The sequence below is a fragment of the Arachis ipaensis genome, chromosome B4 (assembly GCF_059453495.1).
Source record: "Arachis ipaensis isolate K30076 ecotype BB chromosome B4, ASM5945349v1, whole genome shotgun sequence".
NCBI lineage: Eukaryota > Viridiplantae > Streptophyta > Magnoliopsida > Fabales > Fabaceae > Arachis > Arachis ipaensis.
Genome location: NC_142439.1, coordinates 133,000,560 through 133,072,648, shown reverse-complemented (window position 1 = coordinate 133,072,648; position 72,089 = coordinate 133,000,560). Strand labels below are relative to the sequence as shown.

Genomic DNA, 72,089 nt, shown 5'->3' with positions numbered 1-72,089 from the left:
ACTTTATTTTATAAATAAAGGAGAATTAATTTACTTATCTCTAATTTTTATTAAATTAGTATTTGAATGGAAAATAATTTACAACTTGTAATTGGAAGGTATGTTAAAGATTGAAATTTTATACTTAATTTAATTTTTTAATTATTATTTTATCTTCCTAATTATTTTATGAAATTACACTACTAACCCTATTTTTAATAAAAATACCTAAACTACCCCCAAACCCTAACACTACACTCATCTCTCTCACCTAATCCCCCACCCATGGCTCACACGCTCAGCACACACCTCACTCTTCCTCACCAACACACACAGACACGGTTTTGTGAGTGGAAACAAGAAAGAAAGGGAAGAGGGGGAAATAGAATCGGGGAAAGGGGAAAAGAGAGGAAGCGTCGAGGGGGTGAGGGAGAAGAAAGGGAGCTGCCGCATCCCACCGATCTGCCGAATCTGCCACGCCTTGCTGCCCAGCTTGCCGTCGCGCCAGCCACCCACGCCGGAGGAGAGAGAGATCGACAGAGAGAGAGACGCAAAGAGGGAGAAGGATTTGCGTCGTTGCAGCCATCCATGCCGTCGTCACCGAGGGAAGCCAGCGCCACCACCGCGTCACAGTCGCCACCATCTATCGCGCCACAACCACGCTGCGTCGCCGTCGAGAACAGAGACGCGAAGGAGAGGAGACCGCGGGTCACTGTCCTCGAAGCTTTCGTCGTCACCGTGCAGAGCCGCTGCCATCGCCATCATCGCAGGCTGCTGCTGCTGCGCGTGTGATCGTCGCCGCCTCTGAGTCCGTCACCGTCGAGCAGAGCCGCCGGGGAGAATCGTAGCTGTCGCCATAGCTCCAGTCGCCGTCAGAAGCTGCTGCCGACACCGATCTGCATGCGCAGTCACCGTTGGGATCCTCTGCCACCGTTCGGGTCACTGGGAACGTGGCTGTGATCACCGAAACCACCATCGGAGTTACCACTGTTTCAGTTCAGCCGTCCTTCCTTGTTTGGGTAAGCGCTTCGTTCCGGAACCTTTGAAATAGTACTTCTGTTTTAAGTTGTTTAGGGATATGAGATTTTGGTGTCATAGGATCGAGTTACGGGTCTTGCATGCTGGGTTCTAAGACGGTTGCATGCGACATCAAGCTGCTGCATCGTCATCGGAGTTGCCACTGCTATGTTCTCTGGCTTATTCGTAAGTATAGTAAGTTGTTCCTCGTCCCGAACCTCTATGGCTTCTATTCTATTATATGTTTCTAAGGTTCTTGCAACGTTAATGCTTTAGGTTTGAGTTCGGTTCTTACGTGCCGTGATTAAAGTTGCTGTGGTTGAGGTTGTGTTGTTGCGGGCTGTGAGAAAAAGAGTTTCTGTCGCGTGGTTAAGTCGTATTCGAGGTAGGGGCCTTTTCAAAGAACTTAATTTTATGATTTGGAGTTGTTATAAATGGATATTAATGTGATAAATGTACTTTTGGTGGTTGTATAAGCCTTATGTATTGCTGGGCCGTTTTGTGATGAACGTATTTATGGTTGGATTGGATTGTTGTTTGATTTGGTTATATGGTTGGTTGCTGAAATATTTCATTATAATTTTGGATAACGAGTTTGGTTCATTGAAAATGGATTGAGTTTGGATTTGATTTCTTGAATTATGAGAAGGATATAAATTTTTGAAATTAGTCTGATTTTAAACTGATTTGGTTTTGAACCCGTGGAATGGGTTGTATACTGGTTTGCTTGGGACCCGAAAGGGTGGCAAAGTCCAAGTTTTAGAGGAGATGCTGTCGAATTTTCATAAAAATCTAGATTCTGTTTTAAAATGTGATTTAGAAAAAGATTTGGACTTGAGAGGTTCTACAAATTGGTTCTTGATTTATTAAGAAATTGGTGTTTTGAGTTTAAACTGTTTAATAAAAGTTTATGTTTCCCAATTGATTTAAATATGAAGGGGCCTATGCTTTGAAGTTTGGTTAAAGAAGTACCTTTGGGTGAGTTTAGCGGAATTTGAAAGAAATTGAACTTGATTAATTAATTTCGTGTTGCTCTTAAAGTATTCTTTAAGTTCGACTTTAACTTCGACTAAACAATTCTGAGCCTTTGGGAGAGTTTATGATTTAAGAATGAAAAGAAATTGGGTTTTTTTTTTTGGACTTAAATAATTTTGGTTTTGAAACTGGTTCAGAACTCTTGGCTTACATGCTTTGGTTTTGATTTTAAATCTTTACTTTAATTTATCTCAACTAAAGCAACTATGATTCCGAGAATTTTTGAAGAGTTTAAGAAATGATGCAGGTTATTCTTCCCTAAAGTCTTGAGTCCTTGCCATGGTTGTTGATTAATAACTCTTGATTTCAAAGTGATGGAGCGAATGATTTGAAAATGAGTGATTTTGAGTCTTTCAGAAGAGATTTTGAATCTGGCTTGGTTATGAAGTTGTTTGAAAGTTTTGAAAAGAAAATTTACTTAAGAAAAGTGGTTCTTGGCAAGATGTGAACTGAATACATTTGTGATTTGAAACTGGGCCAAGAATGATTTTTGAAATAAGATTGAGTCTGATTGACTATGGATGTTATTGAAAATATGATGAGGCCTGGCAAGGATGGTGGTATAGTCCCGCTTGCTCAGTGCGTAAACCGTTATGCAGGGATGGTGGTTTTGTCCCGCCTGCAGTGAGGATGGTGGTTTTGTCCTGCTCACATATTGATAAATTATTTGGCAAGGACGGTGGTTTAAATCCCACTTGCGTGTTCCGGGCAAGGATGGTGGTTTAGTCCCGCTTGCTTGTGGAACCTACAGATAAGGATGGTGGTTGAATCCCGCTTATCCGAGTCAGGTCTGGCAACATAACCGACGCGTGAGCTCATGGCCAGTAGGACAGGCATGCATCATATGCATTTATATGACATTGTTTGGGTGTGCATATTATAATTGGTTTGCCTATGTGAATAGTTATGTTAATTGCTAATTGCTCTACTTGATATAACTGCTTGATTGTGTTTGAACCTTCTTACTTGTGTTTGTGGCTGAGAATTGGTTGGATTGTGATAAATTGGTTGTTGATTGAGCTGCTTGGGCCTAGGGCCGTGGTTGATTATGAGATGGGCTGAATGCTGTGTTTGGTTGTGTTTTCGGTTTAGAAAAGTATGAAAAACCAAACTGGTTCAGCATAGACTTAATGAACCTATGCTTGGAACAGTTTGGTCATTCATGCTGTCTAGGGAAAAACTTTAAAAAAAAAAAAGAGCTTTTGGATTTCTGAGCAAATTAACAGCTTTCCCTTTTAGAAAGGATTTCGAATTTTGAATATTAAATCTTTGGTTTTGAAAAGAAGCATAAGGCGGTTATTAATCACTATACATAAAAAACGGTTTTATTTTTGTATCTTATTATAGCAATTCTGTAACCCTATAATGAGAACCCTTTCGAGGACGATGTTCTCACTCCCCTACAGTTTTTTCCCTTTTCAGGATATGGGTGATGGAGTTTCAGGAGAGTTATATTTATTTTCTGTTTATTCGACATTATTTTGTATTATCTTAGTTTTATGTTTCCCTTGCCTTTAATTTTGCAAGTCTTCACAAGAGGGATAGGATTTTGATTATGCAATGCTTGTAATATTAATAATATGTAGATATATGTATATGTATCTTTTGTAAGTATTGTGGTTTGTTTTGTAAATGTGGTTATATGTTGTCAGATAAGAAGTCTCTTGAGCGGTTATACGGTTTAAACTTTTAAACAGGCTTATATTTTAGTATTAAATATTTTAAAAAGCGTCGTAATACCTGAGCTATCAGAGTGGCGTAGCCGGAAGCGTGACATTTTGATAGTTAGGATGTTACATTATGGTATCAGAGCGGTCCTTCCTGTAGAGCCTGAGGAATGGACCAACTATGCTTCAATTGCATACTCTTAGAATCTGTCATGTAGTAGGTCTTATTTGGATAACAAGAATTAGAGCTTTATGCACATGACGGTCTATTGATTAATGCCATTAGTCTTGCATTGCATAATTTCTGGTATTAAGTTTGGCCGGCTTAACTCTAGAGAATTGTGTATATGGAAGCACTAATGGGTTATCATAGACAATATACGAGTTATAGACAACGCGAATTGCGGGTTTTGGGAACGTTAGAAATTAATTCACAAGGTTACTCGACTATGTGTCTAGTTTTCTACTGGAGTCATGTGACGTGTTCTTTCATGGCTTATCTTGAATTTCTTGTTTGCTATTTTCTTTTGGAAAGTAGTTTGATTGTTCCAACCTTCCTCTTCTGTTCATATGCTTTCTCCTTTGATTCCAACCGCATATGTCTGCCTAATGTCCTTGGTGTGTTTGCCTTCCTTTGTTTAAACCCTTTTCTTGATCCATATATTCTTTGATACAACTTTGGTCTTATTGATGCAGTGTATTTCTTTAAGCTCCTATTCCAAGTTCTTTCTAAAGAAATTGTGATTTAATTTTTCTCTTACTTGACTATATCCACAACCATAATTCTTAAAGCCTTTATAAAATCGTTTTTGATTCGGTATAACCTCCTCTAAATAGAACTTTGAAAATTCTTTATGCAATTTAGAAACTATTTACTCCTAATACCTCGCCAATTCTTTTACTGATTTATGAAAATATACTTATTTTAAAATATATATATATACAGCTTGATTTTCTAACAACTATATTACAATTTTTATGAATATTTTTGCTTGATTATGTATTTAGATACTCTTCAAAGGAAGATTTTTGTCTCCTTCTAGTTGATTTTCGTTTAATAAATTTCGCCTGATCTATTTTTTAATTTGAATTTGGTTTAGCATAACACGTTAATTAAGCATTCTTGCTCTTTCGAAAATGTTGGATTCATATCTTCCCTTTCAAGGATGGACCAATTCCTTTTTGAGCTTTTCACTTTTATGGATGTCATATTTGATTCTGTATTTAATTACTCTCTTACTTTTGTAAACGTCACCATTAGTCTTAATTTTCCTTCTCTTATGAATCTCACACTCATCTGAGTAAGCTTGACTTTGTTTCCATCTAATGCACCGTTTGCCCTCTTAATTGTCATTCTTTAGTCAAAGGTTCTTTCTTGAGAATTTTCTATTGATTGAGTTGTCTTTTCTTGCGCGTTTTGTATTCCTTTGGATCAATTGAAAACTTGTTTGATATTCCAAGGCTAGTGAATTTTGTTTGAACTCCCTTGATTTAAATATCCTTTCTCATATGGGCTGATTTCCTTTTAAGTGCACCTTAATCCCTTGAATATTCCTGCGAAGGTGATAATTTCAAGTATATTTTCGGAGACTTGTTTTGAACTATCTTGAAGAAGTTTTGAATTCTTTTTGAAGAAGTTTCAAATTAAAATTTTCTTGCTTGATTGTAACTGAAAACCATTTATTAAAATTTTGATAAGATTGTTTTGACTTAGCGTACACTTTACGGGAAATTCTAAAAACCTTATCGCGCATACGCAGAACCCTGCTTTTGATAGAAGTGTGTTTACGGAAACTTTTACCTCGGATCTTTCTTTTCTAAATAAAGTTTGACTTCTTCTATCTTTGTTATAACCTTTACACACGTTTGATTGAATATGAGCTTTGAGAAAATTTTGAACAAACTTTTAATTTTCTTCTGAGCTTTATGCATACTTTTGGTTAAGTTGTGCACCTAACCACCTTTCTAAATATTTGAGAAAATAATTTGTTTTTAGTCAAACTAGTGTTCATTTTGTTTTAAAACTCTACATGATCTATTTCAACGTGAAATTTGCATTAAAGTGATGCCACATTCATACTCTTGTTATTCTTTTGCAAAATGTTGGTTACGCCTTTTCTTTGAGAATGTGAAGTGGGTTTTGAAAAAGTTTCCATTCTTTATGAGCAATGCGTTCGAAGATATTCTTGATCCTAACTCAAGTCTTATAAACTGTCTTAAGTTTAAGACATTCTTCTTCTATAAACTTCACACTTCTTTGATTCAACTTGATTTTGTTCAAATTATAACACTACTTTTCTTTTTATTATTCCCATCGGATTTCATTGATTTGGGAATCATTCTTGAGATTGCCAAACTAATTTCCTTTCTGGCACTTTTCATTCCTTGTGCATCCCTGATTACTTGTGATCTCAATAATCTTTTCATGTCCTTGTAGATATTGTCCTTGTCGCTTGTCCTTTTTCAAGGTCTTGTATTCTTTTTAATGAACTCGAGAATTACTTTAGTTTTTAGAGTCATGTATGACCTTTAGGCATAGCAAGCGAAACGTTAGTCTTTTTAAAATGCTGTTCGTGAACGTGAAAAGGAGAAGTGGTAAGTGTGAAAGGGAGGAGTGGTAAGTGTACAACATCTTGAGGAGTTGTGGGAGTTTTGTTCCTTGTGAAAATTGGCAGATGTTAGGCTTGTGACAGGTTAAAGTGCTGTGAAGTGACTGATAGAGTTAGGAAATTGAAGTTTTGAAGTTGGTACAAGGTCGGTGCACAGGCATCATTCTATTTGTTTACGTCAACCTATTTTCAAACTTTTGCCACCTAGATATCCCCTTTGTTTTCGCAGACACTTAACTAGAACACTTGCACCCTCTTATGCTTCAAGTTTTGGTAGAATAGTAGCCCCATGTGACATCTTTGTTTTGAACCATCCTGTAACTTTTGCTTTAGACCAAACTTTTTTTTCTTACACCTAAATTTTTACAAGATTTTCGGTATTTAGAAAATTATATACATATATATGCCAAGACCTTTGTTTTCTAAAGTATACGAAAGTAAAGTATTCAAAACTATTTTAGTATTTTGTGTATTAAGTTAATTTTCGAGGACGAAAATTTTTATAAGTGGGGTAGAATATAAAACCCCAGATTTTAAAAAGTTATTAATAAATTATTTATGAGTTATTGTATTTATTTTAAGATTTTATTTTTAGAGATTTTTATATATAAGTTGAGTAAATTATTATTTATTATATAGAGTTCTTATAATTGAAAAAAAATAGTGAATATTTTATATACCTTAATTTTAATATTTAGATTTTTGACCTTATTTTATAAATAAAGGAGAATTAATTTACTTATATCTAATTTTTATTAAATTAGTATTCGAATGGAAAATAATTTACAACTTGTAATTGGAAGGTATGTTAAAGATAGAAATTTTATACTTAATTTGGTTTTTTGATTATTATTTTATCTTCCTAATTATTTTATGAAATTATACTACTAACCCTATTTTTAATGAAAATACCTAAACTACCCCTAAACCCTAACACTACACTCATCTCTCTCACCCAATCCCCCACCCACGGCTCACACGCTTAGCACACACCTCACTCTTCCTCACCAACACACACAGACACGGTTTTGTGAGTGGAAACAAGAAAGAAAGGGAAGAGGGGGAAATAGAATCGGGGAAAGGGGTAAAAGAGAGGAAGCGTCGAGGGGGTGAGGGAGAAGAAAGGGAGCTGCCGCCTCCTACCGATCCGCCGAATCTTCCACGCCTTGCTGCCCAGCTTGCCGTCGCGCCAGCCACCCACGCCGGAGGAGAGAGAGATCGACAGAGAGAGACGCAAAGAGGGAGAAGGATTTGCGTCGCTGCAGCCATCCATGCCGTCGTCGCCGAGGGAAGCCAGCGCCACCACCGCGTCACCGTCGCCACCATCTATCGCGCCACAACCACACTGCGTCGCCGTCGAGAACAGAGACGCAAAGGAGAGGAGACCGCGGGTCATTGTCCTCGAAGCTTTCGTCGTCACCGTGCAGAGCTGCTGCCATCGCCATCATCGCAGGCTGCTGCTGCGCGTGTGATCGTCGCCGCCTCTGGGTCCGTCACCGTCGAGCAGAGCCGCCGGGGAGAATCGTAGCTGTCGCCAAAGCTCCAGTCGCCGTCAGAAGCTGCTGGTGACACCTATCTGCATGTGCAGTCACCGTTGGGATCCTCTGCCACCGTTCGGGTCACTGGGAACGTGGCTGTGATCACCGAAACCACCATCGGAGTTACCACTGTTTCAGTTCAGCCGTCCTTCCTTGTTTGGGTAAGCGCTTCGTTCCGGAACCTTTGAAATAGTACTTCCGTTTTAAGTTGTTTAGGGATATGAGATTTTGGTGTCATAGGATCGAGTTACGGGTCTTGCATGCTGGGTTCTAAGACGGTTGCATGCGACATCAAGCTGCTGCATCATCATCGGAGTTGCCACTGCTATGTTCTCTGGCTTATTGGTAAGTATAGTAAGTTGTTCCTCGTCCCGAACCTCTATGGATTCTATTCTATTATATGTTTCTAAGGTTCTTGCAACGTTAATGCTTTAGGTTTGAGTTCGGTTCTTACGTGCCGTGATTAAAGTTGCTGTGGTTGAGGTTGTGTTGTTGCGGGCTGTGAGAAAAAGAGTTTCTGTCGCGTGGTTAAGTCGTATTCGAGGTAGGGGCCTTTTCAAAGAACTTAATTTTATGATTTGGAGTTGTTATAAATGGATATTAATGTGATAAATGTACTTTTGGTGGTTGTATAAGCCTTATGTATTGCTGGGCCGTTTTGTGATGAACGTATTTATGGTTGGATTGGATTGTTGTTTGATTTGGTTATATGGTTGGTTGCTGAAATATTTCATTATAATTTTGGAAAACGAGTTTGGTTCATTGAAAATGGATTGAGTTTGGATTTGATTTCTTGAATTATGAGAAGGATATGAATTTTTGAAATTAGTCTGATTTTAAACTGATTTGGTTTTGAACCCGTGGAATGGGTTGTATACTGGTTTGCTTGGGACCCGAAAGGGTGGCAAAGTCCAAGTTTTAGAGGAGATGCTGCCGAATTTTCATAAAAATCTAGATTCTGTTTTAAAATGTGATTTAGAAAAAGATTTGGACTTGAGAGGTTCTACAAATTGGTTCTTGATTTATTAAGAAATTGGTGTTTTGAGTTTAAACTGTTTAATAAAAGTTTATGTTTCCCAATTGATTTAAATATGAAGGGGCCTATGCTTTGAAGTTTGGTTAAAGAAGTACCTTTGGGTGAGTTTAGCGGAATTTGAAAGAAATTGAACTTGATTAATTAATTTCGTGTTGCTCTTAAAGTATTCTTTAAGTTTGACTTTAAGTTCGACTAAACAATTCTGAGCCTTTGGGAGAGTTTATGATTTAAGAATGAAAAGAAATTGGGTTTTTTTTTTGGACTTAAATAATTTTGGTTTTGAAACTGGTTCAGAACTCTTGGCTTACATGCTTTGGTTTTGATTTTAAATCTTTACTTTAATTTATCTCAACTAAAGCAACTATGATTCCGAGAATTTCTGAAGAGTTTAAGAAATGATGCAGGTTATTCTTCCCTAAAGTCTTGAGTCCTTGCCATGGTTGTTGATTAATAACTCTTGATTTCAAAGTGATGGAGCGAATGATTTGAAAATGAGTGATTTTGAGTCTTTCAGAAGAGATTTTGAATCTGGCTTGGTTATGAAGTTGTTTGAAAGTTTTGAAAAGAAAATTTACTTAAGAAAAGTGGTTCTTGGCAAGATGTGAACTGAATACGTTTGTGATTTAAAACTGGGCCAAGAATGATTTTTGAAATAAGATTGAGTCTGATTGACTGTGGATGTTATTGAAAATATGATGAGGCCTGGCAAGGATGGTGGTATAGTCCCGCTTGCTCAGTGCGTAAACCGTTATGCAGGGATGGTGGTTTTGTCCCGCCTGCAGTGAGGATGGTGGTTTTGTCCCGCTCACATATTGATAAATTATTTGGCAAGGACGGTGGTTTAAATCCCGCTTGCGTGTTCCGGGCAAGGATGGTGGTTTAGTCCCGCTTGCTTGTGGAACCTACAGATAAGGATGGTGGTTGAATCCCGCTTATCCGAGTCGGGTCTGGCAACATAACCGACGCATGAGCTCATGGCCAGTAGGACAGGCATGCATCATATGCATTTATATGACATTGTTTGGGTGTGCATATTATAATTGGTTTGCCTATGTGAATAGTTATGTTAATTGCTAATTGCTCTACTTGATATAACTGCTTGATTGTGTTTGAACCTTCTTACTTGTGTTTGTGGCTGAGAATTGGTTGGATTGTGATGAATTGGTTTTTGATTGAGCTGCTTGAGCCTAGGGCCGTGGTTGATTATGAGATGGGCTGAATGTTGTGTTTGGTTGTGTTTTCGGTTTAGAAAAGTATGAAAAACCAAACTGGTTCAGCATAGACTTAATGAACCTATGCTTGGAACAGTTTGGTCATTCATGCTTTCTAGGAAAAAACTTAAAAAAAAAGAGCTTTTGGATTTCTGAGCAAATTAACAGCTTTCCCTTTTAGAAAGGATTTCGGATTTTGAATATTAAATCTTTGGTTTTGAAAAGAAGCATAAGGCGGTTATTAATCACTATACATTAAAAATGGTTTTATTTTTGTATCTTATTATAGCAATTCTGTAACCCTATAGTGAGAACCCTTTCGAGAACGATGTTCTCACTCCCCTACAGTTTTTTCCCTTTTCAGGATATGGGCGATGGAGTTTCACGAGAGTTATATTTATTTTCTGTTTATTCGATATTATTTTGTATTATCTTAGTTTTATGTTTCCCTCGCCTTTAATTTTGCAAGTCTTCACAAGAGGGATAGAATTTTGATTATGCAATGCTTGTAATATTGATAATATGTAGATATATGTATATGTATCTTTTGTAAGTATTGTGGTTTGTTTTGTAAATGTGGTTATATGTTGTCAGATAAGAAGTCTCTTGAGCGGTTATACGGTTTAAACTTTTAAACAAGCTTATATTTTAGTATTAAATATTTTAAAAGTCGTCGTAATACCTGAGCTATCAGAGTGGCACAGCCGGAAGCGTGACATTTTGATAGTTAGGATGTTACAATTTCTCTAAAAGAGTTAGCATTTTTTTTTAGTTTGCTATTTTTTAGGGTATTTCATTAACTTTTGAATTATTGATTTTGTTTTTCGAAAATATATGGTTAATTTTTTAATGCATTTTAAATATACAGTATAATTTTCTGGTTTTAATAGTAGATATACATGAGGTATATAATTACACAAAACTATTCATATTATTCAATTTATAACTACACAAGTGTAAAAATAGACAATTAAGATAAGAGAGCGATTAATTTTGATTATTAGTTTTTTCTGATCACATGATTCAACTTAAGATTTTTTTTTATTTAATAAATTACGCTCTTTCATAAAAGGAGAGAATATCAATAAATGAAAAACTATTTTTTGTTCAGTGTTTATATTTTCACTTTTAATTTTAGTATTGTTTTTAATTTTATAATTGGACTTTAAGTTATTTTTCCTTAGTTTCTAACATGGTTGGACTTAACATTACTAGTATATATTGTTATGTGTCAATGACATACCAACTTAAAATTGATGCGTTAGTTATTTCCATTAACGAATTGTATGCTTTATATTAGTCCCAAATAACAGTATAACGAAAATATATTTAAAATATTAGATACAAAATCAAAATAAATAAAGTAATTACAAAATCAAAATAAATAAAATAATAAAATTAAAACAATAAATATTCGATTAGCGGTGATAACGATAATATATTATATAATAATGTAATTTGATCTTAGAATCTATTTTTGAAAAAATAAAAAATCATATATAATTAATTAGTCTATTTATATAAAATTTTAAAAGAATCGCAAAGCTTATTAAAAATGGTTTTATAAGGTTTTTATATTAAAAAATTGCCACTTCGAAATTGGTATATACTATCATGGCAACCTACTATCATTGTATCTATTCAATTTTTTTTTTTATCATAAAGAGACTTAAATTTATAATTTTTTTTATTGGTGTATTTATTCAATTATAACTATCATACCTGATATCTGTATTATTCATAATATAACACCAGTTCATGTAATTATTTGGTTGCATGCCATAATGAGTGCGTGCAATTAATTAGTAAATTATGAATGTTAAAATTATAATTATTTATATATTTTTATTAATTATCAATTTAAATTTTTAGTATACATAATTCCATGATATGATATTAAAATTTTTATGACAAAAAATTTTAGAATTTAATTTTTGTTATTTTTGAAAAAAAAAGAATTTTAGTATAAAAAAATAAAAAGAAAAAAATGGCTAGACACAAAGCAAATTATGCAAACTTAACGGATGTGATATTGGTAGATATATAATCATTTATTTATTTCTTTTTTTTTAATTTAAATATTTAAATTAAGTAATTTTATGATATAATATCAAATTAAAAAGTAAATTAAAAAAACATAAATAAAATTTATGCAAACTCAAAAATAAAAGAGACATGATGAAGAGATTCAAGTATGAGATGAGAGGATTGAAGAGTGATGACATTTGTGAATTGAAACTGTTCCGCTCTGGAGTGTGGCTTCCGACTTATAACTCAGCTACGGTCAGATTGAGAGGTCCTTCTATTACTCGGAACGTCCTCCTTGGAACCGGGATGAGGTCGGCGTGGAACCTGCAAAAGGGACTCCGACGCCCAAGTCAGTAATATTCTAAGATAACGAAAAATACTTTAAAAGAAAATAAAATAGGTGTCTTATGTGTGCTGAAGTGCTTTATTCTTCAGTGCTCAGATGAGATTGGATCAGAATCGTGTCCCCTAGTGGGGTTAGGAGGTGACTTATATAGATGGGAAAGCTTAGTGATTCCACCGTTATGCCGACCTTGATAGTAGGGCTGTTATGGATATTTTCTGTTGTGCCCTTATATCTCGGTAAGTTTGGAAGATTCAGCTATTATCGGTTAGTTTGGAGAATTCGAATCCGACGTTTTCTATTTGTGGTTAAGCTCGGTCAAAGCTTCTGGAAGCCGAGTATTTTGGTATGGATCACAGCCCCCAAGCTTGTCCTGTGAAAAAACAAGTTGAGCTTTTTATGTTTTTGGCTTTTGAAGCTTTGTTGACCGTAACGGAGCCCCCAAGTTCAACTTTTTTTTGGGCTATTATGTGTTGGGCTTTTATGCGAAGTGTGATGTTCGTTCCCGCTTCCTTTAGTGGTTTTAGGAAACGTGGGGTAGTGGGTATCTTGGGAGTTGGGGTTGTCTCTTCAACTGGCTACTGTGTTCGCGTTGGAGTTCATTACATTGTTCTTGGAACGCATCATGACTAAAAAAAGGTTAGTAAATTGTTATTGTCTGTTGGTTTTCTTTCGTTTCTTTGTTAAAATGGGGAAAAAAAGGTACTGTTGCTATTGATGAGAGTGATGTCTATAGCTGGGTTGATAGTGATGTTAGGGGTTGCGTATCTATATTTTGTAATGATGAGCTTGTGAAACAACTGAATGAGGCTAATTGGGTAAGGCGTGGGCATGATTTTGAGGTTAGGTTTCTGCCATGTAGTGAGAATGACAGGGTTTGTGAGAAAAGGTCTGACTGGAGCTACTTCTATATGTATACGTGTTTTATAAAATCCGGTTAATTAACGGCGAATTAACCTATAAATGAGAATTTATTCTAGAAAGCCCAAAATGTGGTTTTTATGGCTAAATATGATAAAGGAGATTGAGACGAGAATTTCGGTACCAATTTTATAGAATTCGGACCAAGATTGGACCGAACGGGCCAAACCGGGCCAATCGGACCCAAAGTGGGCCCTTGGCCCAACATAACTAAACCAAAACCCTAGTTTTTAGCACTCTCTCTCCTCACACAACACCAAAACACGCTGAAAATTGAGATGGAAGGGGGAAGAACACTCTCTCAACTTCTATCTCTCACTTGATCTTCAAACCACCATAACTTTTGATCTAGAGCTCCGATTGGCGCCCCGTTTGCGGCCACGCGTTCACCGTGAAGAGCTCTACAAAACCCATACAATTAATATTGAGGTAAGCCACGTTTTACTCTTCGAATTTCCAGCCTTGTTTTCGAGTTTCATGAGCAAAAATGTTGAGATTTTGGGCTCTTTGATGTTATAGGACCCAACTCTCTTGAAGGAGAAGGTTAATCGTATCTCCTTGGACCTTGGGTGTGGTAAGATTCTCAGCCCTAGTATAATTTTGTTGTTCTATGATGTTTGGGTTTTGAGATGTTGTGTATGGGTATGATGATTGTGGCTTAGGTTGTGTATGTGTGAATATTGGAGCTTGATTGGTGATTTTGGAAAGCTTAAAAAGGGATTTGGTGGTGAAAAATCTATTCTTGAAGGTGTTGAGACCTTGAGAGCTTGAGGAAAAAGTGGTTTGGAAGTGCTCCGGTTGAGTTTGGGAAATCGGCTAAGGTATGGTCTCGGTTTTCCGTATCTAATATGTAATGTGGTAGGAAATACTTAGGCTAGAGGCCCTAAGATAGGCATTGAATTGTTGATGTTGTTGAATGGTTGAAATATATGATGTGGTCATATATGTGATGATGATTAATGATGCCTTGATGGTATGATGTATGAGAAATATACATGTTGTGATATATGCTTGATGATTGGTTATGGTTGAATTATGGGTTGAACCATGTTGATGGTGAGTATGATATTAATTGTGTACAATGATGATTTATTGGAATTGGTGTTGTTGAGAATTGGCATGAGGAAGAGTATATGATATGTCAATATGTGGAGGCTTGATGTTGAATTTGATATATTTTGATTGATTTCAAAGAAAAGGGATGAAATTGGCATGTTTTGATTGATTTTGATAAGAGTTGAAAATGACTTGTTTTGAAAATGGCATGTTGTGGTTTTGTATGAAAATATAGTTTTTGGGCATACTTTGACGGGACATAACTTGGACTACGGATCTTTGTTTTGTGCCAAATCTGTTTAGAAATGAAATTGGATCCGGGATGTCCATGCCGTTCGAAGAACGGGTGAAAAACGATTTAAAATGAGAAAGTTATGTCCGTTGGAAGATTGGGGTTTAAATTTGTGAATTCTGCAGCTTTTAACTTAGAAAAATTTTTAGCAGAATGACCCCTTGCACGTAGGCGCACTTGGCGTGTACGTGCCGTTCTTCCGGAAAATGCCATCCACGCGTGCACGTGGTGTGTGCGGGCGCGCCGATGTGCTGCACCCAATGCCCAGCCAATTTGCCAGAGAGTTGTGCCAGAACTGTGCTAGTTTTGTGCCTAGGGCACGAGAGCACCCACGCGTACGCTTGGGCGACACGTGCGCGTCGCTTGGCTAATTTTCAATCCACGCGTTAGCGTGTATGATGCATACGCGTCGATGAGTTTTCGAGGCCATCCACACGTGCGCGTGGAGTGCGCGTACGCGTGGCCCTGTTTTCATCCCAAAGTTGATTTTTGAGTTTTAAAAGTCAAATTTCATACTTCTAAGCCTCCGATCTCACCACTTATGTCTTAAATCATTATGACATGTCTAGCTATGAGAAGAAGGGCTAGTGAATGTGGTAACTTGCGAGTGAAGCAAGGGAAAAATGAATGATCAATGAGGATCAAAGATGATTATGTGAGAGGCGGAGGATGGTGGTGGAAGTGCTTGTTATGCCATGGGCCGAAGGGCCGTAATTGTTAATGAATTGGCTGGTTATGGATTTAACCATGAGCCGGATGGCTAGATTATTGCCGTGTTACGGCGGAGCCATGATTATGGCTATGTATAAATGCATATATGCTGTTGAATGAATTGTGAATGTTGCACTTCCACTGTTGGAGATGAGAGTTTCCCTGGGAGGAAGCAGTAGCTAGCTACCCCGTGCTCCAGGTTGAGACTCGAAGCTCTTTTGACCCTATGTCATAAGTGTGGCCGGGCACTGTGAAAGACCCGAATGAGCTCGCCCCCGTAAATATTCACCAGTGAAGGTGATGGATATGGATCATGATTATGATCAAGTTTATGATGAGTATAACTCGAGTTGGGGATGCGTGACAGAGGGACAGTCCAATGGTTAGCTACCGGGACTTCTCGGGTTGGCTCTATAACCGACAGATGATATCATCAGCCACTAGGGACAGGCATTCATCATATGCATACTATATGAATTGTTTGAGATTGCCTAATTGGCTGTATATTATTTGGTAATTGTCTAAATGCCTTAATTATTCCTATTTGTATATTTCCTATTTGATATAACTGTGTTTGCTACATTATACTCCTGCTGGTGGTTGGGAGATTTGAAGGAATTGGAAAGGGAAGTATAAGTTAGACTGAAGAATCTTTAGTCAGATGCCCTTTTATGGTTTAGCTTGTTTATAAGCTTTGATTTTTATCTGGAGGAAGTTCTAGGATTGCCTTCGGCTTTCCTCTATTATTATGTATTATATATGTGGAAGCTGTTACCATGCTGGGGACCTCTGGTTCTCACCCATGCGGATTTTGTGGTTTTCAGATGCAGGACGTGAGGTTTCCCGCTGAGGCATGCTGGAGACTTCTAGATTTGCGAAGATCCTTTGTTCTCGGGACTATATTTTGGTTTATATGTTTTGCTTAGATACTTTTATCTCCTTTAAATAATACAAACTGTGATGACTCATCTTATGGGAGATTTTGGAGAATAGGTTTTATGTATTTGTGTCCCTTTGGATTTCCTTTGGAGTTTTTCCTTATTTTATCATATGTATATATTGTTATGCTCAAACTGGTTATCTTCGCAGCCGGATTTTGAGTCTTTATATTCCTGTTTTTGACACTCCTTTGTATATATATAATCTCGCATTGGTTATCCTTGTTCGTTACGTTATCGATCGGAGTGTTGCGCTGTCGAGTTGCGATTTTTGTTTACCCCTTTTTATACAAAGGCTCCTAGTTATAATCAATCATTCATACTACTATACGTACTATATTTTTATTTTTGATGTCGTAATACTGAAGAACTGTGGATTGATGGTTTAGAGGTTATAAAAACTCTCGTTGTAAGTATAGTTACTAAACCAAGCAATCAACCTTTCTTACAAACGTTTTGGTTGTCACAAGTAACAAACCCCTTAAAAATTGTTAACCGAGTATTCAAACCTCGGGTCGTCTTCTCAAGGAACTGCGAGGAAGTATGTTCTTATTATTGGTTATAAAGGTTGTAATCGGGGTTTAGAAGGTGAGAAGCAAGTAATTTAAGTGACGAGTGAATTAAATGTCAATTAAAAATAAATAATAACTGTAAAACAACTTTTGGCAAGATAAGGGAAATTTGAAGTCCAACTTAGTTATCCTTCTCAACTATAATGAAAGTTGTATCTTAATTCCACTTGGTCAACCTTTACCAGAGCAAAGGAAAGTTAAGGGACTAATTAAATTGACCTTTGAATCCTAATTATTTCCTAAGAAAAGGTTGGGATTATTCAAGTTCAACTTAATTAGCAAGATAACGATTATCAATTACGTTGAGTTTGATAACTGTTGAGTTACTAAATTCTTAACCGAAACCAAAAGGGGAAAAATTAAATTGCTGAAATAATAAAAGTGTCCTTAGATGGGAAGCAATGGCAACTTAAATCAAAGAGAACAATCATAAACTGAAAATACCTCAAATTATCATTAATTCAAATAGGAATCTGTAACATGGAATAATTCATAAATTATAATAATCAATTCAAATGTTGGAATAAATAATTGTAGAATTAAAATAAAAGAACAATTAAACCTGGATCCAGAGTTACTCCCAAAACAAGAAGAAATCCTAAATCCTAAGAGAGAGAGAGAGAGAAGATCTCCCTCTCAACTAAATCTAAATCATTGAAAAGTGAAAATATGCGAGCTCTCTCTGAATGGATGCATTCCCCCACTTCATAACCTCTAGTCTATGCCTTCTGGACTTGGATTTGGGCCAAAAAGGGCCTCGGAACTCGTCACGAGCGTTTTCTGCAATTTCTGGTGCGTGGCCTCTGTCACGCGTCCGCGTGGGTCACGCGGTCGCATCATTTGGAGCTTTTCCTTGCCACGCGGTCGCGTCAGTCATGCGGCCGCGTCGCTGCTGATTCGTGCTTGGCACGCGATCGCGTCATCCATGCGATCGCGTGGATACCAGTTTCTTTAAAGCTCCGTTTTGCTTCCTCCTTCCATTCTAGTATGTTTCCTTTTTCATCCCTTAAGTCATTCTGCCTTAGAAAATCTGAAACTACTCAACACACTAAACATGGCATCGAATGGAAATAAAGGTAATTAAAATAATTAATTTTTAAAGCTTAGAAAACATGTTTTTCATTATATGACATAATAAGGAAGGGAAAGTAAAACTATGCAATTAATGTGAATAAGTAGGTGAAGAGTTGAATAAATCACTCTAATTAAGCATAAAAGAACTCATGAAATATGGGTTTATCAACCTCCCCACACTTAAACACTAGCATGCCTCATGCTAAATCCAAGGCAAATAATTAAGGTTAAAGTGATGGAATGTTATGAAATGCAACCTATGCTAAATGTATCTACCTAATGAGTCATGCAATTCCTAATTCATCCACTCATATATAAAGCTTACATGTAGCTAAGTTAATTCACATTCTCAAGGAGTTATGGATATATATATATATATAGCCAACCCTTAAATAATAAAGCACTTTAGCAAATGAGATGGGAAAGAAAACATTGTACAACTTGCAAAACAATTAGTAAATTTTGAGCACGGATATATGTTGATGAGTTATTGAACCCTCGCTGGATTTTGTGTTTACTCTCTAGTCACTCAGTGTTTATTGGGTTTATCCACTCTATTTTTCTTTTTATTCTTAATTTCTACAGCTTTGTTTTTCATCTAACCAATCAACAATTATAGAATATAGTCATACCAAAAAGTCATGAGGTCTTAATTAAGGTTGTAATGGGGCCAAGGTAAAGGTAAGGGTTTATGTATATGGTTAAGTGAGCTAATAAGTGAATCCTTAATTAGACTAAGATCTCACCTAACATACATATTTAGTAAAATAAAATTTCTTTACCTAATTTCCATAATTCTCCACTTATTGTTACATGCTCATGTTTAATTTTTATTTTTATTCCATGTGCATTATTTTTATTTTGTATTGGGGAATTTCTTTTGTATCCCCTTTAAGAAATAAAATATATATATATATATATTTTAATGCACATGATAATTAAATCATTTAGATTTTCTCATGAGCATGCTTTCCAAATTTTATTTCATTCCTTTTAACTTCTCTACCTTTTGTTTCTATCATCCATGTTCCCAAAAGGTTTCCCACATTTAACTCTATTCCTAATTTTCTATCTTAAGCTAACTAAGGATTCACTTGGGATTTTTCTTTGTTTTTCTGCTTAAGGCTAGTTATTTGGCTAAATAGAATAAAGGGGTTTTAAAAGGCTCAAGGGGGCTAACAAGGGTGATGTAAAAGGTAGGCTGATTTGGGGTGAGTGAGCTAAAATCAAATGATGGCCTCAATCATTCTCTTGGTATGTATCTATTCTATATTCTATAATTAGACATATAGATTAAAGCAAAGTAAAGAACATCAGAATAAAAAGAAATGTGACACACAGAAATAAAATTATGGTCTGAATGCAACCATACACTTTAAGCTCAAGACTCACAGGCTGTGTGTTCTCTAACTCAAGCATCATATATCATTCATATATTGTATGCAGGTTTAGTTAAAAATTCCCATTATTCTCTTGAAAAAATTATTTAGGGTAGCTTTTAAAGTTCTAATGTTCCTCCTTGATGAAATGTTGTCAACTAACATGTAATGCTATATATATAAGGTGTGGGTGTTTTGATTCTGTTTAAAGTTTCTAGTTTACTTCCTTTTTATATTTTTCTATTTAAACTATACTATCTTATGCCAAAAAGAGTAAACTATACTAATTAATCCACTAATAAATCAGAATTGCAAACTAAACTAAATAACTAAAATAAACTAAATGGCTAAAGTATGAACTAAAGATGCAAAATGCAGCACATAGAGTAAAATACACAAGTAGCAATGTATAAGTACTAAGAAAATAACAATAAAAGAAAAAGAGAAAAATACAGAAAAATATCCAAAATAAAAGAAAAAGTATGTAGTAGTTCACCAAAATAAACGCCAGAGATGGCGACCTCCCCACACTTAAAATGAAGCATTGTCCTCGATGCTCAATCAAGCCTAGTGTGAAGGAGTGTCATCAATGGTAGGGATGGTAGCTGGGGTCTCCGTGGCGGTGGTGGGCTGAGGGTCTGGCTGCTGTGGAGGTGGGACGGACTGGAGCGGGATCTCCGGATCTGTAGCCTCTATCTGGGGCATAACCTCCTGATGCGGGGCAGCCTGCTCTGTGGCTGCTTGCTGATGAGTCTCCGTCTGGAAATGAGGCTCCTCCTCATGCTCATCCTCCTCCTCGTGCTCATCCTCTGATGGCTCTGAAGGGGTGTCGGGCTCGGAGGAGATGTCGGCGCCCTATCTGATCATCAGCTTCAGATGGGAATAGCGTCACCTGCTACGGTGCTCTAATCTCTCATACCGGCGCCTGTTACGGCGCTCCATCTGATCAAGCTGGCGGAATAGACGGTGCACGAGGCGATAGACCGGCACAGAGGCGGGTGGAGGTGCAGTGATGGCAGCAGGGGCAGCTGGGGCAGCTGTGGATGAAGAGGGTCCAGCAGACGGAGGGGCTGTCTCGTCAGTAGCAGTGACAGGTGGTGGTCTGTAGCCCAAGGCAAGGAAGTTCCTGCTGTGCGGGATGATCTTCCTGCAGTCCGCTGCTGGTGGTCGCTCATCGGCATCCTCCCAAGGCACATCAGCCTGACGGCCTAGCCGTGTAACCAGGTAAGGAAAGGGGAGGTTGCCTCGGACGTGGGCCCTGGCCATATAATGCCAGATAAAACGAGTCAGATAAATGTCCTTACCCTCCAGCACACACCAAAGGAGGGTGATCATGGTAGCCGGGATCTCGGTCTCGTGAGTACTCGGCATCATAAAATTACTCAAGATCTGATGCCATAGTTGAGCCTCATCATTTAAGTACACTCTCTTGATCCCTCTAGGCATAGTGGTGTTCTGACCCATCTCCCAAGGAACAGCAGGGTCGAGAGCTATCCGTGCTTTCACAGCATCCCAGTCAAACTGCATCTGGCCCATGTCCTCATCAGCCTGTGCAAAACCATCTGGCTGATCGGACTTGGCTGGGAGTTGGAGAATGGTCTCTATGGCTTCCTCTGTGACCAAAATTTACTTTTCCCTCAGGTTCACTGCATCTAGGGTAGTAAGGTAGTAGTTGCAATAGAATTCCCGGACCCAAGATGCATTGACCTCTGTCAGTGGTCTCTCCAGAAAGTACCAGCCCCTTTGCTTGATTTGCTCAGTAGTGTACTGCTGAAGGGCTTCTGGATTCTTCAAGGTACGTTCCAGATATAGATTTTTGGAGTTTGCAAAAGCCGGGTACTTCAGTTCACAGTACCGGTTTGCAAATTTTATAGGATCATTTGCAGGAAGCAGCTGGTTAGCTTTCTCCTGCGGTGTGAAGTTCTTCTCCCGCCATGAGGTATCGTGCATTAGAGAAATGATGGACTGGGAGGATTCTCCTCTCTTGCGCTTACCAGTGGCCTTGCCTTTACCTTTCCTGTGTGAGGCAGACATCCTGAAAAACAGAAAATCAGGAATGGATAAAAAAATATAGGAAAGCAAATAGGCAATTAAACAAAGGAGACTCAAAGCGGTAAGGGAGAAATAGAATAAGAAAAATGAGTAATTGAAATGTCATTGAATGAATGTTAAATGGAAAAAAAAAATAAGCAATATGCCATGGTTAGAAAGTTAGAGGAAAGTAAAAATAATCAGAAAAGAGACCAAAAGGGTTAGTGTGGTTAGGATTTGAAAAAAAATTAGTAAATTAAAATCAGTGAGTTAGGAAGGTAAGTGGCATAGAAAAAATTCCATGTAACAAGGATTCACAGGTAAGAATAGAAGTACTCATAATTGAACAAGCAGTTTATGAACCAGGAAATCAAAAAGGATGAGAAAGTCTGCCATAGCATGCATGTAAAGGTTTGGGTAAAGCAAAGTAAAACAGATTTCAGAAATGCCAAACCAAAACATGCATGAAAATAATTTTAAAAAATTTGGGCAGCATTCCGGCTAAAATTGGATTGTCCCGGAAAATAAACAGCAATTTAATCAGTTCATATGCATTAAAAAAAAAATCAAGCCGCATGTACATAGATATAAAATAAACATAAAAACTCAATTGTAAACAGCAGCAACATACAAGAAAGCAGCATATGAATCATGATTATAGCAGCAACAGATTGGCACATAGGGTAAAACAGAAGTAAGAACAGTGCAAGTAAACAGACCTAGATCCACTAACCACAGCCTAAGCTACCTAACAACCTAAAAATCCACTACGACATGCAAGTCTAACTATCCTAATTATGAACATAAATGGAATAAAAAAAATACAGAAAAGTGACGAACAGATAAAATAAAAAAAAATTGGTTGCGTTTTGCGGAACCTGGTAAGCGGAAGGGGTGGAACAGGGAAGAAGGTGGCTGCGGCGGCGTCCGGCGCGGTGGTGGTGCACGGCGATGCGGTGGTGGCGGCGGAGGGGGTTGGTGTCGGAGAAAGGGTTTAGGTGGTGGGTGGTGGTTAGAGGGAGAGGATAGGGGTGGGAGGTGGGGGTTGGGGTTGCTGGCGGAAGGGGTGGGGCGCGGTGGATGGCCGGCGGTGGTGGGCGGTGGCGGAGGCGAGCAACGATGAAAAGGGGAGGAGAGAGGAAGAACGAAGGAGAGAGTAGGGGAGGGGGTGGTACGGCGGCGGTGGCGGGTCGGCGGCGGCGTCTGGGTGATGGTGCGGTGGCGGCTGGAAGGTGGTGGGTGGTGGTTGGAGGGAGAGGAGGCAGAGAAGGGGAAGAGGGTTGGGGGTGAGGGCTGCGCGACTGATAGGGTTCGCGGGCTGGGGGGGTTATATTTTCGAATCCACGCAGGCGCGTGGGGCACGCGGTTGCATGGTTGGGGCGAGAATGGAAGTGACGCGATCGCGTGGGGTACGCGATCGCATGCGAGGGGGAAAGAAGGGTGACGCGATCGCATGGGTCGTGCGATCGCGTCACTGGAAGTCGTGCTAAACGCACGACTCCAGCGCCGTTTTAGCGTAACTCTCTGTCTCCTTTTGGGGCGATGTGCAATCCATGCGACGCGATCGCGTCGCTCACGCGGTCGCGTGGGATTGGTATTGTGCAAGTGACGTGGTCGCATGGGGCATGCGATCGCGTGGGCTAATTTGTGCGAAACGCACAAGGGCCGCACGATTCCAGCCCAACTTTCTATTCGTTGGATCCTTACGCCGATATATATATCACGCGGCCGCGTGGGTCACGCGGTCGCATGGGTGGTGTTTTTCGCGATATGACGCGATCGCATGGGGCATGCGGTCGCGTCGTGCAGCCTCTTTTTTTTTTGTACATGAAAAGTGCAGAATGCAATGACTATCATGAATGCTTATGCATGATTCCAGGTTTAATAAATTAAAATGAAAAAGGAAAAATAAAAGCAATTAACAGTAAAATAAGTTGAAAAAGAGGCGACCATACCATGGTGGGTTGTCTCCCACCTAGCACTTTTAGTTAAAGTCCTTAAGTTGGACATTGAAAGAGTATCCTGTTATGGTGGCTTGTGTTTAAATTCGTCCAAAAATCTCCACCAGTGCTTGGAATGCCAATAGCCTCCGGGGTCCCAAACTAGGCATGTAAAGCTTCTGAGCAGCTTCAAACAAATTTTTAGGCTCCTGGGGTAACAAATATCAGAATAAACCTCAGGATTCCAAGCCTTGCGATTAAATCCGCCTCCGTCTTGGTCTACATGTCTCCATCCGGGCGGTTTAAAAAGTAGAATTTCACCGTGGTGACCAAACGTTCTCTGTGATCCGTGCAATTGAGCATGATACCAATCCGTGTACTTCGAGGTAAAGTGTGGAACCTTATTGAACCTGGTGTACCAGTTCTGAGTACGAGCCAATTCCCTCTTACTCTTAAAGCCGCAAAGAGCTCTAAGCTGGCCATCTGTTTCAAGCAAACCATAATCAAGTGAATAAGTAAAATTATAAGTTAAGGATTGTACCCACTTGAAGCTTGTATTAGGTGGTAATGGCCGTGGGATAGGTGTTTTTGGTGGTTCAGCAAGTCCCGTTTCCTTGTGCTCTTCTGTGAGTTCTTCCACTTCCTTGCAAAGATCTTCAATTGTATCTGTATCCTGGTCAAAGTCTTCTATGTCTTCCTCATCACTCGAGTCATATATTGGAGGTTGAGAGAAATCTACCTCCGCATCATCTTCATATTCACTTGGGGAAGATTCTTCGATCTTAGAGAATTCACTTGCGGATGCAAGTTCATCACTAGGAGAACTAGACTTGTGACTATCATCATCAAGGAAAATTGCTTCTTGGATTATTCCGTCTGATTCTTCGTAAACGACTTGCCTTGGAGATTGTACGGTATCCTCCTTAGCATCAACTGTGGCATCTTGAACGGAGTTTTCCTCAATTCTGGATTCCCAAGGAAGTTCAGCATTGCCTAGATCTTCAACCAATTCTTCTTCTTGAACAATGACAGCTTCTTCCACTTGTTCTAGTACGAATTCATTCTCTGTCTTGTCCACTGGAGTCTCTAGTATTTCTTTCATGCTACGCTCTTCATCGGGCTGTCCACACGGAGCTGTGGTTGATCCTTGTATATTTGAGCGCATAGTGGCCCATTGAATTAGTGCTTGCTCCAGTTGTTGAACGGTTGTTTGAAATTTAATCATTGTTTCTTTTAGGCGATCCTTTGCTTCGCGGTTTGCCAGACTTGGACATGATACAAAGGAAAGTGGTGATGATTGGGAACGATTGGATTGGTATTGGGGTAAGGAAGGATCATATGATGGCGAATGGTGAAGAGAAGCTTGTGAGTGTGGTGGTTCGAGGTTATGTTGAAAGGATGGTTCATATGCACGGGGTGGGGCTTGTTGGTAGTTACAAGGTTGTCCACCATGTCTTTCAGCTGGGTATGCATTGTAGAATGGTCTTTGTCCAGGATATCTCGGAGGGTGTTGCTGCCTAAAGGGTTGATTAGATCCTCTTGGCTCCATCCATCCTTGATTGGTCTGACCTTGATGCACATTCCTGCTATAACTTCTATTTCCTTTAACAATATTAGAACCAAACTCAAAGCGAGAGGGGTGAGAGTTCATAGTAGCAAATAAAGAGAAAAAGGAAAAACAACAATTATTAAACAAGCAAAAGAAAAATATTTACAATAACCAATAATAAGGCACACGTTAGCAGTTCCCCGGCAACGGCGCCATTTTGAAGAACTGTGGATTGATGGTTTAGAGGTTATAAAAACTCTCGTTGTAAGTATAGTTACTAAACCAAGCAATCAACCTTTCTTACAAACGTTTTGGTTGTCACAAGTAACAAACCCCTTAAAAATTGTTAACCGAGTATTCAAACCTCGGGTCGTCTTCTCAAGGAACTGCGAGGAAGTATGTTCTTATTATTGGTTATAAAGGTTGTAATCGGGGTTTAGAAGGTGAGAAGCAAGTAATTTAAGTGACGAGTGAATTAAATGGCAATTAAAAATAAATAATAACTGTAAAACAACTTTTGGCAAGATAAGGGAAATTTGAAGTCCAACTTAGTTATCCTTCTCAACTATAATGAAAGTTGTATCTTAATTCCACTTGGTCAACCTTTACCAGAGCAAAAGAAAGTTAAGGGACTAATTAAATTGACCTTTGAATCCTAATTATTTCCTAAGAAAAGGTTGGGATTATTCAAGTTCAACTTAATTAGCAAGATAACGATTATCAATTACGTTGAGTTTGATAACTGTTGAGTTACTAAATTCTTAACCGAAACCAAAAGGGGAAAAAGTAAATTGCTGAAATAATAAAAATGTCCTTAGATGGGAAGCAATGGCAACTTAAATCAAAGAAAACAATCATAAACTGAAAATACCTCAAATTATCATTAATTCAAATAGGAATCTATAACATGGAATAATTCATAAATTATAATAATCAATTCAAATGTTGGAATAAATAATTGTAGAATTAAAATAAAAGAACAATTAAACCTGGATCCAGAGTTACTCCCAAAACAAGAAGAAATCCTAAATCCTAAGAGAGAGAGAGAAGATCTCCCTCTCAACTAAATCTAAATCATTGAAAAGTAAAAATATGCGAGCTCTCTCTGAATTGGATGCATTCCCCCACTTCATAACCTCTGGTCTAGGCCTTCTGGACTTGGATTTGGGCCAAAAAGGGCCTCGAAACTCGTCACGAGCATTTTCTGCAATTTTTGGTGCGTGGCCTCTGTCACGCGTCCGCGTGGGTCACGCGTCCGCGTGGGTCACGCGGTCGCATCATTTGGAGCTTTTCCTTGCCACGCGGTCGTGTCAGTCATACGACCGCATCATGTGCGTTCTGCTTAAGGCGCGCGGTCGCGTCAGTCATGCGGCTGCGTCGCTGTTGATTTGTGCTTGGCACGCGATCGCGTCATCCATGCGATCGCGTGGATACCAGTTTCTTTAAAGCTCTGTTTTGCTTCCTCCTTCCGTTTTAGTATGTTTCCTTTTTCATCCCTTAAGTCATTCTGCCTTAGAAAATCTGAAACTACTCAACACACTAATCACGACATCGAATGGAAATAAAGGTAATTAAAATAATTAATTTTTAAAGCTTAGAAAACATGTTTTTCATTATATGACATAATAAGGAAGGGAAAGTAAAACTATGCAATTAATGTGAATAAGTAGGTGAAGAGTTGAATAAATCACTCTAATTAAGCACAAAAGAACTCATGAAATATGGGTTTATCAAATACCTTGCCATCTCTGAATTATGACTTAAGCATAAGACTCTGTATGGTAGGGTGTTACATTATGGTATCAGTGCAGTTCGTTCCTGTAGAGCCTGAGGGATGGACTGACTATGCTTCTGTGCATTCTCTGTGTGTGTGTTATGTGCTATTAGTATATCTGCTTGATATAATTGGCATAAACATTCATGAGCTTACATTTGGGACCTTGAAGTACTAGACTTCCGATATTGAGACTGATCAACTTAATATCGATTGTTTGGTGTGTATAGGAACCAGATGGCGCCTCGTGGACGCGGTAGAGGTAGTGTGAGAGGTCGTACGAATGCTCATGCGCCGGAGAATAACCCTAATGACCCGGTGAACTTTATGACTGCGTTGGAGAACATGGTTGCTGCTATGCAAGCCACTGTTGAGGCTCTTGGTCAACAGATGAACAACCATGGTAATGATGGAGGTGGAGTTCAGGGCCCGATGACACTGGCAGACTTTTTGAAAGTTAATCCACCTAAGTTCAAGGGAACTGCTAGTCCGACTGAGGCTGATACATGGTTTCAGGCTATAGAGCGAGCACTGCAAGCACAAGTGGTACCTGAAGGACAGCGTGTCGAGTTTGCTACCTATATGCTCACCGGTGAAGCGTCGCATTGGTGGCAAGGTATCCGACGTCTTCTATAGCAGGGTGATGAGTATATCACCTGGAATGTCTTCCAAGAGGAGTTCTATAAGAAGTACTTTCTGACTTCTGCCAGGACGGCTAAGGAACTTGAGTTACTGCAGCTGAAGAAGGGTACCATGTCCATATCAGAGTATACTGACAAGTTTGAGGAGCTGTTCAGGTTCTCTCGTATGTGCCAAGGGACTCCGGTGGAATATGAGGAATGTAAGTGTGTTAAGTATGAAGGAGGACTCCGGAGCGATATTTTCAGTTTAGTGGGACCAATGGAGATTAGGACTTTTTCCGAGTTGGTAAACAAGTGTAGGGTTGCTGAAGAGTGTGTAAAAAGGGCAACCGCTGAGAAAGGGAGTCACAAAGGATCATTCCCACAGAACCGAGGGAAGAGCTTTGCACCTAGAAGTCCGCCTTTCAAGAGGGAAAACTCTTTTAGGAGGCCCAACAACAACAACTCCCAAGGGAAGAAGTTTGGAAAGCAGCCTCAGAATGATCAAGCTTGTACTAGATGTGGAAGTCACCATCCGGGAGCACCATGCAAGGCCGGATGGGGTTTGTGCTACAATTGTGGAAAGGCGGGGCATAAAGCCGCAAGCTGTCCGGAGAAGCAGAAACAAGGTGTTGGGAAAGCACAACAGACTGGTCGGGTGTTCACCACCTCAGCTATAGGTGCCGAGGGATCTGAGACACTTATTCGAGGTAACTGTGAAATGGCTGGTCAAACTTTAAATGCTTTATTTGATTCGGGAGCATCACATTCATTCATTGCATTTGAGAAAGCCCATGAGTTAAGATTGAAGATTGTAACCTTAGGTTATGATCTAAGAGTGTATAATGCTACCCATGAAGCCATGGTGACTAGGCTAGGATGCCCGGAAGTTTCCTTTAGGTTCAAGCAGCGTGATTTTGTTCATAATTTAGTCTGCTTACCGATGATTGGTCTTGATCTTATCTTGGGATTGGACTGGTTATCTAAGAACCATGTTCTGCTTGATTGTTCTACAAAGTTGGTATACTTTATGCCGGAAGATACAGAAGCGCCGGTCGTGGTGAATAATTATTACTTGAATTTGATGATGGTGAACTGTTCCGGAACCGAATGTCAGGGTATCCTATTGTTAACCGCGGGTGTTTCGGGTGATGATCAAAGGTTGGAGCAGATTCCGGTTGTGTGTGAGTTTCCAGAAGTGTTTCCCGATAATATTGATGAGTTTTCACCTAACCGAGAGGTTGAGTTTGCTATTGAATTGGTGCCTGGGGCAGGCCCAATCTCAAGTGCAGGTATAGGATGTCACTGTTAGAGATGAACGAGCTAAAGTCTCAGTTAGAGGATTTGTTGGGAAAGAATTTTATACTACCAAGTGTCTCTCCGTGGGGTGCGCCAGTGCTACTGGTAAAGAAGAAGGATGTGAGTATGTGGCTCTGTGTGGATTACAGGCAGCTGAACAAGGTTACAATAAAGAATAAGTACCCATTGCCGAGAATTGATGATCTCATGGATCAGTTACAAGGAGCTGGAGTTTTCTCCAAGATCGATTTGTGATCCGATTATCACCAGATAAGGGTGAGGGGTGAGGATATCCCTAAGACCGCTTTTAGGACTCGTTATGGTCATTACGAGTACACTGTAATGTCCTTTGGGTTGACGAACGCTCCTGCGGTATTCATGGATTATATGAATAGAGTTTTCCATCCGTTTCTGGATAAATTTGTTGTTGTCTTCATTGATGACATACTGATTTACTCCAAGACTGAAGAAGAGCATGCGGAACACTTGAGGACCGTGTTGCAGATTCTAAAGGAGAAGAAACTCTATGCGAAACTGTCTAAGTGTGAGTTCTGGAAGAGTGAGGTGAAGTTTTTGGGGGCATGTAGTGAGTAAAAAGGGAATAGCCGTAGATCCAACTAAGGTGGAGGCTGTGATGGATTGGAAGCAACCAACCACCGTAACGAAGATAAGGAGTTTTCTGGGCTTAACTAGCTATTACCGAAGGTTTATCAAGGGCTTTTCATAGATAGCTTTGCCAATGACAAAGTTAACCCGCAAAGACACTCCGTTTGTTTGGACTCCTGAGTGCGAGGAGAGCTTTCAGGCATTGAAGAAAAAGTTGACCACTGCACCTGTGTTAGTGTTACCTGAGCCAAACGAGCCTTTTGAGGTGTATTGTGATGCCTCATTGAAGGGTCTAGGGTGCGTGCTGATGCAACATCATAATGTGGTGGCGTATGCCTCACGATAGTTGAGACCTCACGAAGTTAGTTACCCTACGCACGATTTGGAACTCGCTGCGGTTGTGTTTGCCTTGAAGGTGTGGAGGCATTATCTCTATGGGGTTAAGTTCCAAGTTTTCTCTGATCATAAGAGCTTGAAGTACCTCTTTGATCAGAAAGAGCTTAACAATAGGCAGCGGAGGTGGATGGAATTATTGAAGGACTACGACTTTGAGTTGCATTACCATCCGGGAAAGGTGAACGTAGTGGCGGATGTGTTAAGTTAGAAGTCGTTATATGCGGCTTGGATGATGCTCCAAGAGGAGAAGTTGCTCAATGGATTTGAGAGTCTGAAAATTGGTGCTCGAGAAGTATCCGGAACCTTGTGTTTGAGTCGACTAGAAATCTCAAGTGACTTTAAGTCCAAACTCCTAAAGGCTCATCAAAATGATGAAGCGTTATGGAAGGTGTTACCGGCTATTGAGCAAGAAAAACAGTGGAGAGTGTCGGAAGAAAAAGATGGGTTATGGAGGTTCAAGGGTAGGATCATTGTGCCGGATGTTGGCACTTTGAGGCAAGATATCTTAAAGGAGGCACACAAAAGCGGATTCTCCATTCACCCGGGAAGTACTAAGATGTACCATGATTTAAAGGCGATGTTCTGGTGGCCGGGTATGAAGAATGATGTGGTGGAATATGTATCAAAGTGCTTAACTTGTCAAAAGGTAAAGATTGAACATCAAAGACCTTCCGGGATGTTGCAACCTTTAGAGATTCCACAATGGAAGTGGGAAAGTATTGCAATAGACTTTGTGTCAGGATTGCCAAGGACTAGGGCTGGTTTTGATGCTGTTTGGGTGATTGTGGACCGACTGACGAAGTCAGCTCACTTTTTACCCATTCGGATGACTTACACCCTTGAGGAGCTAGCACGGTTATACATAAAGGAGATTGTGAGACTTCATGGTGTACCCGCTACTATAATCTCTGATAGAGATCCTCGTTTCACTTCAAGGTTTTGGGGTGCATTTCAGAAAGCTTTTGGAACTCGACTAATCTTGAGCACGGCTTACCATCCTCAAATAGATGGTCAATCTGAGAGGACGATCCAAACACTAGAGGATATGTTGAGAGCTTGTGTTTTGGACCAACCGGCGAGTTGGGATCGGTATATGCCATTAGTGGAGTTTGCATACAATAATAGTTATCATGCGAGCATCGGAATGGCTCCGTATGAGGCCTTGTATGGGAGGAAATGTTAATCTCCGCTATGTTGGTATGAAGCTGGAGAGAAAAGCTTGTTGGGACCGGAAATGATAGCTGAGACTACTGAACAAGTCAAGAAAATCCGAGATAGCATGCTTACGGCGCAGAGTCGTCAAAAGAGTTACGCCGATCAGAGGCGAAGGCCCTTAGAATTTGAGGAAGGAGACCATGTTTTCCTTAAGGTTACTCCGACCACGGGAGTAGGTAGGGCGATTAAAACAAAGAAGTTGAATCCTCGATACATTGGTCCATTTTAGATCCTGGAGAGGATTGGACCGGTGGCGTATCGGATGGCTCTACCACCTCATCTTTCAAACCTGCACGACGTGTTTCACGTGTCGCAGCTTCGGAAGTACACTCCAGATGCTAGCCATGTGTTAGAACCTGAGTCGGTTCAGTTAAGGGAAGATTTGACGCTTCTAGTAGCTCCGGTCAGAATTAATGATACTAGTATCAAACGGTTGCGTGAAAAAAGAGGTTTCATTAGTCAAAGTGGCTTGGAGTCGAGACGGTGTTGAGGAACACACTTGGGAACTTGAGTCGGAGATGCGAACGGATTATTCGCATTTATTCTCAGGTAATTGCATTTGAATTTTGTAGGCGAAATTCCCAATTAGGTGGGTAGAATGTAAAACCCTGTTAATTAACGGCTAATTAACCTATAAATGAGAATTTATTATAGAAAGCCAAAAATGTGGTTTTTATGGCTAAATATGATAGAGGAGATTGATACGAGAATTTCAGTACCAATTTTATAGAATTCGGACCAAGATTGGACCGAACGGGCCAAACCGGGCCAATCAAACCCAAAGTGGGCCCTTGGCCCAACATAACTAAACCAAAACCCTAGTTTTCAGTACTCTCTCTCCTCACACAACACCAAAACACGCTGAAAATTGAGATGGAAGAGGGAAGAACACTCTCTCAACTTCTATCTCTCACTTGATCTTTAAACTACCATAACTTTTGATCTAGAGCTCCGATTGCCGCTCCATTTGCGGCCACGCATTCACCGCGGAGAGCTCTACAAAACCCATACAATTAATCTTGAGGTAAGCCACGTTTTTCTCTTCGAATTTCCAGCCTTGTTTTCGAGTTTTATGAGCAAAAATGTTGAGATTTTGGGCTCTTTGATGTTATAGGACCCAACTCTCTTGAAGGAGAAGGTTAATCTTATCTCCTTGGACCTTGGGTGTGGTAAGATTCTCAACCCTAGTGTAATTTTGTTGTTCTATGATGTTTGGGTTTTGAGATGTTGTGTATGGGTATGATGATTGTGGCTTAAGTTGTGTATGTGTGAATATTGGAGCTTGATTGGTGATTTTGGAAAGCTTAAAAAGGGATTTGGTGGTGAAAAATCTATTCTTGAAGGTGTTGAGACCTTGAGAGCTTGAAGAAAAAGTGGTTTGGAAGTGCTCCGGTTGAGCTTGGGAAATCGGCTAAGGTATGGTCTCGGTTTCCCGTATCTAATATGTAATGTGGTAGGAAATACTTAGGCTAGAGGCCCTAAGATAGGCATTGAATTGTTGATATTGTTGAATGGTTGAAATATGTGATGTGGTCATATATGTGATGATGATTAATGATGCCTTGATGGTATGATGTATGAGAAATATGTATGTTGTGATATATGCTTGATGATTGGTTATGGTTGAATTGTGGGTTGAACCATGTTGATGGTGAGTATGATATTAATTGTGTATAATGATGATTTATTGGAATTGGTGTTGTTGAGAATTGGCATGAGGAAGAGTATATGATATGTCAATATGTTTGAATTTGAGCCACTTGGGTGAAGTGGGTTAAAATGATGAGATAGTGATTTTGGTAAATTGCGGTAAAGTCTCAATGTGTGAGTTGAGGAGGCTTGATGTTGAATTTGATATATTTTGATTGATTTCAAAGAAAAGGGATGAAATTGGCATGTTTTGATTGATTTTGATAAAACTTGAAAATGGCTTGTTTTGAAAATGGCATGTTGTGGTTTTGTATGAAAATATGGTTTTTGGGCATACTTTGATGGGACATAACTTGGACTACGGATCTACATTTTGTGCCAAATCTGTTTAGAAATGAAATTAGATCCGGGATGTCCATGCCGTTCGAAGAACGGGTGAAAAATGATTTAAAATTAGAAAGTTATGTCCGTTGGAAGATTGGGGTTTAAATCTGTGAATTCTGCAGCTTTTAACTTAGAAAAATTTTTAGCAGAATGACCCCTTGTGTGTAGGCGCACTTGGCGCGTACGCGCCGTTCTTCTGGAAAACGCCATCCACGCGTGCGCGTGGTCTGCACGGGCGCGCCGATGTGCTACACCCAATGCCCAGCCAATTTGCCAGAGAGTTGTGCCAGAACTGTGCTAGTTTTGTGCCTAGGGCACGAGAGCACCCACGCGTACGCGTGGGCGACGCGTGCGCGTCACTTGGCTAATTTTCAATCCACGCGTTAGCGTGCATGACGCATACGCGTCGATGAGTTTTCGAGGCCATCCACGTATGCACGTGGAGTACGCGTACGTGTGGCCCTGTTTTCATCCCAAAGTTGATTTTTGAGTTTTAAAAGCCAAATTTCATACTTCTAAGCCTCCGATCTCACCACTTATGTCTTAAATCATTATGACATGTCTAGCTATGAGAAGAAGGGCTAGTGAATGTGGTAACTTGCGAGTGAAGCAAGGAAAAAATAAATGATCAATGAGGATCAAAGATGATTATGTGAGAGGCGGAGGATGGTGGTAGAAGTGCTTGTTATGCCATGGGCCGAAGGGCCGTAATTGTTAATGAATTGGCTGGTTATGGATTTAACCGTGAGCCGGATGGCTAGATTATTGCCGTGTTACGGCGGAGCCATGATTATGGCTATGTATAAATGCATATATGCTGTTGAATGAATTGTGAATGTTGCACTTCCACTGTTGGAGATGAGAGTTTCCCTGGGAGGAAGCAGTGGCCAGCCACCACGTGCTCCAGGTTGAGACTCGAAGCTCTTTTGACCCTATGTCATAAGTGTGGCCGGGCACTGTGAAAGACCTGGATGAGCTCGCCCCCGTAAATATTCACCAGTGAAGGTGATGGATATGGATCATGATTATGATCAAGTTTATGATGAGTATAACTCGAGTTGGGGATGCGTGACAGAGGGACAGTCCAATGGTTAGCTACCAGGACTTGTCGGGTTGGCTCTATAACTGACAGATGATATCATCAGCCACTAGGGACAGGCATTCATCATATGCATACTATATGAATTGTTCGAGATTGCCTAATTGACTGCATATTATTTGGTAATTATCTAAATACCTTAATTGTTCCTATTTGTATATTTCTTGTTTGATATAACTGTGTTTGCTACATTATACTCCTGCTGGTGGTTGGGAGGTTTGAAGGAATTGGAAAGGGAAGTATTAGTTAGACTGAAGAATCTTTAGTCAGATGCCCTTTTATGGTTTAGCTTGTTTATAAGCTTTGATTTTTATCTAGAGGAAGTTCTAGGATTGCCTTCGGCGTTCCTCTATTATTATGTATTATATATGTGGAAGATGTTACCATGCTGGGGACCTCTAGTTCTCACCTATTCGGATTTTGTGGTTTTCAGATGTAGGACGTGAGGTTTCCCGCTGAGGCATGCTGGAGACTTCTAGATTTGCGAAGATCCTTTGTTCTCAGGACTATATTTTGGTTTATATGTTTTGCTTAGATACTTTTATCTCCTTTAAATAATACAAACTGTAATGACTCCTCTTATGGGAGATTTTGGAGAATAGGTTTTATGTATTTGTGTCCCTTTGGGTTTCCTTTGGGGTTTTTCCTTATTTTATCATATGTATATATTGCTATGCTCGGACCGGTTATCTTCGCAGCCGGATTTTGAGTCTTGATATTCCTGTTTTTGACACTCCTTTGTATATATATAATCTCGCGTTGGTTATCCTTGTTCGTTACGTTATCGATCGGAGTGTTGCGCTTTCGAGTTGCGATTTTTGTTTACCCCTTTTTCTACAAAGGCTCCTAGTTATAATCAATCATTCATACTACTATACGTACTATATTTTTATTTTTGAGGTCGTAATACCTTGCCATCTCTGAATTATGACTTAAGCATAAGACTCTGTATTGTAGAGTGTTACATGTTTGTTGACTGAACTTGGTATACGTTTTCCTTTTACTGACTTCGAGTGTGGAGTTTTACATCTTTTCTTATTGCGAGACCTAGATCATTTACTGTCTGGCGATAAAGAAGAGAGGCCAGGCCACATTCTCGTCGGCGATACAAACATCGTCTACCGGATTCAAAAGGGTAACACAGCCTTCAAAGCAAAGACAACTTATTAAGATTGCTCCGAAAAAAAAGAATTTACTCGAGGAAAAAATAAAAGATATCCTGTTCCACCATAGAGAATTTGTTTACTATCGGAAATCCGCTCCAGATTCTTCTATCGAACAAGGGCAAGGATTTTATTTAGGGCCGATCAAAAGCGGCTGAGGAAGGTGTCAGCTTTTCACTGCATCGAGGATGAGCTCAACGCCTGGTTTCGGTTGGCGCATATGTACTTTATCGGGTTACGGGTGGGCATTTTACCAGAGGTTTCTATTGTATCAATCTACCCCTGTGTGATTCCTGTTGAAGCATATCTCGGGGGGGTGTTAAACTGTGCTCCGACACAATTGCACCCAAATTCCTGGGTGTTTGTTAGAGCTTTCGAATGTCTGATGGATTATTTGGAATGTTATCCTTCACTTGGTTTATTTTTCTCTTTGTTCCAAGCTAAGGGTGTTCGTAGAGGTGGGTAGGTGAATTTGAGTGGTCATCCAGGTCATGGGATTTTCACTTTATACAAACAATCTTTCAAAGATTTTAAAGAAATGTTTGTTAAAGTTCAGATTGTTGAAGGTTTTTATCCCTTCTTTTTGGACTCGTTGCTTGAGGAGAGATTTCTGGTTTTTTGGTCTCCCAAGCCCAAACAGGTTTTAGATTGCGAAAATAGGGTTTCTAGCGAAGATTTGTTGTTAAATTTTTTGATGTCTGCAATGTCGTCGTCTTCTTTACTTTCTACGTCTACTCTTCTAGAGCTTAAAGGGAATAAGGAGGCGTTGGAGGAGTATCTAGGTAACCTGTAGGTTGTGTGGTTTGAGCTGTGGTTTGGGTTTGGTATTTTTATCTTATATGGTTTCTGTGTTTTTTGTGTAGGTGAGAAAACTTCCATGCTCACTACGGCGAATTTGAAAGCTTTTGTTTCGAAGAACAGAAAGAAAGAAAAGGAGGGATCCTCTACCAATGTAGTTAAAGAAGGTGAGGGAGGTGTTGGGAAGCTTGACGGAAGCTTTAAGAGGAAGAGAGGTGATGGTTCACCAAAAATTGTTGACCTTACTGCTACGAGAGATAGTTCTGCCATTTTTACTCCTGAGGAGATAAGTGCTGCTTATGAGAGTCAGGTGGTTCTTCATGGTTATAGGGAAGGTCCTCGTAACTCTCTGTGGTCCTCTGGGTATCTTTTTATGGCCGTGGCTGACGAGGTTGCTCAGGTGGATTCTGATGTTAAGATAATTCATGATGCAGGAAAGGTTGGGGTTGCTCGCTATTTGCAGGTATATTTTCTAGTGTGCTTTGTCTTTTTGCTATTGTAAATACTGGTTTGTGATGATTCCTTTTTTCGTAGGTGATTGGGGCTAGGCTTCTTTCTATTGGTCAGACTTCGGAGTTGGATGCTATCTTGGAGGGTGATCAGGTTGCTGCAATTAAGAAGCTGAAAGAGTCTTTGGAGGAGAGGGATGCTCGGGCTGAGAAGTTAAAAACTGAAGTTAGGGGTTTGAAGGAGAAGGTAAAGAATGTTGAGTCTGAGCTTCAGAAAGTTAGCGAGATCTTGAGTCAAAAGTTGAAGAGGCTGAAAAGGCGAATGCTCAGATTCCTGAGCTGCAGGAGGAGGTTTTGTCAGCCTTTACTCTTGGGTTTGATCGTGCTGTAGCTCAGATAGGAGTGTTATCTCCCTCTTTTGATGTTAGTAATTAGATGTTACAAAAATTGCTAGTAATGGTCAGTCGCTCGATGATGAAGCTCTGTCTGATAAGGGGAATGGGAGTGCTTCTGTTGAGAAAGTAGATTGAAGAAGTTATTATGTTTTAGTTTGTTTTTTGTAAAGCTTTTTGCTTTCTTTTGGAACACTGGATAATGTGTGGTTGATTTTGTTATGGTTTGGTAGAGCATGTTTGTACTTTTGTTTGAGTTTTGAATGAATGGATTTGACAATGTTGTTTTGTTATATATATGAATGGTTTGTACATGTTGTTGATATGGGTGTGAGGGACCTCATTAAAACCTCTCCCAGACAAAACCCTATGTGGGGAAAATCCTGGGGGTAGGAAAAAGAGTATCTCCTCTTGTCCATATCATTTCTATAATAAGTAAGACTTCAAAGAGGAAATGTTCCAGATTCCTGGGACTTCTTCACCTTCTAGTGTCTGTAGTTTGTATGCTCCTTTTCCGAGTAATTTGAGAACTTGGTAGGGTCCTTCCCATGAAGCTGCTAGTTTGCCATGTGTATGTTGTCTTCTTGCTTCCTTTGTTTTTCTGAGGACGAGGTCCTGTTCGTGGAATGCTCTTGGTTGTACTTTCTTGTTATATTTTCTTCTAATTATTTGTTGCATTGCGAGTTGTTTTATTCAGGCTTTCTCTCTGTCTTCGTCGATCGTGTCGAGCTCTGTCCGTCTGATGTTGTCATTTTGTTCGGTCGATATTTGATTTCTACGTGTTGACGTTATTGAGACCTCAACTGGGATCATGGCATCTGCTCCATATACCAGTCTGAACGGTGTTTCTTGTGTTGTGGATTGAATTGTTATGTTATAACCCCAGAGTACCTCTGGTATTAACTCGGCCCATTCTCCTTTTGCATTGCCAAGTTTTTTCTTAAGAGAGTTGAGAATGACCTTGTTGGCGGCCTCTGCGAGCCCGTTGGTCTGTGGGTGTTCCACTGATGAAAAATAGTTTTTTATCTGGAATTTATTTAAAAAAGAAGCTAAACTTTGGTCGGTGAGCTGCCGACTATTGTCAGTGATAATATGATGTGGTATACCAAAGCGACAAATGATGTGTTTCCAAATGAAAGATCTTACTTTATCAGCTCCTATTTTTGCTAATGGAGTTGCCTCTATCCATTTGGAGAAGTAATTTATTGCTACAAGTAAGTATTTTACTTGTCCTGGTGCTTTTGAAAAAGGGCCGAAGATATCTAGCCCCCATTTTTGGAAGGGCCAGCTTACCTCCGAGATGTGCAATTGCTCTGTCGGGTTGTGGATGGCCGAGCTATGCTTTTGGCAGCTGTCGCATTTTTTGACTTTATTGATGCAATCTTTTTTCATGGATGGCCAGTAAAATCCTACTCTTGCTATTTTGGATGCTAGGCTTAGGTCTCCTATGTGGTTGCCACATACCCCTTCATGGGCTTCGTTCATAGCGTCTTCGGCCTCTTCTTTGTTTATACATTTTAAAAGGGGTTGGGAGAACCCTCTTCTGTATAACTTGTTTCCAATCATAGTGAAGGATGCTGCACGTCTTTTAAATGTTTTGGTCTCTGGTGTTGTTAGAGGGATCCTTCCTGATTGTATCTATTGCTTGTATGGCACCCTCCAGTCTTCTTCCTTGGCTACTGAAAATATTGATTTGATACTAAAGCTTGGATTGGTGAGTGTTAGTTGAGATATAATAGAATCAGTTACAAGCTTTTTGGTTGTTGCTAATTTTGAGAGTGCATCTGCTCGGGTGTTATGCTCCCGAGTTATGTGTGTGATTTGTATAAAATGAAAGTGTGTGAGGAGCTCATTTACTGAGCTGTGGTATTTTTCTAGTAGCTGATCTTTTACCTGAAAGTGGCCTGTTATCTGCTGCACTACGAGTTGCGAGTCGCAGTATACTTGTAGGTGGGTAATGTTAAGAGATTGCGCCAGCCTTAGTCCGGTGAGCAGTGCTTCGTATTCGGCTTGATTATTGCTTGTCTGGAATGTGAATCTGATGGATTACTCGACTTGTAAGTCCTCCTTGTTGGTGAGTAATACCCCTGCTCCAGAACCTTCGTTATTGGAAGCGTCGTCGACATATCGCTCCCATGTATGTTGTTGCTTCGGTTGTTCTGATAGCTCGGCCACAAAGTCGGCTAATATTTGCGCTTTCATGGCTGTTCTTGGTTCATAGTCGATGTCGAACTCGGAGAGTTCGATGGACCACTTGACTAGTCTTCCGAATACCTCTGGTCGTGTTAGGATTTGACGTAGAGGCTGATTAGTTTTTACTATGATTTTGTTGCTTTGAAAATAGTGCCTTAGCCTTCTTGCTGAGATTACCATTGCGTATGCTAGCTTTTCCATTGAAGAGTATCTTAGTTCGGCATTTTGTAGTGTTTTTCTCACAAAATACACAGGCTCTTGTTTTTCGTTTATTTCTGTCATTAATGCCGAGCTTATGGCGTTAGTAGTAACAGATAAATATATTAATAGGGGCTTACCTGGGTTGGGTTTTTGTAAGACTGGAGGAGAGGATAGGGTTGCTTTTAGCTTCTGGAAAGCTGTTTCACACTCGTTGTTCCAGTTGAACCTTGTTTGTTTCTTAAGTATATTGTAAAAGTGTTGAGATTGTGTTGAGATTGAAGGGAGGAATCTGGACAATGCGGCTAGTCTGCCATTTAACTGCTGGACTTTCTTTACTGTTTGGAGACTTCGCATTTGTATTGCCTTGCACTTTTCTGGGTTTGCTTTGATGCCTCTGTATGTTAGCAAGAACCCAAGGAACTTTCCTCGGTTACTCCGAATGCGCATTTTTCCGGGTTGAGTCGCATGTTGTTCTTTCTGACTTGTTCGAATATTTCTTCCAAGTCATTTTCGTGATGTTGTTGCTATTCTGTTTTTACAACCATATCATCAATGTAGGCTTCTAAATTTCTTCCAATTTGGTCTTTGAACACTTTGTCCATTAGTCGTTGATACGTGGCACCTGCATTCTTAAGGCTGAAAGGCATAACCTTATAACAGTAATTTCCCAATTCAGTTATAAATGCTGTTTTATCCTGGTCTTTATGGTGCATTAGTATTTGATTATACCCTGAGTATGCATCTAAAAAACTTAGAGTATTGTATCCTGATGCATTATCAACTAATTTATCAATGCAAGGGAGGGGGTATGCATCCTTTGGACATGCTTTATTTAGATTTGTGAAATCAACACACATGCACTATTTACCTGAGGGTTTTCTTACCATTACCACATTTGAGAGCCATGTTGTAAATCTGAGTTCCCGTATGAACCCTTCTTGAAGTAGCTTCTGTGTTTCCTCTTGACAGGCTGACCTTTTTTCATTGCTCATGTTTCTCTTTTTCTGAGCTATAGGTCATATCTTTGGGTCTATTTGTAGTTTGTGGCATATTAGGTCGGGATCGATGCCAGGCATATCTGCTAGGGTCCATGCGAAGAGGTCAGCATTATTTCGAAGTATGCTGATGATTTGTTGCTTGGTGCCTGCGGGAAGTGAGTGACTGATGTAAGTTATATGGCTATGATTATTGTCTAAAAGTACCTGCTCGAGGTCATCGGTTGGTGAAGGTCTATTTTTTTGGTCTTCCCGAGGATCTAACTCGGCCATTGGTGAGATGTTAGCCACTTGATGAGGTTCCTCTGATTTGTTATTCTTATAGCTGCTTGTTGGCTTGTTCTTTAGGCTCTCATTGTAGCACCTGCGAGCTTGTGTTTGATCAGAATTTATTGTCGCCGTTGTACTGCTGGATACCTAAAATTTTACACAAAGGTGGACAATTGAAATTATAGAAAAAAAGGAATTTAAAGACGGTCTACCCAAGATCATATTGTATGGACTGGGGCATTTGACTACTAGGAATTGCACATCTTGTGTTTGGCGAAGTGGGTGTTCTCCTAAGGTTATCTTCAACCAGACGCTTCCTAAGATAGAGACTTGTTCTCCTGGGAAACCGACCAGTTCCCCCATGTATGGCTGTAACATATTTGTGCTTATTTTCATTTTTTGGAATGTAGAATAGAAAAGCACATCTGCGCTGCTGCCTGGGTCGAGCAACACTTTCTTGACGAGGAGATCTCCCGTCTGGACCGAAATAATCACTGGGTCGTCTAGGTTTGGTGTTGGTGCTTGATAATCAGATTGTTCGAAGGTAATGCGAGGTGAAGATTATTAGGGTGTGCCTGTTCCCTTTGTCGCCTCTACCATTAACATGGTTCTGTAGTTGCGCTTTCTGGCCGAGTTTGTGTCCTCCTCCTGCAAATCCTCTGGAGATGCAGTTTATGACTCCTCTGGTTGGTGGTGGCGGAGGTTTGGCTTTTTCGATTGACCTTTGTTCAGTTTGCGGATCGTTGGTATTTTGCCGAGCTGGCTTCATTCTGCCGCCGATGTATTTGTCAAGGTGTCCTTGTCTGGCTAGCCATTCAAGGAGGTCCTTAGCGATGACGCATTCATCGGTTGTGTGGCCAAATTTTGATGGAACGCACAGTGCTTTGACTTGTCGACGTATCTCTAGTCTTGGTAGGCTCCTGCTCGGCTGGGTGGTTTGATTATTTTTGCACTCAGTATTTCCTTGATTATGTCTTCAGTCTTCGTGTTGAACTGAGTGTAGGTGTCATACTTGGGTGTTAGTTTGAAAGGCTTTCTGTTATCTCTCTGATTGGGGGTTCTGTTATGCCTTTCGTCTTCTCGGCGAGCTTGAGGTTTGTCTGTCCTCCAGGCTTCCCTGAGCTCTTCGATTTTCATTTGTCCTGCCACTTTTTCGCGAAACTCCTCCAGAGTTTTAGTTTTGGTTACATCTATTGTCTCCTGGAATTTGCCTGGTCTGAGACCGCTTTTGAGTGCGTGGAGGTGCACATTTGGATCGAGGTCAGGTATCTCCACTGTTGCCTTGGCGAATCTTGTCATGTAGTCCTTCAGACTCTCGTGTTGTCCTTGCTTGATGGTGCTGAGATAATCAGTTCCGTGGACATATATCCGGGAAGCTGCAAAATAGTCAATGAAGAACCTTGCCAGGTCCTCGAAGCTGGAGATTAAACCTGCAGGAATCTTGGAAAACTAAAGTAAAGCTGCACCATCTAAATAAGTAGGAAAAGAACGGCAAAGCACTGGGTCAGAAGCACCATTAAAAAACATCATGGATTGAAATTTTTTTATGTGCACCCGAGGGTCTCCGATTCCTTCGTACGGTTTTAGCCCGATTGGGAGCATGAAGTTTTTCAGCATCTGAACGCTCATGACCTCCTGTGAGAAAGGGTTGTCAATCGTGAGCCTTTCCTTGGACGGCGTTATGCTCGACGGGTCAGCTCCTTTTTTGTTTAAGCCATTCTCGGCAGTATTTTTAGAGGATTGCTCCGCCACTTTCCTAACCTCAGCCTGAAGCTCGGCTATCATGGCCAATAGTTCTGCCTGCGTGTGTTGATTTACCCTGTTGTCCGCCATATAGGGTATGAGAGCCCTGCAAAACAAAGAAAGGGAGGAAAGCAGAGGAGAAATGTGGGGTTAATTGCTTATAATTCGGGCCCCACGGTGGGCGCCGAAATGTTCCGCTCTGGAGTGTGGCTTCTGACTTATAACTCAGCTACGGTCAGACTGAGAGGTCCTTCTATTACTCGGAACGTCCTCCTTGGAACCGGGATGAGGTCGGCGTGGAACCTGCAAAAGGGACTCCAACGCCCAAGTCAGTAATATTCTAAGATAACAACAAATACTTTAAAAGAAAATAAAATAGGTGTCTTATGTGTGCTGAAGTGCTTTATTATTCTTCAGTGCTCAGAAGAGATGGGATCAGAATAGTGTCCCCTAGTGGGGTTAGGAGGTGACTTATATAGACGGAAAAGCTTAGTGATTTCGCCGTTATGCCGACCTTGATAGTAGCGCTGTTATGGATATTTTCTGTTGTGCCCTTATATCTCAGTAAGTTTGGAAGATTCAGCTATTATCGGTTAGTTTGGAGAATTCAAATCCGACATTTTCTGTTTATGGTTAAACTCGGTCAAAGCTTATGGAAGCCGAGTATTTCGATATGGATCAGAAACTAAATTGAAATTCATATATGGGATTATATATAGTGTTGTAGTGATGTAAGCTTATCTTTCTCATAACTATATCAAGTACAATATATAGAAATGCAAAGCTGTTAATCTGTTACAAACTACTAGCTACAGTGGTAACAAATCCTTCTTGATCTTTGATCTTGAATTCTTTAATCATTTGCTCTATTAGTCTCCCTCAATCTTAAAGTCACTTCTTTAGAGTTATTTTATTAAGTTTTGTTCTGAATTTTTTAAAGTTGATCATTGACAAAGCCTTAGTGAATATATGAGCAACTTGATCATCAGAGATATAAGCGCCACATTCAACTTTTGTTGGGTAACTCTTTCATAAATAAAATTGAGATCAAGCTCAAAATGCTTTGTGCGACTATGGAGAATGGGATTTGGATCACTTCATGTAATCAAAATATCATCTACATATACTAGAATATATAATTTTAGATTGCCATCATGTTTCATAAACAAGCAATGATCAGATTTAATTTTCACAAAACTAAAGGTATCTAGTGTTTTAAACCATAAGAAAATTTTTGAAGTTGATAAACCTGAATAGATGTACCCGAATTAAAGCATTATTGAAGTCAAATTGACAAATTTTCCACTTATAAGTCATTGCTAAAGTAATAAGAACTCTAATAGTAATATGTTTAAGAACAGGTGCAAACACTATTGGTCATAATCCACTCCCTCAATCTGATGATTTCTCTTTGTAACAAGGTGAACCTTGTACTTCAAGATGCTGCCATTTTGCTGGTGGGTGTAAAGGCAAGAGAATCGGTGAGTAATGAATGAAAGAGGTACTCTCTGCCATGATCGCTTTGAAGTGATTTGATTTTTAAACCTGTATGTGTCCCAATGTTTGTTTGAAATTGAAGAAAAGCTTGACTTTTTGAATGTAATAACAAAACTGAAGTGAATCTGGTGAAAGCATCAACAAATAGTTAAAGCCATGTTAAGAACAAATTGGTGCAAGTCCCCACAAATCAGAATAAATCATTTTCAAAGGTGCTAATGCTATAAAATTAAAAGAATCTAAAAAAAAAAGGGAAGATCATGCATTTTAGCTTTGCAACATGAGTCACACAAACTAGATTTTATTGAATTTATAGCAACAGGGACATTACACTTATTCATAACAGAAACTAGAGTTTTTGTGGCACAATGGCCGAGTCTATGATGGCAAAGATTATACGAATTTGCATAAAGAATTAAAGGCTACAAGAGCAGAAGAGGTAGGCTGAAGTGACTTTGTTTTGTCATCTTCATAACCTGCAATTAATTAATTAATTAATCAATGATGGGAATTTCTTAAAATAGTTAAGTTAATTCCATCACAATTATCTCTATAGTTCTAATTAAGGAGTTAAGTAGAAAACATGGTTTTAAGGACAATAGGAAACATGGATATTCAATGCCCGTTTGAACTTTGTTAAAAAAGTTATTTTAAGTAAGCAATACATTACTTTTAAAAAAGAAAATTTAATTAATTGTTTATTTTTCAATTAATTATCTGTTTTTAATTGTTTATTTTCAAATTAATTATTTATTTTTAATTTTTTTATATTTTTAAATTCAAAATTTTCTTTTCAAATAAAAATAATTAAAAAATTTAGAATAAATCCAAACTCATCCTTTAAGAGATTATCACGCATCTTAATTAGGGCCAAATCTTATTTTGATTTTAAATGATTTTGTTTTAATTTATATATTTTTTTAATGTTGTAATTTTTATTGATTTATCATTTTCAATGAAAGTTTGTTTTAGGGATGAATGCTCGAATAGGGGCATCGAATTCGATGGTCCCAGAACGTTTAGACCATTAAGTGGTCCCATAATAAAATATATTTTTTAAATTTTTTTAATAACTGTTAAATAGTTTTTATTTAATTTTAATTACAAATTAATTATTTATATATTATTTAATTATAAAATTTATTTTTATTTTATAAATTATTATTTTATCATTCATCTATCATGTTTATTGAGAATAAAAACTAAAACAATAACAAATTAGATATTCCATTAATTGTAATAAATATTTTGCAATCTTAATCGATCATAATAATTTTATCATTAATCTAGTTACATACGTATTGGATTGAAAAAATATATAATGTTTTTTAGAAATTCAATCGATTGGATGCACAAATTAATTGATTGAAATTCAGGCTTCTCAAACTTTAATGATTGAATTTTGCAAGGCATGTGCGATTTTTCTTATTCAATCGATTGGTCATATTACCCATTCGATTGAAATCATCAAAGCAATGTGGGTTTAGTTAATTCAATCATCAAATGGAATTTTCGAAAATAATAATTTTCAAAAATCCCATTTGGAAAGCCTGAATTTCAATCGATTGGTTTGTGCATCCAATTGATTGAATTTTTAACAAACACGATTTTTCCAACCTAATACCTATGTAATTGGATCAATGATAAAATTATGATCATTAAGATTGTAAAATATTTATTACGATTAATGGAAGATCTAATTTATTATTGTTTTAGTTTTTGATTCTCAATAAACATGATAGATAAATGATAAAAAAATAATTTATAAAATAAAAAATAGATTTTATAATTAAATAATATATAAAAAACTAATTTATAATTAAAATTAAATAAGGACTATTTAGTAATTATTAAAAAACTTAAAAAAATATTTTGTTATGAGACCATTTAATGGTCCCAACGTCCTGGGACCATCAAATCCTTTGGACCATGAGAATAGATTATGATTCAATTTTTTATTATTCACAAATAAAAATGGAGCAGATTCTATACGGATTATTATAAGATGTGGTGGGTTGAGTAGCACAAAATTCTATCCTTATCCGTCTCGTTATCACCTTTATTTGTTTGAAAAATCATAAATAATACGCTCGTGATAATTTTAAATTTGTATTTAACATTAATATTTAATCTTACATTATTCTCGTTAAATAAATGTAATTATAAAAATAATTCTTTATCCAAATAAAACTAAAAGTTACTCTTAAGAAGAATAGAAAAAACGATCACCGAATCTAAACCAAAACTTAAAAAAAGACAAAATAAAAAGTAAATAAAATAATACCACTTATTTCAACATCAATTTTATTTCAATAGAAATTTATTTATCAAAGGTAATGATGTTCTTATAATTCATCATTCAAAATATTTAAAACAAGAAAATCAACATCCATCTGGTTTCCATGGAAACCTTATATATGTATTATTATTTGGTGCATATCTAAAAGGTCCATTTTCATGTATTTTATAAATACATTGTTTACAGTTTCCTTGATCTCTATCTTGATCATATATGTCGACCCGATGACACACACCTGGCCATTGAAAACTACAAAAAAAAAGTGTGCCACCAAATAACTTAAGACTGAAATTAAACTCATATGTATCCATATACTTTACAAGCTTCGCTCCAAGATCATCATTTTTGGATTTGCAATGAATTGTTAAGTCTTGATGGCCTTCCAAATAATTTTGGATGGTCACGTGTATCTTTTGTGTTATGCCCACATGTATTTTTGGTGTTATTGCGCCGCTACAAAATAATAATAGTTGAACCATAAGAAGAAGAAGAAGCCATGGCACGAAAATGCTTCTAGCACAAAGATCCATTGATGTTTGGATAATTATATCACTCTCTCTCTCTCTAAAATCATTGTTGTGTATATATGTGTATATATATATATATAATTGAAGTATTAATTATTAAGAAAATTAAATTGGGTTAGTCTAGTAGTTAGTTTATTAGTCTGTTAAAGTAAGTGTTGGGATTCGAATCGCATTTAATAGCCATTAATTATATTTACAGTTATTGTCTTTAATTTTTATTAAAACATATCTAATAAATAAATCAAAATAATTAGATTTCACGTAATTATAAAAACTATAACATAATTAAAAAAACATATACAATTAATATTTTAAAAAAAGGAATCATAATTAATTGTTGTGATAAGTATGAAGTGGGTATGAGGTGGATGACCATTTCTCTATGCTATTAAGAATATCAAGAGAAATTGTGTAATTAATTGAGTTTAAAAAGTTGACCCCTTATTTGTATATAAATAGGGGTTTGCTCTGAAAGATAGAAATACATCAATAAAGCATCTCTTCTCTCTCTATGAAGCTTTTCTTTCTCTTCATATTATAAAGATAATATTAATATATAAATTATAGTTATTATGGTAGGATGATATTAATATTAGTGAATATTAATACTAGAGTCTTTCATTTATATTTTTTTATTTTATCTTCCTTATTTAGTTATTTTATAATATTAATAAAAATATTCCACGTTTTATTTTTCATTCAAAAAAGGAATCATAATTAATAAAAATATTCCATGTTTTGTTCCACATAATTATTATAATTTATATCAATTTGATTTAGTAGTATTTCTTAATTTATTTTTTTATGTTCTATTAGTATTTTTTAATTTATTTCTTTTAATTTATTAAACCAAATTTATTATGTGTATTAATTAATTTAATTAATTTATTAGTCATTAAAATAATAAATCTATGAATAACATAAGCAACCGAAATATTTTTAACTAATAATTAAATCAAATCAAAGCAAATTATATATATTAAGCCAAATTCAAATCATGTGAATTAAAGAATATTAAACTAAAATAATTTTTTACTTATTCAAATTGAATTCAATAAATACAAATTTCTTATCTACAAATTAATTTCGTTAGATAACCATGGTCTTTCGGTTTACTATATATAGATGGCCACACAAAATTATAAGAATTATCATTTTTATTGCTCTTGCTATTTCAACTATTATTTTCTTCTTCTTTTTTTTTTCTTTATGTAGAATTTCTTTTATATATAAATATACTCAAAATGAGAAGGCACAGATGAGTGTTTCATTGATTGTTTGTTTGACGAATACTATAGCCCAAAAAGATCTCAATTTAGCATTCTACCACTATCGATAGAAGTTAAACATGTAATAATTCAAGGTAGCAAGTGTATTTTTTATAGTATTGGATAAAAAAATATCTATTAAAATGAATATACCGATTGTAATAAATTTTATTTCTCAATTGTTTGATTTTTATGACAGTCTTGTGAATTCTTTGAAGACACAAGACAATAAAATATGTTGACTTTAATATCATTAGAAGCTAAATTTAATTGTTCAAGTAAGCACCACTAATTATGTTAATAAAGTAATTTTGTAATAATAATGTAATTTACATTTTAATTTTTTCGAATAAATTTCTTTTAAAATGTAAGAATTAGACTCAATTACGCTAAAATTTTAAAGGTAATATAAAATTTCACAATATGTAACACCCTAACTATTAAAATGTCACGCTTCCGGATATGCTACTCTGATTGCTCGGGTATTACGACGACTCTTAAAAATATTTAATACTATAATATGAGTCTGTATAAAAACTAACTTAAATTGAATTACTGCTCAGAAGACTTTTAAATAGATAACTTACATCCATACAAATATCAATACTTACAAGGGATATATATATATATATATATATATATATATATATATATATATATATCAAATACCTATCCCTCTTATAAAAACTCGTAAAGATAAAAGGTAAGGAAAAAAGTAACTAATACAACACAAACATCGTTTAAAAACAAAAGATGAGTAAATAAGCTCTTCCGAACTTCGTCGCCCATGACCTGAAAAGGAAAGACCTGTAGGGGAGTGAGAACATCGTCCTCGAAAGGGTTCTCACCATAGGGTTACAGAATTATTATAATAGGATACATGAAAAATAAAACCATTTTTAAAAAAACAGTGATTAATAATCGCCTTATGTATTTTTACAGAACCCAAGATTTATATTCAAACAAAATCTGGAATCCTTTTTAAAATAGAAAGCTGTTAATTCTAAAAATAAAATCCAAAGGCCTTTTTAAAGTTTTTCCTAGATAGCATAAATGACCAAGTTATTCTAAGCATAGGTTTATTAAGTCTATGCTGAACCAGTTTAGGTTTTTATACTTTTCTAAACCAAAAACACAAACCAAGCACGGTCTTCGGCCCATCTCATAACCAACCACGGTCCTAGACCCAAACAACTCAAATAACAGCCAATCCAACCCATTTTTAGTCACAAACACAAATAGGAACGTTCAATCACAATCAAGCAGTTACATCAAGTAGAGCAATTAGCAATTAAACATAATCACATTGGCAAACCAATTACAATATGCACACCCAAATAATGTCGCATAGATGCATATGATGAATGCCTGCCCTATGGCTGATGAGTCTCATCTGTCGGTTATCAAGCCAATCCAACAAGTCCGGTTTGCTAAACTCTTGGACTGTTCCCTGACGCGCATCCCCATGAGTCTATGCATAGCTTTTTCTCATATATATATATATCAAATCGCTTAATAGGGATACCATTCCCGGGAATTTATACGTGCCCGGCCACCCTTACGTCGTAGGGTCAACAGAGTATCGAGTTTCAACCTGGAACACGTGGTGGCGAGCCACGACACTTTACCCAGAAAAACTCGTATCTCAGATAAAAGAAGTGCAAGGGTCACATATTCATTTATTCATTATCATTTTCGCACTTTATTACAATTCATATCAAATCAATCATCATTCAAGCCTTAAGTCACTTTTTCTCAAATCTCTTTACTTTGAAACCAAAGTCAATCCATCTCAGTCTTAACTCTAAAATCCTCATGTCTCAAATTATTCCAAGTTCATAATCCACATTTTCTTAAAAAAAATCCATATCAAATGGGAATCCTTTTTGAAAAGATTCAAATCCTTTACTTTTAAAATCATTTGTTTAACTATTTTAAATCAGAGTTATTAATTAACAACCTTAGCAAAGACTCAAGACTTTAGGGAAGAATAGCCTACCTCATTTCTTAAATTCTTTAGAAATCCCCGAAATTATAGTTACTTAATTTGAAGTCAATTGAGATAGACTTAAAACAAAAACCAAAGCATGTTTAAAACACTAAGTTTCAAATCAATTCTATTTCATTCTTAAATCGGTAACCTTCCCAAAAGCCCGGAATTGTTTAGTCTTGCTAAATCAAAATTTAAAGAGTACTTTAAAAGCAAAACGAACTTAATTAATCAAAGTTCAATTTCTTTTAAAATCCACTAAAAATACTTCCAAAAGTACTTCTTTAATCAAACTTCAAAACATAGGTTCTTTCATATTTAAATCAATCTTAAAACATAAACTTCCCGTAAAACAGATTAAACTCGAAACATCTATTTCTTAATAAATAAAAAACCAAGCAATGGAACCTCTCAAATTCATTCTTTTTGTAAATCACATTTTAAAACAGAATCTTAATTTTCATGAAAATTCAGCAGCATCTCCCTAAAACTTAGACTTTGCCACCCTTTTCGAGTCCCAACCAAACCATTCTGTAGCCCCTTCCACGGCTCAAAACCAAATCAGTTTAAAATCAGACTAATTTCAAAAATTCATATTTCAAGAAACGACTTCATTTTTCAACGGATTAAACTCAATTTTAAAACTGTAAAGAAACAACTTTAAAGAAATGCTTCAAGAACTGTCCGTTTCACAAACCAAACAGTAATCCAATCAAACAAGCAGTCATATCCATCCAAGTCAATCAAGCAATACATAAGACATATACAATCATTAGAAGTGCATTTCTCACATAAATATCCATATATAATAATTCCAATTTATAAAGTATAGTTTTCTGAAAAAGACCCCTACCTCGTTCGCAACTAACTACGCGACAAAACCCTTAAAACTTTGATTCATAGCAGCAGCGTCAAATCCGACCATCCTCGCAACAGTCACAACCTCTAAACACAGCACACAAGGACCGTAGCTTAACCCTAAGACATTAACGCCGCGTAAAACTCAAAATCTATAACAGAACAACGACAAAGGAAAAGAGGTTTTCGGAGCTGAAACAACTTACTGCATAACAAGGAACCAAGACCGGAGCAGTCGCAGCTCCGGTGACAACTTCCGGAGAGTAGAACGGTGACTGAGCTCCGACGGGATGCTTACACCGAAAGCAGAGGCAACCACCAGCCACGGCGCCAATTGGAAATGGCCCTACGTGGCGGTGCACAGCCCGACGACGGCTCAGCAGTGGCGAGGAACGGTGACGGCATGAACGGCGATGAAGATGGCTGGCTCCAGTGACGGTGACAGGTCGCGATAAGGGTGACGATGGCAACTGCTTCCTTAAGCAGCGGGCTCGCAGTAGACACGACGCCTCTCCCTTTCTCCGGTTGGTTCTCCCTCAGCGTGATGCTCTCTCTCGACGGCGATGCATCTCACGGCTCCATGGTTGGCGACGGAACTTCGACGGCGGCGAGCCCATAGCAGCAACGCATGGTTCGATGGCGAGCTCCAGGGCGTGGGGCGGTGCGATGGTAGTTGCTTCTTCTCCGGATCTCTCTCTTGATGGTGATGTATGTGCACTCAGTGAAGAGGGGGGAGGGGGAAGGGAAATGGGATGGCGGCTGCTGAAGGAAACATAGGAGGGTGTGGGTGTGTTTGTCTTTATTGAAGAAGAAAGGGTAAAAGGGAGGGGTGAGTGGTAGCTGTGGAGGCATGGCGGTGGGGATAAGGAGGTTAGGGTTAGGGTTTTTAATTTGGAATTAGGATTTGCTTTTGGGGAAAATGTGAAATTAGGGATTTTTGATAAATTAGAATTTGGTAATTTTAATTAAATTAAGGTATAGAGTATTGATTAAAATTTAATTTAATTTCATAAAATTATTTTAAAAATATTATTTGATTATCAATTTGCTAAACTTTATAATTTAAAATATAGAAAATAATTTGATAGTTATAAAATCAAATAAAACTTTAAATTATTTTTAACTCAATCAATCAAAATTTGTTTTAATTATCTTTAATAAAATAATTTTCTGAGATTAAATTACTTAACGAGTAAATAAGTCAAAATTAGTTTTTAATAAGATTTTCCGAAATTTCTGGGTCTTACACAACAAAATTAGCATTCATTTAAAAAAATAAATTTATTTATGATTCTTTTCTAATTATAAATAATAACAAGACTTAGGGAGAAATATTAACGTCATCATTCTTATTAACTAAACTATAATATTAGGATGTTGATAGTTTCATAAGTGAAAATTATTAAGCAATAACGTAAAAATTAACAGCTAACAAGCAATAAAAATTCATAAAAAAATCTATTATATATTATCAATTTTATAATTAAAATATGTCACATATCATATTCTCATCTATTCTATTTATTATCTCTTCTATTATATAAAAATTAGGTTTTTGTACTTATACAACTAAAAAATGCTTAATACAGATATATTTACATACAGATTTGGTCTTTATTACCGACAAATTTTCGGTTACCGACAGATTTTGTCCTTCAGTAAAAGTCTCATCGGTAATTTACCGACATATTTTTACCAGTTATTGATAGATTTTTTCTTGGTAAATTCTCTCCTCCATTTCCCTGGAACGTCAAACTTTTCGATGGATTTTTCGTCGGTAATTAGAGACAGATTTTTCGATGGATTTTCCGTCGGTATTTAGAGACAGATATTCTGAAGGATTTTTCGTCGGTAATTAGAGACAGATTTTTTGACAGATTTTTCGTCGGTAATTGGAACCTTGGAAAATCATTCCAAACTCTGAATACAGACTGAAAATCCGTCTGTAAGGTAAAATAGAATTTTTTTTTTAGATTTTTCTATTGCAAAATAAATATGTTTTCATACAAAATAAATATAAAATTAATAAATACAAATTTTATCAAATTTGTATTCGAATATTTATAATATTTCAAAAAATTAACAAATTCATCGTATTATCAAACTAAAAGAAAAGTATTATAAACAAGCAAGTCAATATAATTCAAAACATAAACGAAGTGTATTGATACATCAGCTATAATTCTCAGTATATTGTTCAACCATACTAAAACTACCAGCTATAGTCTTTAGTGTCATCTTCATCCTCATCATTATCGTAGTCCTCACTCGAAGAGATTGAGGGTGGCGGCGGTGGCAGTGGTAGTGGAACAACACTGGAACTACTTGATGTTCTAACCTTCTCGTAATAGCTAACATAAGCCTCATTCCATCTCTTCTGTTTCATCTTTTCCTTCTTGACCTTTCCAATTGCCTGTTCTAACTTTTCTAACTTATTTTGAGTCTTATCCAAAGGAGCCAAGCATGTATCAAACAACTTACTAATACGCTCATTTGTTTGTTGAGTAACACGCTGAAAAAGTTCTTCATTGAGATTATGAATCTGTTCTCACAAATCAGAAGTGAAATTTTGATTTCTAGATGCTCTTCGAGATACAGAATTGGCAGAAGTGGTTCTAGACTTGATAGAACTAGAAAAGAATGTCCCTTTTTCGTAAACTCGATTCTTCTTTTATCTACCACACACTTCCTCCCAAATCAAGTCTTCATCAATTGGTGGTTGTAATACCATAACTATCAAAATGTCGCGCTTCCGGATGCGTCACTCTGATAGCTCGGGTATTACGACGACTCTTAAAATATTTAATACTGAAATATGAGCCTGTTTAAAAAAAACTTAAATCAAACTTTCAAGACATACATCCGTATTTAAAATAAAAACTACAATACTCATAAAGAATATATATATATATACATATTACTAATTTACAAGCATTACATAATCAAAGTCCTATCCCTCTTATAAAAACTTGTAAAAGTAAAGGTGAGGAAAAAAGTAACTAATACAACATAAAACATCGATTAAACAGAAAATATAAGCTCTTCCAAACTTCGTCGTCCAGGACCTAAAAAATCAAAAGACTTGTAAGGGAGTGAGAACATTGTCCTCGAAAGGGTTCTCACTATAAGGTTATAGAATGGCTATAATAAGATACATGAAATAAATCTGTTTTCCGAGTACAGTGACCGTTGTTCGCCTTATGTATCATTTCAAAAACCAAAGGTTTACATTTAAAGATCTGAAATCCTTTTTAGAAGAGAAATCCGTTTATTCTTAAATACCCAAAACCATTTGTATCAAAACTTAAAAGTTTTTCCTAGACAGTATGAATGACCACGCTGTTCCAAGTATAGGTTCATTACATCTATACTGAACCAGTTTGATTTTTCATACTTTACTAAACCAAAAACTCAAACTAATCACGGCCTCCGGCCCATCACATAATCAATCACGACTTCAGGCCCAAACAACTCAATCAACATCCAACTCACCACAATCCAACCAATTTTCAGTCACAAACACAAGTAAGAAGGTTCAAACACAATCAAGCAGTTACATCAAGTAGAGCAATTAAATATAATTATTCGCATACGCAAACCAATTACAATATGCGCACCTAAACAATGTCATATAAATGCATATGATGCATGCCTGTCCTATTGACCATGAGCTCACGTGTCGGTTATGTTGCCAGACCCGACTCGGATAAGTGGGATTACACCACCATCCTTATCCGTAGGTTCCATAAACAAGCGGGATTAAACACCATCCTTGCTTGGAACACGCAAGCGGGATTAAACCACCTTCCTTGCCAACAATTTATCAATACTTGAGCGGGATAAAACCACCATCCTTACTGCAGGCGGGATAAAACCACCATCCCTGCATAACGGTTTACGCACTGAGCAAGCAGGATTATACCACCATCCTTGCCAGGCAAAAAAAAACCTCATCATATTCTTAGCAATATCCACAGTCAATCAAACTCAAAATCTCATTACAATAGTCATTCTTGGCTCACTTACTTTCAAATCACAAACGTATTCAGTTCACATCTTGCCAAGAACCACTTTTCTCAAGTAAATCTTCTTTTCAAAACTTCCAAGCAACTTCAAAACCAAGTCAAATTCAAAATCTCTTCTAAAAGACTTAAAATCATTCATTTTCAAACCATTCGCTCCATCACTTTGAAATCAAAAGCTATTAATTAAAATCCATAACAAGGTATCATGACTTTAGGAAAGAATAAACTACCTCATTTCTTAAATATTTTTAGAAATACTTGAAATCATAGTTACTTGAATTGAAATCGATCAAAATAAATATTTAAAACCAAAACCAAGGCATGTACGCGAAAAGTTCTGAACCACTTTCAAAACCAAAATTATTTAAGCCCAAAAGCCAATTCCATTTTATTCTTAAATCGGAAACCTTTCCAAGACTTGGAAGTGTTTAGTCTTGCTAAATCAAAATTTAAAGAATACTTCGAAAGCAAAACGAATTTAATTAATCAAAGTTCAATTTCTTTTAAAAGTCCACTATAACTTCTCCAAAGGTACTTCTTTAATTAATCAAACTTCAAAACATAGGTTCTTTCATATTTAAATCAATCTTAAAACATAAACTTTTCTTAAATAAATTAAACTCGAAACACCTATTTCTTAATAAATCAAGAACCAAATAATAGAACTTCTCAAACTCATTCCTTTTCTAAATCACATTTTAAAAAAAATCTTAAATTTCATAAAAATTCGGCAGCATCTCCCCTAAAACTTGGATTTTGCCATTCTTTTTGGGTCCCAACCAAACTATTTCGCAACCTTCTTTAACGGGTTCAAAACCAAATCAGTTCACAATCAAGCTGAATCCAAAAGTGCATACCATTTTCATATTTCTAGAAAACCAACTCAAACTCAAATCAATCTCCAATGGATTAAACTCCATTAAAAAACTTTAGAAGAAATAACTTTAAAGAAACATTTCAAAAACAGTCTATTTCACAAGACCCAACAACAATCCGGTCAAACAAGCATTCATATCCATCCAAGACAACCAAACAATACATAAGACTTATACAATCACTAAAAGCACATTTTTCACATCAAAATCTATATATAGCAACTCCGAAATATAAAGTTTAGTTTTTGAAAAAAGCCCCTACCTCGATAAGCAAAACCATAACCCAAATGTGTCGATTGAACTCTTTTCGCTCAGCCCGAAATCAACGGCAACCGAAACTTCAGCTCCGCTTGCTTTCTCAATAACAGAACAGCCCCAAACGCAACATGCAAACTCGATTTCTAATTCCTAAAAGCATCAATGTCACAAAGACTTTAATACACGTAACAAAACACTAACACTGGTCTCCAAAACAGAAATACTTACTGTAATACGAAAACGAAGTAGCGGCGGTCTCTGAACCGGTTTGGCAATGGCCCCGGCAGCAACCTCATGCGACAACGGCGACCGGATTCTGGCGACAGCAACTGAAACCAACATGGAGTAATTGTAACATTTCCAGAACTCGAAAGACCCAATACTTAAAACCTTACCGGCAGTGTTTTCTGGCGATGGCAGCGGGGTTTTAGGCGGCAGAGGTGACGTGGAGCTCAGGCGGCAGAGGTTTAGCCACCCACCTCTAGGAGCGGTGACGAAGCAAGCGGCGACGGCTGGACGCGGCGGTTCCAGGCCCGCAGCCCTCTCTCACTCTCGAACCCTCTCTCTCTCCGCGGCTCAACTTCAACGGCGACTCCAAGGTGGACCAACAGCGACGGCGACGGCACGGACAGCAGCGGCGGTGCGACGCTCCTCGTGATGCCTTCCCCCTTCTTGCGCGCACGCCCTCCCGTCAGTCTCTCTCTCTCACCTCAGTTCTGATCCGTGACGGAGACGACCTCGCAGACAGCAGCGGCGGCGTCAACTAGGTAGGGCGCAGCGACAGCGGTGGCACGACCCACCAGCACCGGCGCGTCTTCCCTTTCCACCGGCACTCCCTCCCTTTCTCGGATCTCCTTCTTCTCCCTTCCCCTTCTTTCTTCTTTCTTTTCTTTTCTTTCTTTCTTTCCTTACAGGAACTGTGTGTGTGTGTGTTTTTTTGGTTTTTGTGTGTGTGTGTGTTTTGTGTGTTTGTGTCCGTGTAGGGTGTGGGGTGTGGGGGTGGTAGAGGTGAGTGGGTTAAGGTTTAGGTTAATGAAGGTAAATTAGGATTTGTGTTATGTAATGAAATTGAGAATTTTAGAGATTAAGATAAGGTAGTAGTTTTTAATAAAAATAAAGTATAGAGTAATAATTTAAATTCAAATTAAATATGTAATAATCATCTTTGAAATACCATATTATTATCAACTTGAAATCTATTTTCGAATAAATACTAATTCAATGAAAATTGATGATAACTAGATTAATTCTCTTTTATTTATAAAATAAGGTTAAAAATCTAAATATTTAAAATTAAGGCATATAAAAATATTCACTATTTTTCAATTATAAGAACTCTAAAAATAAATAAAAAATTACTCAACTTATATGTAAAATTTCTAAAAATATAATCTTAAATAAATATAATAGATCATAAATAATTTATTAATAATTTTTAAAAATTTGGGATCTTACAGTAGTAGCTCCATTTCCTGTGCTCGAGTCTCGGCATGTTGGGCCGGAATTTCTGCCAACTTTTTTATAAACTTCTCCTGTTGCACAATGATTATATCAATTATATAAATTAAGTTTCAAACAATATAGTATATTATTTCACAATAATATGGTAATTTTGACTTGATGATTTCAATCTAAAAATATTTATTGAATGAGAGATGAAATGATTAAACTAAACAAATTCTATTATATCTACTAAAAAATTATTTAAATATTTCTATTATCACTTTAGATTTAGTAATGAGATAAACCATAAACATGTATATTTCTATGCATATATCAAATACAATTTGCTGGAAAAAAAAAATTACATCAAATTCAGAAGAAGATAGGTTTTATTATGGGATACGAAATCAATTACCTTCTCTTTCTTTGATGTCAATTATCTCTCCACTCATTTAATTAATATTCTTTTACTATTTTTTTTTTCACTTCTTGCTCTCCACTCAAATCAATCCACTAATTGTGTGAGATCCATAATCATTAGTTTATAATAAGTTTATAATATGTTGTTCGTACTTGACTTGATTTGATAGATGGATATTATTAATAATCAGTTAATAAATATGAGATTATTGAGATCAGCAGGGACGTAGTAAGGTGGTAGGTGTCTAAAAATTTCTTCAGAATCCAAGGTAACATATATACATTATATAACATTTAATTAATTAATAATTTAATATTTATATTATATCTCACATGAGTATTTTGAGAGCGTTTGTCCACCCATTTAGATTTGTCATTTTTAAGTGTGTAAGTTTTCTTAAAAATTTTCTGGTAGGTTGATGTATGGTCCAACTACTTTTTCTATTTTACATAAAACACAAAATAATTTTTTTTTTTGCATAAATAGATGTCTATTAAATAAGATCTAATATCACTTAAATTATGTTATTATCCACTCTAATTAATCCTATGTGATTAATCTCTATGTTGTCAATCTCTCCATATTCTATCCAAATCCAATAATTTAGCATAAACCTCTTTTTCCCACAGATGCATTTTAATAATGTTTAGCTCTTTATATTTTGTGCATCTACACTTATCACTATTAGAAAACTAGTTATTACAGACGGATATTTCCGACGAATTTTATCCCACAGAAATACAGACAGAATTTCAGAGGAATTTTTTGTCAAAAAACAAAAAAATGAATTAGCATAAATTACAGACGAAAAAAAGAATCTGTCGATAATTCTGTCGCAAAAATTAATTTTTTTTGTGGGAAATGGTTACAGACGGAAAATCCGTCTGTAATTAAATAGAAAAAAATACTGCATTTTATTAAATTATTACAGATAGAAAATTCGTCTGTAATTTAAAATTTTTCGTCGGAAAATTTTAATTTAAACCTAACTTCACCCCCACCCTATGGAGCTCCTTTCACGCACAAAAAATCACAGATCAAACGAGTTGTTCCTCTCTCCTTCAACGAGCTTCTCCGTCGCACGAGCTTCTTCTTCTCCTTTCCTCACTCACAATGCCACCGCCGCCACCCTAACCACCGCAGCTACCTTCTCCTTCTTCTTCTCTCTTTTAAACACTGAACCAGTGGAACACAGCCCCTGTCTCTCTCGTTCTTTCTCGTTCGCAGAACAAATCAAGCTCAAGCTCCTATTCTCTTCGTCTCAGGTGAGCTCCAGCACGCTGGTGCCACCTGTAGCAGCGTCTGTCCTCACCACCGCCGCGCCTCTCTCTCCTTTTATCCCCACTCAGTTCTGGTTCGCATATTTTCTCAGCGCCGCAGCCATCATCTCCTCCAGTCAATGCTTCCAGGTTTTGGTTTCAAAATTCTTTTAATTTCTGTTAAGTTCAATTAATTTTTTTAGTTAGTTTGATTTTAGTAATTAGTTTAGTTAGATTTGTTTTCTGATTAGTGGATTTTTAGGTTTTGATTAGATTAGGTTTAGTTAGATTTGTTTTTTCTGATTTTAGTAATTAGTTTGATTTAAAATTTTTTGTTGAAACTTTTTTTCTCATGGTTTTTCAATTTTTGGTGTTTCCTCTTTCACTGCACTATCTTTTTTCTTTTGCTACTGCTTCTTGCTGCAGTGTGATAGTGATCCTTCTAAGAGAATACGATTATGGATTATGCTTTACAAGGGTTGAACTTTGAGATCTGCTTAGAGCTTTGTTAGCTGCAATTCTTCTATTCCATATGTCTTACTAATGAATCACCTTCAATTTTTCTATTGGTGATAAAGCCATCAGAAGAAAGGCAAATTTTGTTACTGATGATAAAGCTAACCAAGGCAAGCTTGTCTCTACTTAAATCCTTCTGCATATATACGATAGAATAATATTTGGTTTGGATAGTAACCAATTTTCAAATAAGTCCATATAGTTAAAAAATTTGTAATCTGTGTGGTTTTTTTTGTTGTGTGTGGAGGAAGGCATTGTTACTGAATTGAGAATACAGCATGGAACAAAGCAGATTGGTTTCATGGCTGTTATGTTCACTTCTTCTGTTGATGATGGAGATTTCTGCTGCTGTTCTTTCTCCTTCTGGCATAAACTATGAAGGTTAACCTTTTCTTTAATTTTCTTCCCCGCTTCCCTTTTTCATTTTGATCTTTGGTCAAGTTAATTATGCTGGAAATTACTAGGAATGATAGCTGAAAAATTGATGATGATGCTATTCTCTGACTTGTTATTTCTTTTTCTTTTTTGCCTTGAGAATCTTAACTCTTAAGTACTTCCTAATTACCTGTTACATAGTGGCATATTCTCAAGTGAATTAATTGATGGGAGGTTTTAGTTCTTACCCTTCTTTCCGTTTCTTCACTGAACAGTTCTAGCTTTGATGGCGATAAAGAATGAATTGAATGATCCCACAATGTCCTGGAGAATTAGGATAGTAATTCTGTTGATCCTTGCAGTTGGAGGATGATTACTTGTAACCTTGATGGCTCTGTTTTAGTATTGTAAGTTTAGATTTTGAAGTGTTTTATGAAAGTAGCAAACAAGTTTCAAGATATTTATATAAGAAAATGAACCAAACAAATTTGAGTAGTTTGAATTATTTTTTCTTTCTTCTAAAGATCTTTTCTTTTCATATCAAGGGAATGCCTAGTCAGAACTTGTCTGGTACTCTATCTCCTTGGGTTGGAAAGCTTACTAACTTACAATCTGTGTAAGTTGTCTGGATTTTCATTAGCCTACAGCAATTGGAAGCCTAGAAAAGCTTCAGACACTTTATCTCTCCAATAACAATTTTAGTGGCGAGATACCGAATTCTTTGGGAGGCCTCAAGAACCTGAATTATTTGTAAGTTACTTATATTACAGATTCTAACTGTTCAAAGTGTTGTGTTTGATACTTATTTCTATTTGGACTTATGAAATTTGGTTTCTTACTCCATTTAATGTGTTCTTGTTGGTGCTAGACGGTTGAATAATAATAGCCTTACAGGACCGTGTCCTCAGTCTTTAAGCAACATAGAAGGTTTAACACTTGTGTAGGTCTTTGTTACCTTGGCATTAATGTTATCTTTTCCTTATAAAACTAATGATTTCTAGGTATAAAATTGAATACTAACTGTAATGAATTGAAAAATATATGTAGAAACTTCTCCTACAATAATCTGAGTGGTTCCTTGCCAAGAATACCAGCAAGAACATTAAAGTAAGATCATTTAGCGTTTCTAGTTAAATGTTGACTTTAGCTATGTATTCAAGTTAACAAAAAAAATAGTGTACTCATTTCTTGATTGATTATTTACTTTCAGGATTGTCGGAAATCCATTAATTTGTGGTCCGAAATCCAACAACTGTTCTACTTTATCGGAGCCAATTTCCTTCCCTCCAAATGCACTAAAAGGTTGAGATGATTTATGTGTTTTAAACTCTACTTTCAGCTACGTTAACTACTTTTTTATAACTATTTTATGTGTCATATAGTTTATATTTCAATAAATGGTGCTTTGTATTTTATTCAGGTAGGTACCTATCTCATTCTATTGTTATCAAGTATTTTCTGCATAATTATGTGAAGCTAGTAAAATACTTTTACAGTTTTTGAGCTGAAAGGAATGTATACTAAAATATGACTATCTGTTCAGGTTTGTATTTGGATATACGTTCGGATAGATGACAACACTTGTGATATTCATCGAAAAGATATTTATTGCAGGTTAGCTTTCTGTATGAATGGTTGGTTGGTTTATGCATATACAATTTCTAAAGTGAGATTTTTCTTTTCCTCAGTTGTGTCATTTATGGCTGCATTAGGCTTCTTGCTATATGGAGGAATGTGAGGTTTCTGCATTGTCTTATTTGAATACTTGTCTCATTTAAATACTTGTAATTATTTCTTAAATCACAACAAATTTTGACTTGAGTCTTAATTTGTCATATATAAATTACTCATTTAATAAGTAAATCTCAGAAGAATTTTTTCATATCAATTTAGTTGTGACATTATATTGCAGTTTGAATCTATCATAGCTATTTGTTTCACTTGTTTTCTGATAAGGTGGGTTATGGTGAGTGATAACCATTGTCTTAATATACATGGACCATATAAAATAATGCAGTATATATAGTATATTTGTTTAGTAGTTCATAACCTTAATTAGTCCCTTGTAAATACAAGCTTTTTTCTTTAGTGGATATTATATAGACACATCCCTTGTAAGGTTCATTTATCTTTCAGTACTGATACTAGATTGACAAACTTTAAGATGTCTCCTTTATGCTTATCTTCCTAATAATTAGAACCTTAATGGTGGAAAGCAATCATATGTCTAGCTTGGCTAATAATTAGAACCCTAATAGTTTCTTTCATATCTTTCATTATACAACTTGTTAGTTCTCTTAATTCACCATCTTCTCTATTCTATTGTGGCGTGTCACTGTTTAGGAAAAAAATTATGTGGAACAAGACATGCAGATTTTGGAAATTTAAGTTAAACATATTTAGATTAAAACAATACATGATTATTTAATTACCATTACTTGTGCTATATAAATTATTAATTCTGTTTTTTATATGTTCTCAATTCAGCAATATGGTGACATTAGGTGACAGCAATATGTTTACATGCAGTATATAAAGTCCTAAATGACCACATGAATATTCTTGGTTAGTTTTCAATCTTTGTATTCTTGATAATACCTTATAAAATTCATGAATTGTCAGAATATATCTAACATGATGCTGCAACGCCAATGATATTTTTCATTCAGTTTATTTCTATTGGATTCTGTTAACAGGGAATACTCTTGAAGAAATTGCTGGTGAGAAGGCTGGTATATTTAAAGTATGTTTAGATTAAAATATTTTCTCTTAGTTTTGAATATAAATACCTTTTTAATTCTCTATCTGTCCTTTCTTTCTAAATCCATCAATTATAATCTATATTTTCTATTTTTCTCACTCCAGATCAAATCCCAGCTTTTACGGTGCCTCAGCCTGACGAAGCAATGCTTGAAGAGAAGGCAAAATGGTTTAAGAGTTGGTCTTGATGGTGAGCACCGATATTTGAATATCATGCATGGTTGATTAAAATTTACAATTGAAATCAAAGTCAACAATTCCTACAAGTAATATTATATTATATATAATATAACTCCTACATTTTAATTTATATTATTTATGATGTGGGGACAACGAGAATATAAAATGCTTGCTGCCATACTTTAGACCAAACTATACACATTATGATTTAATTTATTCTAAGCAAATTTAGTACAATCAAGTATGATATAACAAGATATTCTTCTCCAAAGTCAAAATGGAGACTTACAACTTCCTCCATGTGTTTCTTCATTGACCTTTTTCTTCTACAGTAATCCTTTTAATCACAAAACACTGACTTATAATTATCTATGCTTCATTAATTTTCGATGATAAACTGGTTCATTTCAGGATTGTGAAGGCTTTCCTTACTAAACTTTTGAAGCGTGCCTTGTAACAGATGTATGCTTGGATTCTCTTGCAGGTTTAATTGCTTGATATATGATGAGCGGATAATTTATATGCTTTTTGGCATTGTTTTTAGTATGTTTTTAGTATAATCTAGTTACTTTTAGGGATATTTTCATTAGTTTTTATGTTAAATTCACATTTCTGGACTTTACTATGAGTTTGGGTGTTTTTCTGTGATTTCAGGTATTTTTTGGCTGAAATTGAGGGACTTGAGCAAAAATCAGATTCAGAGGTAGAAGAAGGACTGCTGATGCTGTTGGATTCTGACCTCCCTACACTCAAAGTGGATTTTCTGGAGCTACAGAACTCAAAATGGCGCGCTTCCAATTGCGTTGAAAAGTAGACATCCAGAAATTTCCAGCAATATATAATAGTCCATACTTTGGCCGAGTTTTGATGACGTAAAAGGGCGTTGAACGCCAGTCCTACGCTGCTGTCTGGAGTTAAACGCCAGAAACACGTCACAAACCAGATTTGAACGCCAGAAATACATTACAACCTGGCGTTCAACTCTAGAAAGAGCCTCTGCATGTGTAACATTCAAGCTCAGCCCAAGCACACACCAAGTGGGCCCCAAAAGTGGATTTATACATCAATTACTTACTTCTGTAAACCCTAGTAACTAGTTTAGTATAAATAGGACATTTTACTATTGTATTACACATCTTTTGATCATTTTTAGATCTCTAGACCTCCATGGGAGGCTGACCACTCGGCCATGCTTACCCTATATTCACTTATGTATTTTTCAACGGTAGAGTTTCTGCACTCCATAGATTAAGGTGTGGAGCTCTGCTGTTCCTCAAAGATTAATGCAAAGTACTACTGTTTTTCTATTCAATTCAACTTATTCCGCTTCTATAATATTCATTCGTACTTCAACCTGAATGTGGTGAACGTGACAATCATCATCATTCCCCTACGAACGCGTGCCTGACAACCACTTCCGTTCCACCTTAGATTGAATGAGTATCTCTTGGATCTCTTAATCAGAATCTTCGTGGTATAAGCTAGATTGATGGCGGCATTCATGAGAATCCGGAAAGTCTAAACCTTGTCTGTGGTATTCCGAGTAGGATTCTGGGATTGAATGACTGTGACGAACTTCAAACTCGCGAGTGCTGGGCGTAGTGACAGACGCAAAAGGATAGTAAATCTTATTCCAGTATGATCGAGAACCTCCAGATGATTAGCCATGCAGTGACAGCGCATCGGACCATTTTCACAGAGAGGATAGGACGCAGCCATTGATCACGGTGATGCCTCCAGATGATTAGCCATGCAGTGACAGCGCATCGGACCATTTTCCAGAGAGGATAAAAAGTAGCCAGTGACAAAGGTGATGTCTTTACACAAAGCCAGCCATAGAAAGGAGTAAGACTGATTGGATGAAGACAGTAGGAAAGCAGAGATTCAGAGGAACGAATGCATCTCTATACGCTTATCTGAAATTCTCACCAATGAATTACATAAGTATTTCTATCCTTATTTTCTATTTATTTATTATTTATTTTCGAAAACTCCAAAGCTATTTGATATCCGCCTGACTGAGATTTACAAGGTGACTATAGCTTGCTTCATACCAACAATCTTCGTGGGATCGACCCTTACTCATGTAAGGTTTTATTACTTGGACGACCCAGTGCACTTGCTGGTTAGTTGTGCGAAGTTGTGAAGTTATGTTTGGACCATGGTTTTGTGCATCCATTTTTGGCGCAATTGCCAGGGAAAGAACGAACAAATAATTTTACAAATCTAAATCTGTGTGATCACGATTTCGCATACCAAGTTTTTGGCGCCGTTGCCGGGGATTGTTCGAGTTTGGACAACTGACGGTTCATCTTGTTGCTCAAATTAGGTAATTTTCTTCTTATTTTATTTTCAAAAAGTTTTCAAAAATTTTTCAAAAATATTTTCTTCTTTTTCGTTTTTCCAAAAAAATATTTTCAAAAAAAATAAAATATATTTTTCTTCAGAATTTTTAAGAATGAATTCTAGTGTTTCATGACTGGCTGTAAAGCCATGTCTTCTTGGACTAAGGCTTCCACTTATAAGTATATGAAGTTAGATGAAGTTTCAGCTGTTGTATACCTGATTTGTATCTTCTAAAGCTTGACTGGCTATTAAGCCATGTCTAACCCTCAGATTGGAGCTTTAGACTAAGAGTGCAAGATTCCTGGAATTCATATTAAAAATTTTGGAATCCTTATTTTTCCTTTTCACATTAATTTTCGAAAAATCCATAAAAAATTTAGAAAATCATAAAAATCAAAAATATTTTTTTGTTTCTTGTTTGAGTCATGTGTCATGTTATAAGTTTGGTGTCAATTGCATATTCATTTTGCATTTTTCGAAAAATTCATGCATTCATAGTGTTCTTCATGATCTTCAAGTTGTTTTTGGTAAATCTTCTTGTTTGATCTTGATGTTTTCTTGTTTTGAATCTTTTCTTGTTTTTCATATGCATTCTTGCATTCATAGTGTCTATACATGAAAAATTTCTAAGTTTGGTGTCTTGCATGTTTTCTTTGCATCAAAAAGTTTTCAAAAATATGTTCTTGATGTTCATCTTGACATTCAAAGTGTTCTTGGTGTTCATCATGACATTCATAGCATTCTTGCATGCATTCATTGTTTTGATCCAAAAATTTTCATGCATTGAGTATTTTTGTTGTTTTTCTCTCTCATCATAAAAATTCAAAAAATAAAAAAAATATCTTTCCCTCTTTTCTCTCATAAATTCGAAAATTTGAGTTGACTTTTTCAAAAATTTTTAAAATTTAGTTGTTTCTTATGAGTCAAATCAAATTTTCAATTTAAAAATCTTATCTTTTTCAAAATCTTTTTCAAAAATCATATCTTTTCCATTTTTTTATTATTTTCGAAAATTTCAAAATTCTTTTTCAAAATATTTTCAAAAATCTTTTTCCTTATCTCCATCACATAATTTTCGAAAATCAGATCATCAATTAATGTTTTGATTAAAAAATTTCAAGTTTGTTACTTACTTGTTAAGAAAGATTCAAACTTTAAGTTATAGAATCCTATCTTGTGATTTCTTGTGAATCAAGTCATTAATTGTGATTTTAAAATTCAAATCTTTTTCAAAACTAATTTCAATCATATCTTTTCAAAAATATCGTTTTATCTTATCTTTTTCAAAATCATATCTTTTTCAAAAATTTGATTTTAAAATATCCTTTCTAATTTCTTATCTTCTTATCTTTTCAAAATTGATTTTCAAATTTGTTTCAACTAACTAACTAACTTTTTGTTTGTTTTTTATCTTTTTTAAAACTACCTAACTAACTCTCTCTCTCTAATTTTCGAAAATCCCTTCCCTCTTTTTCAAAATTTCTTTTTTTATTAACTAATTATTTTAATTTTTGAAAATTACTAACCTCTTTCAAAAACTAATTTTCGAAAATCACTAACTCTTTTTCAAAAAAAATTATTTTCGAAAACTTCCCCCTCTCTTTCTCTGAGTTCAGATTTTCTCTTCTTCTTTTCTTCTACTCTTCTTTTCTTCCACTCACCTAAGGGAACCTCTATACTTGGGCAAAAAGGATCTCTATTATTATTTTTCTGTTCCCTCTTTTTCATATGAGCAGAAGCAAGGACAAGAACATTCTTGTTGAAGCAGATCCAGAACCTGAAAGGACTCTGAAGAGGAAACTAAGAGAAGCTAAATTACAACAATCCAGCAAGCACCTTTCAGAAATTTTCGAACAAGAAGAGGAGATGGCAGCTGAAAATAATAATAATGCAAGGAAGATGCTTGGTGATTTTACTGCACCTAATTTCAATTTACATGGAAGAAGCATCTCCATTCCCACCATTGGAGCAAACAATTTTGAGCTTAAGCCTCAACTAGTTTTTCTGATGCAACAAAACTGCAAGTTTTATGGACTTCCATCTGAAGATCCTTTTCAGTTCTTAACTGAATTCTTGCAGATATGTGATACTGTTAAGACTAATGGAGTAAATCCTGAAGTCTACAGGCTCATGCTTTTCCCTTTTGCTGTAAGAGACAGAGCTAGAGTATGGTTGGACTCTCAACCTAAAGATAGCCTGAACTCTTGGGATAAGCTGGTCAAGGCTTTCTTAGCCAAGTTCTTTCCTCCTTAAAAGCTTAGTAAGCTTAGAGTGGATGTTCAAACCTTCAGACAGAAAGAAGGTGAATCCCTCTATGAAGCTTGAGAGAGATACAAGGAACTGACCAAAAAAGTGTCCTTCTGACATGGTTTCAGAATGGACCATCCTGGATATATTCTATGATGGTCTATCTGAATTAGCTAAGATGTCATTGGATACTTCTGCAGGTGGATCCATTCATCTAAAGAAAACGCCTGCAGAAGCTCAAGAACTCATTGACATGGTTGCTAATAACCAATTCATGTACACTTCTGAGAGGAATCCTGTGAGTAATGGGATGCCTATAAAGAAGGGAGTTCTTAAAATTGATACTCTGAATGCCATATTGGCTCAGAATAAAATATTGACTCATCAAGTCAATATGATTTCTCAGAGTTTGAATGGAATGCAAGCTGCATCCAACAGTACTCAAGAGGTGCCTTCTGAAGAAGAAGCCTATGATCCTGAAAACCCTGCAATAGCAGAGGTAAATTACTTAGGTGAACCTTATGAAAACACCTATAACCCCTCATGGAGAAATCACCCAAATTTTTCATGGAAGGATCAACAAAAGCCTCAACAAGGCTTTAATAATGGTGGAAGAAACATGTTTAGCAATAGCAAGCCTTTTCCATCATCCACTCAGCAACAGACAGAGAACTCTGAACAAAATACCTCTAATTTAGCAAACTTAGTCTCTAATCTATCTAAGGCCACTGTGAGTTTCATGAATGAAACAAAGTCTTCCATTAGAAATTTGGAAGCACAAGTGGGCCAGCTGAGTAAAAGGATCACTGAAATCCCTCCTAGTGCTCTCCCAAGCAATACAGAAGAAAATCCAAAAGGAGAGTGCAAGGCCATTGACATAGTCAACATGGCCGAACCTAGAGAGGAAGGGGAGGACGTGAATCCCAAGGAGGAAGACCTCTTGGGACGTTCAGTGATCAATAAGGAGTTTCCCTCTGAGGAACCAAAGGACTCTGAGACTCATCTAGAGACCATAGAGATTCCATTAAACCTCCTTACGCCCTTCATGAGCTCTGATGAGTATTCCTCTTCAGAAGAGAATGAGGATGTTACTGAAGAGAAAGTTGCCAAGTTCCTTGGTGCAATCATGAGGTTGAATGCCAATTTATTTGGTAAAGAGACTTGGGGAGATGAACCTCCCCTGTTCACCAATGAACTAAATGCATTGGATCAACTGAGACTGCCTCAGAAGAAACAGGATCCTGGAAAGTTCCTAATACCTTGCACCATAGGCACCATGACCTTTGAGAAGGCTCTATGTGACCTTGGGTCAGGAATAAACTTCATGCCCCTCTCTATAATGGAGAAACTGGGAATCTTCGAGGTACAAGCTGCTAATATCTCACTAGAGATGGCAGACAATTCCAGAAAACAGGCTTATGGACAAGAAGAGGACGTGTTAGTAAAGGTTGAAGGCCTTTACATCCCTGCTGATTTCATAATCTTGGATAGTGGAAAGGAAGAGGATGAATCCATCATCTTAGGAAGACCCTTCCTAGCCACAGCAAGAGCTGTGATTGATGTGGACAGAGGAGAATTGATCCTTCAATTAAATAAGGACAACCTTGTGTTTACAACTCAAGGATCTCTCTCTGCATCCATGGAGAGGAAGCATAAAAAGCTTCTCTCAAAGCAGAGTCAACCAAAGCCCCCACAGTCAAACTCTAAGTTTGGTGTTGGGAGGCCACAACCAAACTCTAAGTTTGGTGTCAAACCCCCATATCCAAACTCTAAGTTTGGTGTTGGGAGGTCTCAACAAAGCTCTGCACATCTGTGAGGCTCCATGAGAGCCCACTGTCAAGCTATTGACATTAAAGAAGCGCTTGTTGGGAGGCAACCCAATGTTTATTTATCTAATTTTATTGTTATTTTATGTTTTATTAGGTTCATGATCATGTGGAGTCACGAAAAAAATAGAAAAATTAAAAACAGAATCAAAAATAGCAGAAAAAAAATCACACCCTGGAGGAAGACCTTACTGGCGTTTAAACGCCAGTAAGAAGCATCTTTTGGGCGTTCAACGCTAGAACAGAGCATGGTTCTGGCTCTGAATGCCAGAAATGCACCCTGGAGAAGAGCTGGCGCTGAACGCCCAGAACAAGCATGGTTCTGGCGTTCAACGCCAGAAATGGGCCACAAATGGGCGTTCAACGCCCAGAACAAGCACCAATCTGGCACTGAACGCCCAGAATTATGTGCAAGGGCATTTTGCATGCCTAATTTGGTGCAAGGGTGTAAATCCTTGAACACCTCAGGATCTGTGGACCCCACAGGATCCCCACCTACTACCACTCACTCTCTTCCCTCTTCTCAATGTTCATCCTCTCTTCCCAATAAACACTCTTCCCCAAAACTCTTCACCAATCACCTCAATCTCTCTTTCCTATCACCACTTCACCACTCACATCCATCCACTCTTCCCCATAAACCTACCTCATAAACTCCACCTACCTTCAAAATTCAAAATCAATTTCCCACCCAAAACCCACCCTTATGGCCGAACCTTACCCCCCCTCTCTTCCCTATATAAAGCCCTCCATTCTTCCTCATTTTCACACAACACACCCCTCTATACCCCTCTTGGCCGAATACACCTCTCCCTCCTCTCTTCCATATTTTCTTCTTCTTCTTCATCTACTCTTTCTTCTCTTGCTCGAGGGCGAGCAATATTCTAAGTTTGGTATGGTAAAAGCATAAGCTTTTTGTTTTTCCATTACCATTGATGACACCCAAGACCGGAGAATCCTCTAGAAAAGGGAAAGGGAAGATAAAAGCTTCCACCTCCAAATCATGGGAGATGGAAAGGTTCATCTCCAAAGCCCATCAAGACCACTTCTATGATGTTGTGGCCAAGAAGAAGGTGATCCCCGAGGTCCCTTTCAAGCTCAAGAGAAATGAGTATCCGGAGATCCGACATGAAATCCAAAGAAGAGGTTGGGAAGTTCTAACAAACCCCATCCAACAAGTCGGCATCCTAATGGTTCAAGAGTTCTATGCCAATGCATGGATCACTAAGAACCATGATCAAAGTAAGAACCCGAATCCAAAGAATTATGTTACAATGGTTCGGGGGAAATACTTAGATTTTAGTCCGGAAAATGTGAGGTTGGCGTTTAACTTGCCTATGATGCAAGGAGATGCACGTCCCTACACAAGAAGGGTCAACTTTAATCAAAGGTTGGACCAAGTCCTCATGGACATATGTGTGGAAGGAGCTCAATGGAAGATTGACTCAAAAGGCAAGCCGGTTCAATTAAGAAGACTGGACCTCAAGCCTGTAGCTAGAGGATGGTTGGAGTTCATCCAACGCTCCATCATCCCCACTAGCAACCGATCTGAAGTCACTGTGGATCGGGCCATCATGATTCATAGCATCATGACTGGAGAGGAAGTAGAAGTTCATGAAGTCATCTCCCTTGAACTATACAAAATAGCCAAAAAGCCCTCTCCTGGGGCAAGGCTAGCTTTTCCTCATCTTATTTGCCATCTATGTTACTCAGCTGGAGCTTTCATAGAAGGAGACATTCCTATTGAGGAAGAGAAGTCCATCACTAAGAAAAGGATGGAGCAAGCAAGAGAGCCCATTCATGGATCTCAAGAGACGCATGAAGCTCATCACCATGAGATCCCGGAGATGCCTCAAATGCATTTTCCTCCACAAAACTATTGGGAGCAAATCAACACCTCCCTAGGAGAATTAAGTTCCAACATGGGACAACTAAGGGTGGAACATCAAGAGCACTCCATCATCCTTCATGAAATAAGAGAAGATCAACAAGCAATGAGGGAGGAGCAACAAAAACAAGGAAGAGAGATAGAAGAGCTCAAGGACATCATTGGTTCCTCAAGAAGGAAACGCCACCATCACTAAGGTGGACTCATTCCTTGTTCTTACATTCTCTGTTTTCGTTTTCTCTATGTTAAGTGCTTATCTATGTTTGTGTCTTACTACATGATCATTAGTATTTAGTAACTATGTCTTAAAGTTATGAATGTCCTATGAATCCATCACCTCTCTTAAATGAAAAATGTTTTAATTCAAAAGAACAAGAAGTACATGATAAAACTTAGTATAATTATATTGATGTGGTGACAATACTTTTTGTTTTCTGAATGAATGCTTGAACAGTGCATATGTCTTTTGAAGTTGTTGTTTAAGAATGTTAAATATGTTAGCTCTTAAAAGAATGATGATAAGGAGACATGTTATTTGATAATCTAAAAAATCATAAAAATGATTCTTGAAGCAAGAAAAAGCAGCAAAGAACAAAGCTTGCAGAAAAAAAATAGCGAAAAAAAAATAGAAAAAAAAAAAGAAAAAGCAAGCAGAAAAAGCCAAAGCTCTTAAAACCAAGAGGCAAGAGCAAAAAGCCAATAGCCCTTAAAACCAAAAGGCAAGGGTAATAAAAAGGATCCCAAGGCTTTGAGCATCAGTGGATAGGAGGGCCTAAAGGAATAAAATCCTGGCCTAAGTGGCTAAACCAAGCTGTCCCTAACCATGTGCTTGTGGCGTGTAGGTGTCAAGTGAAAACTTGAGACTGAGCGGTTAAAGTCAAGGTCCAAAGCAAAAAAAGAGTGTGCTTAAGAACCCTGGACACCTCTAATTGGGGACTTTAGCAAAGTTGAGTCACAATCTGAAAAGGTTCACCCAATTATGTGTCTGTGGCATTTATGTATCCGGTGGTAATACTGGAAAACAAAGTGCTTAGGGCCACGGCCAAGACTCATAAAAT

General features: G+C 37.3%; 2 protein-coding genes and 1 non-coding gene across 12 annotated transcripts; 1 reads left to right on the top strand and 2 right to left on the bottom strand.

Moving 5' to 3' along the window:
• Positions 1 to 52,681: 52,681 nt before the first annotated feature.
• LOC110271249 (uncharacterized) lies at positions 52,682 to 56,782 on the bottom strand. 10 transcript variants are annotated; one of them, XR_015881201.1, is made up of 5 exons: positions 56,166 to 56,780; positions 55,999 to 56,099; positions 55,775 to 55,920; positions 54,230 to 54,495; positions 52,682 to 53,433 (listed from the first exon to the last, which is right to left on the bottom strand). XR_015881201.1 is itself a non-coding variant. In XM_088485576.1 (3 exons), exons 1-3 carry the CDS (start codon positions 56,110 to 56,112, stop codon positions 53,415 to 53,417), a joined length of 279 nt encoding a protein of 92 aa, XP_088341702.1. In that variant the 5' UTR covers positions 56,113 to 56,780; the 3' UTR covers positions 52,682 to 53,414. The 10 variants fall into 10 exon arrangements, 2 of the variants coding, with proteins under 2 accessions (XP_088341702.1, XP_088341701.1); XR_015881198.1 differs by having other exon boundaries at positions 54,230 to 54,541; positions 56,166 to 56,776; XR_015881195.1 differs by having other exon boundaries at positions 55,999 to 56,782.
• Positions 56,783 to 60,257: 3,475 nt separating this feature from the next.
• Positions 60,258 to 64,036, top strand: LOC107635003 (uncharacterized). Its single transcript, XM_088485644.1, has 11 exons — positions 60,258 to 60,400; positions 60,487 to 60,534; positions 60,653 to 60,724; positions 60,832 to 60,891; positions 60,995 to 61,086; positions 61,473 to 61,518; positions 62,272 to 62,349; positions 62,481 to 62,527; positions 62,650 to 62,734; positions 63,136 to 63,208; positions 63,379 to 64,036. The coding sequence occupies exons 1-7, from the start codon at positions 60,258 to 60,260 to the stop codon at positions 62,318 to 62,320; spliced, it is 510 nt and encodes a 169-aa protein (XP_088341770.1). The 3' UTR covers positions 62,321 to 62,349; positions 62,481 to 62,527; positions 62,650 to 62,734; positions 63,136 to 63,208; positions 63,379 to 64,036.
• A 3,296-nt stretch (positions 64,037 to 67,332) lies between these two features.
• Positions 67,333 to 67,442, bottom strand: LOC148569283 (small nucleolar RNA R71). Its single transcript, XR_015881761.1, has one exon. It is a non-coding gene; the product is annotated as a small nucleolar RNA R71 (small nucleolar RNA).
• Between the last annotated feature and the right edge of the window lie 4,647 nt (positions 67,443 to 72,089).

Coding starts and splice junctions, on each gene's coding strand:
- LOC110271249 (XM_088485575.1), bottom strand. CDS start 56,112: ATGTTGGTTTCAGTTGCTGTCGCCAGAATCCGGTCGCCGTTGTCGCAT. Junction 55,921..55,998: donor TACTTCGTTTTCGTATTACA/GTAAGTATTTCT, acceptor TGATGCTTTTAG/GAATTAGAAATCGAGTTTGC. Junction 54,496..55,774: donor TTATGGTTTTGCTTATCGAG/GTAGGGGCTTTT, acceptor ACCGTTATGCAG/GGATGGTGGTTTTATCCCGC.
- LOC107635003 (XM_088485644.1), top strand. CDS start 60,258: ATGAACCAAACAAATTTGAGTAGTTTGAATTATTTTTTCTTTCTTCTA. Junction 60,892..60,994: donor ATACCAGCAAGAACATTAAA/GTAAGATCATTT, acceptor ATTTACTTTCAG/GATTGTCGGAAATCCATTAA. Junction 61,087..61,472: donor CCCTCCAAATGCACTAAAAG/GTTGAGATGATT, acceptor TCTTTTCCTCAG/TTGTGTCATTTATGGCTGCA.